The following is a 60948-nucleotide window of genomic DNA, read 5'->3' on the forward strand; positions in this document are numbered from 1 at the left end:
GTCAATTCCTTCACTGCTTACACTTTCAGTTGGAAAGTTCAATTTTCACTAGTCCTGCATATATCCACCATTCTTTACAAAGTCAAGTCTATTTCTCCCAGTAACCTTGCTCTGAGTTGGTTATCAGTTATCCCACACACCTGATGCGGTGTCTAACTAGTGCATCCATTAGCTGTTCATACTCACATGACTTAGCTTTATTATGCAGCTCTATAACATGATGATCAACGGTCAAGCCTGCAAACTAGTTTCTTGGAAAGAAAATGTGTCTTCCTCAAGTGACATTCTTGCAAGGAACAAAGTATTCTTGAAAGTTCCAAATGTCTTTGTCTAGCAATTTGCAGTCCCCTTCTTCACACTCCCAAAGGAGTATACTGAAAGTCTCCCATGAACTCCTGATACATGCAGGATTTCAACCTTTCCAATTTCTCTTCAGTTGTTTCCAGGACAGTTTGGATGCATTGTAACAACCTGCTCCAGTTCTCTGTGAAGATCCCTTCCAGACTAAGGGATTCAGTTGGTTTCATTTGCTCTCTTTAGCTATAGATTTAGTTTATTCTGATATCGTGAAATAAATGTCTGATCTATGGGAGTGCTGGTACAAGAGACTGAATTGTATCTCCCTGACATAGATCAAGGTTTCAAAAGGCTAATGCTTTTTGCCACACAAGTGAAGGACTGCAAGAGTGGGGGGGCCAAGATCTGCCCCATGTCCCACCCTTCCACCAGCCCCACCCTTTTGGAGCGCTCTCTCTCTCATGCTCTCTCTCTTCCCTCATCTTACTCTCTCTGCTGACCACCCTGAAAGTCCTTGGGTGACAGATCTTTCCTGCTTCCTAGACCCAGTGGGTCCCCAGCACCAAGAGGAGCCTCAGCTGCAGAGCTGATAGTCAACAGGTGAGGACCCAAATGCCAGTATGTAGCTCAATGCAGAGTGGGATGTGGGTGCCGGCCAACTGGGCCAGGTCACAGCATGGTCCCTCCCAGCCAGCTTTTAAAAAGAGGGAGGACAATGGCCCTTCAGGAGCCAGAACCTTTGTAGAAGTGGGAGGGAGAGGGGACAGGACCAAAGTTGGGGAGGAATTAATACCTGACCTATGCGCTCGCTGTGAGATATTTTCTTTGTTAAAATGTGGGGGCTGTGCCTCCCTCACTGTTCCAGCACCAGTGACACAAGGAAAGGTCAGTCTCCACTGACTCAAACTGCTGCTGCTTTTTTACACAGAGTAAAACTACATTTCAAGGGATTAAGTGAGACCTAAAATAATGCATTGAGCTACATGCAGGCCTCCTGCACTAGGATGACTTTTGTCCTATGATAGCAAGACAGCCGTCTGCCACTCTCACTTGGACGCTGAACCTTTTGTAATAACTGGACACATCAATGGATATTTCACTCCATTTTAACCAGACTGCAAGACAGATTATCTAGGAGAAAGCATCCATGCATCCAATCCAATTCTTCATAGGTTACATCTTAACGGCAAAGCCACATAAATACACACATATGTTAATAAATACTATAGTATTAATTAAAAGTATAAAGGGAAACACCACTGTTGCTAGCCTTGTTTATCAGAAAGAGATTGTCTCTGTTATGAAGGGTCAATTATTTCCAAATAATTAAATGTTAAAATGCTAATCAAGCTATGAATGCTAAGATCTGTGAATGGCACACTAAAGCACTGGGAATCAAGATTTGCATTTGATAAAATATGGCACATGCAAAGCAAAGCCCTCTCTGGTATAAATATTGTATCTCGTGAGCTGCATGGTTGAATGAAGTGAATTTTACAGCTTGATAGTACTCAGAGGGTATGTCTACACAGCAAAGGAAAACCTGCAGCTGGCCCAGGCATGGATTTTTCTTGGCTGTGTAGATGTACCCTCTGAGTACTTAAATGAAAACTTGAATGTATTGCTGCATCATAAGCAAGGAAGGTCCTCTCTAAACTGATCTGTAAAGCCACTTCTCTCTCCCAGCACCAAGCTTCCACCAACCAGTGTGAATCTCTCCTCAAAACCCAGGTTCCCATGATGCCAGTCAGAAATCAGCAGGGCAGAGGGGGAGACCTGGTCCTTTTAACCTTTTCGAGTCATAACAAAATACTGAATTGATATGTGCATATATATATTGTGTTGTATTTGGCTGTGTCCCTTCCTTCCTTCCTGTTCTTATCTTACTCAACCCAAAGTCCCCATCCTTCAAGCAGATGATACACATAGATGGCCCTTGTGACCACATGGAGCCCCTTGACTTGTGTGGAGCACTGTGTGGGCATAAATCTGCTCATGCTGCTCTGGTTGTAGGCTCAAGTCTTTCTAGTGGGGCAGTGATCATGTTTCTTCATGTGGGTTTGTACAGTGCTTACCACCAAATGGGTCTCAGTTCTTATGTGGGCTTCTAGGTGCTAGTGTAACATAAATAGTACAGAAATAAGGTAACCCTTCTCTAAACTAAGCTGCAGCAGGACGTATACCGCTTGTCTGTCTAATAGATACTTTTATGGACCCTGGTGCCATAGAATCTAACCACATCATAATTGTCAATGTGATTATTTACACAACACCACTATGAGGAAGGGAAGCACTATTGCCTCCCTTTAACAGACAGGGAGCTAAGGTACAGAGAGACCACATGATTTGCCCAAGTTCACACGGGAAGTCAGTGGCAAAAGCTAGAACGGAACACAGCTCTCCTGAGTCCCAGGCTAATGCCCTAACCACTCAATCATCCTTCCTCTCTTTTCTGGGCCAAATTCTGCCTTTGCTTGTACTCTTGCCACCCCCAGCCGTAAACGTAAGCCAAGGCAGAACGTGTGCTTTCTCCAAGGGTACCTGGCTCTTCATGACTGGCATGGAGACAAACACACACTCTCTGACCCCAACCACAGTAGCAAGCAAACAATGCTACAATCTGTTCTGAAAACAGTGAGTGGCAGATGGAGCTGTCCATGTCCCTAGGAATTTTTCTAAAAGTGGAAGCAGCAGCAGATTGGGTTGTATGATTAAAAGAGAGTTGGCATTTCCATTCTAAATCCTGATTTCCGGGTTTTTGTTTTTTTTTAATATTGTAGCAACTCCAAATTGCATCCAGCTGATACTTGGTCTCCCCAAACGTTGTAGGCAAATTTGTTTTTGTTTCCCAATGTGATTTTGAAAGGCCAGCTGTCTTTTATAGTCACTGAGCAGGGAAGGGTAGGTTTGCTGCCTACTCTGTACCCCAATCAATGAGATACTAGCAGGTCTTGGGGAGGCTGAGTACGTCACCTCTCTCGACCGTATGAAGAGCTACTGGTATATCCTCCTGGCACCTGATTCTAAGGTGTTAACTGCATTTTCCATGTCCTATGGGCTGTATCACTTCCATTTGGATTCCATGGCACATCTGTGACATTTCAGAGACTCCTGGACTAAGCACTTCTGCCCCACAGAGCGTACGATGGAGTGATCTACCCCACCTCCTAGGCAGAGTACTGCCAACACGTCAGAGTAGTACTCCAGTCCCCTAGGGCAGCGGGTCTCACAGCCACCCCAGCCCAGTGCCAGGGTGGCTGCACAGAGATGAAGTACCTAGGCTTTATGCTGGGGAATGGGAGGCTCAGATCCTTGATAGATAAGGTAAAAGCCCTGGTAGAATGTCCTATCACCACCACAAAGCAGCAATCAAATCTTTCCTCAGGCTGGCCAGGTGCTATCAGTGTTTCGTACCCCACTTTTGCATGATTATGGCCCCACTAACAGACCTGTTGTGAAAACCAGGCATCCCAAAAAGTGTGATGGACTTTCATACGTGCAGATGCATTTGGTGTAATAAAATGAATCATCAGCAGTGCCCTGGCACTCTGCAACCCAGACTTCAATAAAGAGTTCATCTGACAGATGGCTGCATTGGAACGGGGACTGGGAGCTGTCCTCCTGTGAGAATTCGAGGATGGAGAGCACCCCATTTTGTACCTGAGTAACTAGCTGCTGTCCTGAGAACAAGAATGTCAGTGGTTGATTTGGGTGCCTTGGGATAAAGTGTACTGTTGAGGCCCCTAGATACCATTTATGTGGGGCACCTTTTACTCTCCTCCCAGACTGTGGCTTCGGCCCTGGGTGGTGGGGCTCAGACTTTGGCTTCAGCTTTGGGCCCCAGCAAGTCTAATGCCAGCCCTGGAGACCCCTTAAAATGGGGTCACACCCCACTTTGAGGTCCTGATCCACAGTTGAGAACCGCTGTGCTAGAGGCAAAGAACTACCATAGCAGTTCCTTTGCCATCCCTCCCCGTGGTAATAGCCTTTTGAGGCCAAGGGCAGCAGGTGTAAATCAGAGCAGCACTCAGGTGCCTCTAACGTATGCCAGGGAGCAGCACAGCATACAACAGTTCAGGCTCGAGGGAATGGTAAAATGGCTTTAAGTCTCCTCTGCACAAACATGACCTCCAGAGTGCCCTGTACGCTCCTCAGCCGCAGTAATGGAGTGTAGCCAATGTCTTTCATCAGTCAGGATAAACAGAATGTTCTCTAATTCCCCATTCAGTCCCTTATGCGGAGGCTTAAGGAATGTTATTTGGTGTTTACATAACATAATTTACTCAGCTAAGAGCTTTGGAGATTCTGGCTTTACAATTCCTACACTGCAAATGCCAGCAAATCTAAAGCATCTATTAAGCCCCATCTCCTATGGAGTAAGCTATGGAGAAAGGTTGCCGTTGCTGGAATTGCTAGGCGGTGTAAATTAAGTGTGTTTCCTAGATAAGCTTGTACACCCTTGCAAAATCTATCCCTCTTGACAGAAGGTAATTCATCTCCCTCCTTGTTTTAAAGGTAACGAAGCTGAAGTTTGAGTTCACAGGGGTGAGGCTTGGCTGTGGAATTTGTCAGATGCCTAAACAGTGAGGGCTTTCTCTTGGCTATTTGAGTCACTTGAGTAGATTGCACTAACTTGGCCTATGTCTCGCTATAAGGGACGCTGGGGAGGTCACGTCCAGTTTTAGAGGGGAGAGTTTTTTATCCAGCCAGTCATGTTCAGCAGCACCATCCTGCTGTTGGTGGAACTGGAAAAAAGTGGGGGAAGGGCTGTTGGTTCAGCATTAGCTAGAAGTCCCTTAAAGTAGGGGAAACTTAGCTTACTTGGCAGGACACTGCACTGGCAGTCAAGAGACCTATTCCTAAGTCTCCCATCAACTTCAATTCTCTGCCTGAGTTTCCACCACTCGTGCCCTTTGACTATTTAGATTGTAAACTCTTTGGGACTAGGACACTCCTTTTTTTTTTAAGTCCCTAGCCCACAGAGGTCCTGATCTCAATTGTGGTTTCTTGGTGTTACCATAATAGAAATAACAATATACGCTGTGCTACATATGCACAACTGCTAACATGTATCCACTGAAGCGGACAGTTCCAAGTTTCTTGAGTGGCTGGTATATGAAGTTCTGCAGTTATGAAACCCTCGATGCATTGTGTCCAACAAAAATATTTTTAAAAATGAAGGTTTAGCCATAGTTTTAGCATTCCTACCAGCCAACTAAAAACATCTGAAATTAGCTTGCCTAGACAAATACACTTATCATGTTTATTACAATCTTGTGGAAATCAAAATTCTGACTAATAACATTCCAAATCAGCTGTTCAGACCAGGTGGGAAGGCACATGGTTTGTTAGTTAGTTTGTTTGATTTTTGGTAACTGTAATACTCTGGTACTGTTTGTGTTGGGATTAATTAATAGTTTTCCTATTCAGCACACTGGACACATCTTTTTTCCATGTTAGGAGAGTGCTGGAGGAAGCATTATGAGGGTCACATGATTAAAAAATGAAACACTTTGCCATTGCAGTTAATCGTAAGTGCTAATGGAACTTCTAGGAAAACACAACCAAGATCAGAATGGATAGAAAATGAACTAATGATCCAGTGCTATTATTTTCATGAATACTCAATGAACTTCTATAGCTGCAGGAGGGTCAATGACACTAAATCTTTATGATTCCAGCCATTAATGATTTGGTGAAAGGAAAATGTGAAGCTAGAATGTGAAGCTTTTCAACCAGTTGTTGACCATGGAGTAATTTCTTTTACTAGGACTGTAGCCAAAAGTTGCCTTCTTTTTGTCTCACTGACTCTGGCTGTACAATGATATAAATCCACTCACTTCAGCGGACTTACTCCTGATTTATGCTGGTGCAAGTGAACAAAGAATCAGGCCCAAAGATTATACAAAAGCATTATGTGCCTGAGCCTATCAGCTTCCTCTGTGCAGAGCTCCCATGAAAGTCAGTAGGAGTTATGTATGTCGAGAGATTGCAGAATCAGGCCCTTTGTAAAGTGATATTTGAGCAGAATCTGTCCTGTAAAAAGCAAGTGTTTAACAGCTACAAAAATAGTGTAGAGTTAAAATAATAACAAATGCAATTTATTTGTAAAGAACAGCCTTTATCACGAGCATTCTTAAGTGTTAGTTTTCAGGCACACCTGAGAGGTTTTTATGAAAGCTGTAATCAAACCAAACCTATTGGTGATATATTTAGAGCTGTGCTATAATAATCTATTAATACTGTATGTTGACCTGATTATTGGGATGTTTATTGTATGAATAGGTTGTTTGAGTTAACTAGGGGCCTGTCAGGGAAAAGCAAGTAGGAAAGGAAGAAAGACTCAAGATAAACATTTTTCTGCAAACACCTGAGGGTTGTTAAGAGACAGTGCCAGGACAGGGAAAAGGCCTGTACACATGGGAGATCAAAAGAACTACTGCAAGGGTTAAAAAGAAAAAGAAGAGTTGTTTTGGGGGGCCAGACAGAGTCACCAGAGACCCATTGATGGTGTCTGACGAAGCTAGGCCTGCTTAGGTTACCATCATGGGATGTGCGCAGACTGTTTTAAAATCCTCTTTATTCCTCTATCTGCTTTGTTCCTACGCAGTGGTACTGGAACACTTTAAACAGTAGAGATGCTGAAAGCCAACCCCTTTACTCTGTCCGCACTCCCTCCTGACCTGGCCCCCTCTCACACTCCCCTGAGCTGTGGCTGGGACCAGGGAGTGTCTCAAGGGACAGGGCTGGCAGCTGATACCCTGCATAAAACCTGGTGGCCCCCGCATCTCTAGTTTCCACGCCTATGTTTCTACCACTAAGATAAATAATACTTTGATTTAAGAAGGCTGGCTGATCACTGTACACTGCTGGTCAGATTCCTGAAGGGAAGAAATGATAGCATCCAACTCAGTCAGGTCTTCCAGGTAAGCAGGGTTGATGCGCTGAGGGCCTGGTTTAAGGCCTTGGCTACAGTGGTCATAGGTGCTGATTCTGTGAGTACTCCGGGGCTGGAGCACCCATGGGGAAAAAAAGGTGGGTGCTGAGCACTCTCCGGCAGCTTCCCCATCATAACCTCCCCCTCTCCCCAGCACCTCCTGCCAGCTGGCAGGCTCCGTGGGTCAGTGCCTCCCCCTCCCTCCCCATGCCTCCCACCTGCCACAGTCAGCTGTTTCACAATGTTCAGGAGGCTCTGGGGGGGGGAGAGGAGTGAGGATGTGGCATGCTCGGGGGAGAGGGTGGGACTGGGTGAGAAGGGGTGGGGTTGGAGCCGGGGCAGGAAGAAGCAGGATGAAGTGGGGCCTTAGGGGAAGGAGCGGCGTGTGGGTGGGGCCTGGGGCAGAGATGGGCGTCGAGCACCCCTTGGCACTTCGGAAAATTGGTACCTGTGACAGTGGTGACGGTGTGTAAGGTTTGTGTGGCTACAAGCCATAGTGAAAAGCAGGCTGCACCTATGCTACAGCGTGTAGCTACACACAGCGCAAAGAAGCTCTGGTAGGTGGGAGGCAACACGGAAAGACCACCCTACAAAGTTCATTCAACATGAGTTATGTTGGCATACGCCTGGAGATGTTTATATATTGGTTGGTCATGTGCAGACCTGGGTGCTTGCATCAGTGCAGTGCAGACTAACCAGGAGTGCGTGTGGAAATGTAAAATGTGGTGCACCATGGTAGGTAACCCAGTGTGGCCTGCACCACTCTCTGGTTCCATGCCGTGGACACGTTCACATTGTTTTGCAGCGTAGTAGTGATTCATTCAGGGATTTCTGAGAGCTGGAGTTCAAGTTTTCACCATGCCGTGGTTCCACATCCCATAGTGCTTTCTACATCCCATAGCTTCCATGCCATTTTTTAAAACTCCCACCGTCCTGCACGGTGTTTGTTCAGTCACCATCATCTCTCTGACAAAAGCACAGACCATGCAGAGCTCAGCACTGTTCTCAGGAGCATTGTTAATACAGGTGCACAATCTTTATGCTGCTTGCACTCCAGGGAGTAAGGATTACTAAGCAAATGTCACCAGTGCTTAGCCTGGGTTAGCCCTAGTGCAGTGGTTCTCAAAGTTGGGCCGCCGCTTGTTCAGGGATAGCCCCTGGCAGGCCAGGGCAGTTTGTTTACCTGCCACGTCCACAGGTTCAGCCGATTGCAGCTCCCACTGGCCACAATTCGCTGTCCCAGGCCAATAGGGGCTGCGGGAAGCAGCGTGGACCGAGGGATGCGCTGGCCACCCTTCCCACAGCCCTCATTGGCCTGGAACTGTGAACTGCGGCCAGTGGGAGCTGCAATTGGCCGAACCTGTGGACATGGTAGGTAAACAAACTGGCCCAGCCCACCAGGGGCTTTCCCTGAACAAGCAGCGGACCTGCTTTGAGAACCACTGCCCTAAAGGACATACATAGTTTGTTTATCATAGCTTCTATTACTTCTTGAAACTTAAGAGTGGAACTCATTTGTGTGGGTGTATATTTACAAAGGTAAATCAGGTAAATACCTAATTCCTTTTCCTAGGTAATTCTTTTGATATTTTTATTATAGGATTGGCTACAAGCATTGTCTTTGGTGTGAGATCCAAAGTGCAATTGATCTGGGGTGAATGACTGGTTCATTCAAACTGGCAGTAACCTGAATATTGGTGTGATCTGTTCATGTAAGGCAGTGGTTCTCAGCGGGGGATATGTGCACCTCTGGGGATACATAGAGATCTTCCAAGGGGTATTCAACTCATCTAGATCAGTGTTTCTCCACCTGAGAGTTGCGACCCTCAGGGGGCTGGAGGGATGGGTTTAGGGGGTAGCAAGCACATGGCCAGCATTAGGGATGGCAAGCATGGCAATTGCCCGGGGCAGGCCTCGTGCCAGAGGGAGCCCTGCAAAGCTACATTACATGCTTCAGCTCTGGGCGGTGGGACTTGGGCTTCAGACAAGGCTCACAAGTGAAAAACAGGCTCCAGTATCACACTGAAATGTAAGTACAATATTTATATTATAAAAATGAGAAAGGAAGCAATTTTTCAGTAATAGTTGCTGTGACACTTTTTGATGTTTTTGTCTGATTTTGTAAGCAAGTAGTTTTTAAGTGAAGTGAAATTTGGGGTAGACAAGACAAATCAGATTCCTGAAAGGGGTACAGTAAACTGGAAAGGTTGAGAACCCCTGGCATAAGGGACCATCTTAGGTAGGCTTACTGGGTGGCAAGACAGATCAGAGTACCTAAGGGGACTGTCTGTGACTCCACATTAAGGCTGTTATAGTGCCAGCAGAGTTTACACGTGATGATTGGTGAAATGTAAGTATGGAACTCACAACCAGTTTGGGGTTTGTGCCCTAACAGTCTGCCCAGAGGTTGATACTCATGCTCTTGAGTCACTGGGACAGCTTAACAGCTTGGCATAAACTAATAAAGAGACTCTGCATTTCCAAAAATAGAACTTTGTTGTGTGCAAACTAAGTTTTGTTTCCTTCAAGTGCCAACAAAAAAAAGGTTAAAACTTTTGCCAAAATGTAACTTTAAAATTCCTAGCAAAAATAAAAGTAAACAGTGAACATTTACATCCCTATTTGTTAAAGCTGCTACACTGTAGTAGGTTGCAGCTGCACATACACTGACCTATGGGGTTTACAGGTAGGTGTATGTGTAGCTAGCTTTGTTGTCCAGCGTGGAATGATGTACAGAGTGGTGCCATGGGGTATGGTGAGAAGTGCAATGAGCACTGTGTAACTCACACACCTCCTGGGGGTGGTGTTCTGTCCTATCTAGTGGTACCAGACCACTTAGCAAGAGAGAAAATGAGTCTGCTCTTCAGCCTTAGCTAAGAAGCTGTTGGCTTTTAGCTCATGTGGTAGAGGCTTATGCTTTAAGCTCCCAAGGTATCCAGTTCAATCCTGCTCAACAACAGCTGGGGTCTGTTGGTGTTACAGCTGCACATGGAGTTCTCCAAGGATTGCAGAGGCTGCTGGGCCTGGGATCTTTGGTGTAGGTCAATAATGCTCTGCAACACTTGAGTTGGTTGCCTGAGCGAACTCATTATGTCCTGGTGCACATCCCAATGCACTTCGCTGTCCTTTTACCTCTCCTGCAGCAATCGCGAACCTCCATTCTCAGCCCTTTTCCATGCTCGTGTTCAGATAGGGGCCTGTGGTGAAATTGCAACTGCAGGCAACATCTTTGGGGACCATGTTGTATTAAGTTTATGAATGGCTTATGTATCTCTGTGGGCTAGGGACTGTATACAACTCTAGGAGGGAGAGTTACCTCCAGGAACCAAAGAGGGTAGTGGTGGGGGGTTTAAGATGAATGACGCTGGTTGTAAACACCTCCGGGGAGATACCACTGCCTGGGGAGGTTTGCATGTACTGGTTCAAACTGGGTTTTCCAGAGACTAGCGAATAAAGGGCTTTTGGTGTAAAAGGCTGAGTTAAATTGACACAGGGCCTTCATTTTGATTCAGCAGATGGTCAAGTCCTGCCCCCTCACTGGGTTTCAGAACCTGAGCTCCAGCCCAAGTGGGAACACCTATTCTGCTGTGGCACAAGCCCATGTCTGTAGACCCAGCTTCTGAGACTCACTGCTGTGGGCGTGGTGATAGTTTTTGTTCTGCAGTGTAAATTAACCCTAAATGGCTAGAGCACGGGACTGCATTTGGAGTGACTTGGCTTCAGTTTCCAGCTCAGCCACAGACTTCCATTCTGACCTTAGGAAAATCATTTCCCTACCTCATAAGGGTGTTGTGAGGATAGGGTACATTAATGACTGGTGCTCAGATACTTGAGTGCATAAAAGTATTTAAAAAACTCATTTCACATAAGCCATCAATAGTCTTTACTCACTGCCAACCTTGGTGAGGTTGAACTGGCTACCGGAAAGGAGAAAAAGCTCATTGGTCCATTAAGGACAATAATCTGGCCTTTACTAATCAACTATCCAGTCCTCCACACATAGTATTGTTAATTAGGCTTATGCTAGGGGGTGGACTGTATTTGCTCCATAGTAAAGGTTGCAAGAAGGTGACTGTTTTAACCCAAATGTTCATGCCTCTCTAAAATCCTCATATAAATGCAGATCATCTTGTAAACTGGCATATCAATTCAGGGCCCAGGGCTGAGTAGGTGGTACAAATTAGGTGTCAATGGGTTTCTGAGATGCAGGCCCCCAAATGACCTGCTTTATTTTTTTCGAATTTCTTTTCCTCCCGTGCCAAGATTGGGAACCAATGGGGACAGTATCTACATGAAACTTAAATCTCAAAATACCCCTCGGTAGAGCTAGTGTCCAATACCAAGAATAAGCTCTGAAAAATCAAATAAGGTTATTTGTAAATACTAGTTTAACTCATTCTTCTTTTAACAGTTACTATGTTTTCTTACAACTTTAAACAATTTATTAACATCTATTAGGCCAGGGGTTGGCAACCTCTGGGACGCAGCTCGCCAGGGTAAGCAACCTGGCAGGCCAGGCCAGTTTGTTTACCTGCTGTGTCAGCAGGTTTGGATGATCACGGCTCCCACTGGCCGTGGTTCGTCATCCCAGGCCAATGGGGGCTGCAGGAAGCAGTGCAGGCCAAGGTATGTGCTGGCTGCGGCTTCCCACCTCCCCCATTGTCCTGGAGCGGCTAATCGTGGCTAGTGCGAGCTGCGATTGGCTGAACCTGCCGACACGGCAGGTAAACAAATTGGCCTGGCCCGACAGGGTGCTTACCCTGGCGAGCTGCGTGTCAGAGGTTGCCGACCCCTGTATTAGGCCATTGAATAACACCTCCTCCCACCACTAGGTAAATGGATAGAAGTTCTTTGCTTTAGTGATTGAGGGTAGCCAGAACAAAACACCAAAGAATATGCGGTAGGGAATAAACCTGATTTCTCAGGGAAATGCCCCTCCCCATTTTTTGTCTATAATTTCTATGATTTTATAAAACTTGCTGGAGACTTTTATTTACTCTTGCATTGTACTGAGGCCTGTTTGAACATTGTGAACTGGAAGTCTGTATCTTACGGTACTTGAACTTTTGAAGGATGTGACAAAGATAACTGGACGTTAATGCTACTTGAACTACTGCCTGGTCAAACAGTTATTTGTTCGAGATAGAAAGCCCCTGCCTCACATGCCGTGGTGGAATGGGTTTTGTGACCAGATATTACAGCTTCATACAGTGTCTTTGTATGAAGCCTATGCATTGCTTTGGGCCAGGGTTGTGTGTATGATTATGTTCTTCAGCTGTGGGGATCCTCCTCCTGAAGCTTCAGGAACTCAAGCAGTGGGGGCTGATTACAACCTGAGAGATTCACCTTAAACACCTCCAGAGAAGGAGTGCCCCCTGGTAGAGGTTTACACATTCTGTTTCAAACTGGGTGAGTGATTCTCCTACAATATTGAACTCCAAGAAGAATGGATGAAAAGGAATGAAAGACACCTAAAAATGTAGACGTTCATCTCAGCCTCAGCCCAGTCACTTATCTTTTGCCTCAGATGTATGTGCAAATGAATGTAACACATCACTTGGATGTCTCAGTACTTGATTGCGCCCTAAAGTCAGACACTTAGACCTGGTCTACACTACAAACTAAGGTTGACATAAGCTGCATTAAGTCAATCTAATAAAGTATGGGTATGTCTACACTACGGGATTATTCCAATTTTACAGAAACCGTTTTTTTTAAAACAGATTGTATAAAGTCAAGTGCACGTGGCCACACTAAGCACATTAATTCGGAGGTGTGCGTCCATGTACCGAGGCTAGCATCGATTTCCAGAGCATTGCACTGTGGGTAGTTATCCTGTAGCTAGCCCATAGTTCCCGCAATCTCCCCTGCCCATTGGAATTCTGGGTTGAGATCCCGATGCATGATGGTACAAAAACAGTGTCACGGGTGATTCTGGGTAAATGTCGTCACTCAATCCTTCCTCCATGAAAGCAACGGCAGACAATCATTTCGTGCCCTTTTTCCCCTGGATTGCCCTAGCAAACGCCATAGCATGGCAACCACGGAGCCCGTTTTGCCTTTTGTCACTGTCACCGTATGTGTACTGGATGCGGCTGACAGAGGCGGTACTACAGTGCTACATAGCAGCATTCATTTGTCTTTGCAAGGTAGCAGAGACAGTTACCATCCCTATTGCACCGTCTGCCATTGTAAATTGGTGATGAGATGATGGTTATCAGTCATTTTGCACGGTTTGCATTTGGAAATTGGCGATGATGCTTATCAATCTTTTTGTACCGTCTGCTGCTGTCATGGGTGCTCCTGGCTAGCCTCGGTGAGGTCGGCCGGGGGCACATGGACAAAAATGGGAATGACTCCCCGGGGCATTCCGTTCTTTATGTTCTGTCTAAAAATAGAGTCAGTCCTGCCTAGAATGTGGGGTAAGTCTACTAGAGAACCAGAGAGTACAGCCGCTCCAGGTCAAAGCCTCAGAGATCCCACTGAAATGATGAGCTGCATGCCATTCTAGGGGGTGCCCCTGCAACAACCCCACCCATTGTTTCCCTCCTCCCTCAACCCTCCTGGGCTACCGTGGCAGTGTCCCCTCATTTGTGTGATGAAGTAATAAAGAATGCAGGAATAAGAAACACTGACTTTTTAGAGAGATAAAATGAGGGGGAGGCAGCCTCCCGCTGCTATGATAGTCCAGGCAGTACAGAATCTTTTCTTTAGACATGAAAGGGTGGGGGGCGCTGATGGAGCTCAGCCTCCAGCTGCTATGATGAGTACGGTTACCAAGCCTTTTGTACCATCTGCCAGGAATGACCAGGAGTCATTCCCATTTTTACGCAGGCACCCCCTGCAGACGTCACCGAGGCCAGCCAGGAGCACTCATGGGATGATGAGGATGGTTTTCCACCATTTTGTACCATGTGCCATCAGAAAAGGAAGGGGAAGGGATGTTGCTGTTCAGCGCCGCAGCACCGTGTCTACCAGCAGCATGCAGTAGACATATTGTGACATTGAAAAAAGGCGAGAAACGATTTTTTTTCCCTTTTCTTTCACAGGGGAGGGAGGGGTGGTAAATTGACGAGATATAACCTGAACCACCCCGGACAAAGTTTTTGACCCTTCAGGCATTGGGAGCTCAGTCAAGAATGCAAATGCTTTTCGGAGACTGCGGGGACTGTGGGATAGCTGGAGTCCTCAGTCCCCCCTCCCTCCCTCCATGAGCGTCCATTTGATTCTTTGGCTTTCCGTTACGCTTGTCACGCAGCACTGTGCTGAGTCCCTGTTGTGGCCTCGATCTATCATAGCCTGGAGATTTTTTTTCAAATGCTTTGGCATTTTGTCTTCTGTAACGGAGCTCTGATAGAACAGATTTGTCTCCCCATACAGCGATCAGGTCCAGTATCTCCCCTATGGTCCATGCTGGAACTCTTTTTGGATTTGGGACTGCATCGCCACCTATGCTGATCAGAGCTCCATGCTGGGCAAACAGGAAATAAAATGCAAAAGTTCTCGGGGCTTTTCTTGTCAACCTGGCCAGTGCATCTGAGTTCAGATTGCTTTCCAGAGCAGTTACAATGGTGCACTGTGGGATACCGCCTGGAGGCCAATACCGTTGAATTGCGGCCACATTAACCCTAATCCAACATGGCAATACCGATTTCAGAGCTACTCCCCTCGTCGGGGAGGGATACAGAAATCGGTTTAAAGAGCCCTTTATATCGATATAAAGGGCTTCGTTGTGTGGACAGGTGCAGGGTTAATTAGGTTTAACACTGCTAAATTCGGTTTAAACGCCTAGTGTAGACCAAGCCTATGTGTCTACACTACCGAATCCCTTCCGCTGACCTAAGTTACCTTTAAAGTTGACTTCTATACTCCACCTCCATGAGAGTCATAGCACTTGATTTGACATGCATGGGTCAACATAGGGATAGTATATACACTGCCTTGTGTAATTCAAATGAATTGGTTTCCAGAAGGTGTCCCACAGTGCTCTGCTGTGACCGCTCTGGAGAGCACTTTCAACTCCACTGTATGTCAGCCAGGTACATAGGAAACAGCCGCTCCCCTGTTAAAGCCCTGGGAACTTTTGAATTTTCATTTCCGGTTTGATCAGCATGGAGAGCTCATCAGCACAGCTGATCATGGAGACTCAAGGCCGCAAATGTGCTCCAGCATGGTGGTGGATCTTAGTGCTGTGGGGGAGGAGATATCTGTGCAGGCACACCTCCGATCAGGGTTGGCTCCAGCTTTTTTGCCACTCCAAGTGTTGAAGAGGAAGAAAAAAAAAGCCAAAATTGGCAGCACTTCGGCAGCTGCTCTACTGCTGCCGTTTCAGTAGCAATTCAGTGGCCGGTCCTTCCTTCTGAGAGGGACTGAGGGACCTGCTGCCAAATTGCCACTGAACACCTGGACGTGCCGCCTCTTTCCATTGCTCACCCCAAGCACCTGCTTCCTGTGCTGGTGCCTGGAGCCGGCCCTGCCTCCAATCCAGTGGAAGAAATGCTGACATCTATGGCAAGATCATGCGGGGCATGGGGGAGAAGTGCTATACCAGGGACACACAGCAGTACCATGTGAAAATAAAGGGGGCTCAGCAAGTCTACCAGAGGGATAGCTCAGTGGTTTGAGTATTGGCCTGCTAAACCCAGGGTTGTGAGTTCAATCCTTGAGGGGGCCACTTAGGGATCTGAGAAAAATCCAGTACTTGGTCTTGCTAGCAAAGGCAGGGGGCTGCACTTGAAGATCTTTCAAGATCCCTTCCAGTTCTAAGAGATAGGATATCTCCATTAATTTAATTTATTTAAAGACAAGGGAGGTGAACAATTTTTCTGGTTCTGCCCCACAGACATGCTGCTCTTATGAAGAGCTGCATGCTAGTCTAGGCGGTGACCCAACCACTACCCCAGAACGCTCCATGGATACTTCCCAGGAGCCCCGGGTGACCCCAAGCAACTTTGTTGACAAGGAGGAGAATGTGAGGCAGGCAAGCGGAGGAAACTGTTTTTAACCCTGGAGCCCATCCCTTCACAGGACCAGTTGGCAGCAGAGAGTAGGATGCCGGGGAAGGCACCTTTGGTGAGCACACATTTCCAATCAAACTGTAGGGGTTACATGCTATTATTTTTTTATGTTCAATCTGAACAAAAAAGGTGCAGTGGGTATCGGTGGCTACTCCTGCTATGCAGACGGCACTCTCCGAAAAAGACTGTTTATGTGCCCGGGGATGGCCTGGGAATCCTCTATAGAGATCTCTAGGAAGCTTTCATGAAAGTACTTTACAGTCCTGGGAAGGGCTGCCTTATTTCATCCAGTCCAGTAAGACACTTTCTTGTGCCACTCCACTAACTCTGCTAGCATCATTGCAGAACACAGTATTTCAGCGTAAGGACCAGCTCAATACCCAGACACTTGCAGCATCTTGCCACCTCTGTTACCCTCAGGAGAGCGATATTGCATAGAGTCACCTAGGGGAAATGGGGAACGTTTTCAGTGCTAGCCCTTTATCTACCAACAATTAAAGAAGTAATCTGCCTCCTGTTTGGTGAAATCTGGGTCACAACCACGCTTTCCCAAACGTGCCATGGTTGTGGTTGGAAGGGATCACCATATATTGCAAGCAGCACTGGGGGAGGAGGAAAAGTGTGTGTGGGGGGATGTGGTAGCTTCCTGTTTGTCTCCCTTCCAGCCCAAACCGGTCCTGCCTTTGTAAAAAACCAAACTATTTGGGGGGCTTTACATTAGTGACTGTCCTCAAGCACCATCCAGGTAATTAGGAGAAAGGGGTTTTTCTCAAGTTCCAACATCTTATCTACTCCAGGGGAAAATCTGTTCTACTGTGTGCATGCATAATTAATGAGCCATGCATATTTTTAATTTTTTTCTCCAGAAAAAAAATTCTGCCAAAATGTTGCTTCAGTTCCACCTTTTGCCCACCAGAGTGTGCTGTGGTGATAGAAAACAGCAGCAGCTCCCAGCCAGCTAGGAAAGAGAGAGAGCTTGCCTTCTTCACAGCACCTGTCAGGCCAGGTCAGGAGACAGGGGGTATGGGGAGACAGACAGCGTGGGGTTCCGGGGCAGAAAACTGATCTCTGCAATAGTCAGCAGTTGTGCTCATGTTGTGGCTTGCAGTGAAGTGTACTGAGGGGTGTTTTTTAATTTAAAAAAAAAATTAACCTTGCACCAGAAACAATGTATGCACTGTCAATGCTACCCTTGTGCTTTGCATTCCTTGCAGCTGAAACCTTGTCTGTCAGCAGATTGTCCACACCAGGACAGAGACTTTCCCAGATTAGAAGGTGGAAAAAGAAGACTCGGGAGGACATGTTCAATGAGATCATGTGGCCTCCAAGAGTGACTAAGACGGAGCTTAGAGCATGGAGGATCACACTGTCTGAGAATCTGGTCAGGGATGACAGGAGAGCATGCAGGGAACATGAGCGTGACACGCAAGATGAGATGCTGTGGATTATGATGGAGCAATCAGACATGTTTGTACGGTTGAGGTTTGAGAAAGGCAGCTGGATGCTAGAGTCCCTGCTGCCATCATCATCCAGTTCTACATTCTCTTCCCCCAAACATCCTATGAGGTGGGGGGAGGGGCAGAGGGAAGGGGAAGAGAAGTTCAGTATCACTTGCACTCAACACCAGGGGAGGATACGGGGACCAGAAGGCGCCCATTTCCACACCTATGATTGTTACTCCAGTGCATCTGTAAGCAAGCTTTCCTTGTTTCTCCCTCCTCCCCCTCACCCACGGTGTTATCAGCCCTTTTGCCCCAGGTTATCATTACTTTTCTTTGCTATCTTTGTGTTTTTCTTTGCATAATAAAACAACGGATTGAGGAGAAAAGGTTTTTTATTCATTCAAGATATGGTGGTTGGTGGCGGTGGAGTTTACAGTGGAGAAAATGCAATGGAGGGGACAGTTTGGTAAGGAACAACACAGATAAGAATCACATTACTCTGGCTCATTGCTGAAACTGGTTTTCAAAGTCTCATGGAGATGCAGAGCCCCTTGATGTGCTCTTGTTATTGCCCTGGTGTCTGGCTGCTCAAAATTGGCTGCCAGGCAATCGGCCTCAACCCCACACCCTGGCAGAAACTTTTCTCCCTTTGTTTCACAGATATTATGGCACACACAACAGGCTGCAATAACAGTGGGGATATTGCTTTCACTGAGATCTAAGCTAGTAAGCAAACAATGCCAGTGACCTTTTAAATGTCTAAAGACATGTTCCACCACCATTCTGCACTTAGTCAGCCTATGGTTGAACTGCTCCTTACTGCTGTCCAGGCTGCCTGTGTACGGCTTCATGAGCCATGGGAGTAAGGGGTCGGCTGGGTCTCCCAGGATCACAATTAGCATTTTAACATCCCCAACAGTTATTCTGCAGTCTGGAAAGCAGCTTTCTGAACAGATGTGTGTTCCTAAAGATGCGTGCGTCATGCACCTTGCCCGACCATCCCATGTTGATGTTGGTGAAACAGCCTCTGTTATCCACCAGCGCTTGCAAGACCATTGAGAAGTACCCCTTTCAGTTTATGTACTCTTTGGCAAGGTGGTCTGGTGCCAAGATAGAGATGTGTGGTCTATCTATCGCCCACCGCACGTAGGGAACCCCATTGCATCAAAGCCATCCACTATGTCCTGCATGTTACCCAGAGTCACTACCCTTCTTAGCAGAAGTCTGTTAATGGCCCTGTTGGATCACAACAGATACCATGGTGGATTTGCCCACTCCAAATTGATGCCCCACTGACCCGTAGCTGTCTGGCATTGCAAGCTTCCACAGAGCTATTGCCACTTTGCTTCTCCACTGTCAGAGCAGCTCTCATTTTAGTATTGCTGCACTTCAGGGCTGGGAAAAGCTCTTCACACAGTTCCTGGAAAGTGGCCTTATGCATTCAAAAGTTCTGCAGCCACCACTCATTTATGAAATAAGGCATGGAAAAGGCTTGGTTTGTTTGCTGTTGATTTCAGGGAAGAAGGTAGGTAAATGCATCATGGGAGGCTAATGCAATGTTCCCATAACTACCTGTGCCAATGCTTTGGTCCCTAAGGCATTGCAAGCCCAACTCAACGTTCCACTCGCTACATGCACTATGGGATAGCTACCCACAGTGCGGTGCTCTGTGCGTTGATGCAAGCTCTGCTAGTGAGGATGCACTCTACCAACACAATGAGCATTGTGCGGACACCCAAGATGGACTTGCTTAAATTGGAGGCTCGATGTTAACTTAACTTCTTAGAGTAGATTGGCCTGAGACGTGAAAATTATCTCAACTGTGCCTGCATAGAATTGTATATGTGAAAAGGGAGACCAGACTTTGAAATTCTGCCAAAAGTATTAATACAGATAGTTGTAAGCAATATTAAAAGTTTTTGTATTTTACAGCAATACAAATATAATGTTATGAAAACTGTAACAAAATACAGTAAGAGGATTTTTCCTTTTGGAACAATATTTAAGGTGAGAAAAGCTGGGGATTTTTTTTTTTTAAAGTAGAGCGGGGGAAGTTAAGAAAGATTTTTCTCTTAAGTGAGCATTCTGAATTACAAGGGGTCACAGCCCTTTTGAAGTTAATGGAAAAACTTCCTTTGCTATCAATAGGCCAGGCTTTTACCTTTGATCGTCTGTTGTCAAAATAACGTACAAGACAACAGTGTATGTGTACAGATGTCTTTGCCTCATCTGGGTATAGCTGTGCAGATTTACCAACTTTCACGGTTCTGCCTATTTCAGGGCAACTGCACCTGTACTTCTCCTCTATGATACCTTGAGGGCATTCACTTTAGGTTTCTAACTCCCAGACAACACTTTTCTTGGATGGAGACATGCATCTCACTCCCTTCTGACTAGGGGATTTCAAGGCTGCACAGCTCCCTGCCTTACTTTCATAACAGCCACAAATCAATTACTGACTTAACTGGCATTGCAGATACATAAATTCACCATGCTGAATTTGTTTCCATTTACTACTAAGCTGTGGTAGCATTAAATTTTAAACGTGTTCTGTAAATTCTTTCAGTTTTGCTTCTTTTAGGTTTAGCTTAGTACCTTTTGCTCTGCAGGAATCTCAAAGGTCTTTATATAAAACATTGTGTCAGACTGAACAGAGATGATTATGTGCTGTCATAAACAGATAGTTAAGGGTTAATAGAACAGGAGTACTTCATGTCTCTTTTGACTGTAAAGGGTTAACAAGTTCAGTGAGTCTGGCTATCACCTGACCAGAGAACCAGGGGACACGATACTTTCAAATCTTGAGGGAGGGAAGTTTTTGTGTGTGCTGTTAGTTTTTGGTTGTCATTCTCTCTGGGTTCTGAGAGTGACCAGATGTGCAACCAGGTTTCTCTCCACTCTCTCTGATACAGTCTCTTCTATGTCCAGAATAGTAAGTACTAGGTGATAAGGCGAGTTAGGCTTATGTTTGTTTTCTTTATTTGCAAATGTGTATTTGGCTGGAAAGATTTTAATTTGTACTTGTATACTTAGGATGGGAGGGTATTCCCAGTGTCTATAGCTGAAAGACCCTGTAACATATTCCATCTTAAATTTACAAAGATAATTTTTACTGTTTTTCCCTCTTTAATTAAAAGCTTTTCTTGTTTAAGAACCTGATTTTTTTTTTTTATTCTAGTGAGATCCCAGGGGACTGGGTCTAGAGCCGCCAGGGAATTGGTGGGGAGAAAGGAGGGAAGGGGGAGAGAAAGGTTATTTTCTCTCTGTGTTAGGATTACTTTCTCTCTCAGGGAGAGTCTGGGAGGGGGAGAGAGAAGGAGGGGGGGGGAAGGTGGATTTTCCTCTCTGTTTCAAGATTCAAGGAGTTTGAATCACAGTGATCTTCCAGGGTAACCCAGGGAGGGGAAGCCTGGGAGAGGCAACGGTGAGGGAAAGGGTTTACTTTCCTTGTGTTAAGATCCAGAGGGACTGGGTCTTGGGGGTCCCCGGACAAGATGTTGGGGGGACCAGAGTGTACCAGGCACTGGAATTCCTGATTGGTGGCAGCGCTACAAGTACTAAGCTGGTAATTGAGCTTAGAGGAATTCATGCTGGTACCCCATCTTTTGGACACTAAGGTTCAGAGTGGGGAATTATACCATGACATGTGCATTCAACAGTACCTTATGCTCAGCCAGATGCTTCAGTGATGACTGCCGTGAGTGGGAAGTTGTTCAGGCCGTTACACAGGAATGGTCTTATTTTGTTGCATTAGATGGTTAGTGGAGGGAAGTCAGGAGAAATGTGGGCTCTGATCTTTCTCTAATGTAGGGGAAATGCAGTAGTAAGCCACTAAACTTTATTTCCTGGCCCCAGGCACATGACCTGGGCCAAGGTTACAAACCGTTAATACCTGTTGCACAGCAGAGATCAGTAGCCACTAATTCCTGCTACACCTCTCTCTTTGTGCTCAGTGAAGGGAAAGTAAGGTTAGGGAATAAGTTGGTAATTCTATGCAGGACTCAAAGGTAGCTGTGTCATTTGTGCTTATCCTGTATTTTTTTTTTTGGGGGGGGGGGTATGTATCTGTACTCTTGATCCTGGCATCTCTTTGAAAAAAGGGCGACATGAAATAGCCCAGCTGGGCAGCCCACACGAGAAGAGGGAGGCGTAACCTCAAACACTAAGGCTATGGCCACTAAAAGGCACACAGTGTAGCTGCTGTTTGTCAGCAGGAGAGAGAGCTCTCCTGCCAGCAAAGCGCTGCTCACATCAGCACTTTTCATTGGTAAAACTCTTATTTGGGTTTTTTTTTTAAAACACCCCTGAACGATAAAAGTTTTGCCGACAAAGTGCCGGTGTAAACAAAGCCTAAGGGGAATAACAGCCCATTGTCCTCTGGGCTTCTGCAGTGGTCCCTCTGTGGCTTGAGATCTACAGATGAACAAGGAATGAACCAACACATCACTCTCTCTCCTCCCCGCATTAATACTGATCACCCCAGCACTCACTTTTGTATAGTACTTGCTCCATGCTCTGGAACCCCAAGGTGGCCTTTTGAGACAGCATTAAGAGGCCTCACCAATGTGACACCATAAACTGAGCCAAGCCACAGGACTTCCATGCAAACTACCCTGGTCCTTGGCATACATCTCCCCAAATTTGAATCCCATGTGTTCTGAAATAGGGGGCTTATTTAACCCGATAGCTTGGACCACAAACTTTCTACTGTATTATTCTATGTGGCCAAGAATCTGTTTGACAAATCTGTCTCCTTTCTGACTGGTACAGCCATCATGCCCTCTGTAAAAGCTAAGTAGGACTTTGAGAGACTATGATGAGTTACCAGCAAGTATTTATCCCTTTTTTCCTTTATATTAAAAAATTTTTAAAAAATGGAACCACCCTCATATACTCACGTACTGACATCCATTCTATCAAACACAAAAGTTATTCTCTTCTATGTCAGGGGTCAGATCTTCAGCAGGTGTAAATTGTCCTAGACCCACTGACTGCACTGGACCTAGGACAATTTATGCCAGCTGAGGCTCTGCCTCCCTGTAACTGTGGAAAGAACCTGCCAGCTCCCTCGGTTTCCTCAATGATTTCTAGAACCCTCCTGATGTTGGTAAAAATTCAGACATTCATTTGTTTTGTAATTAAGTAATCTAGCTCCGAATAGGCATATTTCTGGTAAAGGAGTTGCTGACATGTTAAAGCAGCAGCTGCAGACATAATTGTGTGTCCAAGATGCTTTATTGCATTTCATTGCTACTGCTCATAATGAAAACAATTAAGGGGCATAAGTGATATCTCCGTTTTAATGGGACATGCTTTAGATCTGTATTTAGCCATTCATAATAGTGATGCTTATGGATAAAGTAAGTTATTTTTTAATACAAAAGATTTTCTATCCATCTTTACTCAATATTTTCTCTTTTTGCATAATGCAGCTGCAGTATCTTCATTCAGGCTGCTGATTTAAATGGATAGAATAGCTGCAGGTTTTGGGGTTTTTTTTAAACTTGCTTCGGAAGGCTGTGTAAGTAGCAAATTCTAATCATTTCCATTAGTATTTCAGTCCACATTATAATTAAACTAGATCTGTACTAAACTCTGCATTTAATTATCTTCCTCCCTCATCCTACTGGAGAACATCACAGCTGTTCCTAAAAAGAGGCATCATTCTAAAGTTAAAAAAAACACTTTACTGCTTTTTCTAAATTTTTATTACATTTGTGTAGTATTATATACATACAACAATCAGAAGGATGGCAGGATAAAATACCTATATTTTGAAAGTTCAGAATTTTTCAAGTCTGCTAATTTTAAGTCATCTTCCCCCTACAATACAATGTATAGTTACCAAATACATTCTACTATTCTGCTGGAGGGGAGGTAAGGAGCCAGCAAGGTACAGTAAAACAAGCAATAAAAACATTGTTTAAAGTGGATTTATTAAAGGTTTATTAATATAAAATGTGACCAAGTACAATTTTTTCTGTAAGAATTTTTAATAAAAAAACATATCAAAGAAAGGGAGGAGCACTAACTCTCATCAGAGCACAGCAAGGAAAAACCTATTGGGATGAGCAAATTTTTTGCAGTATGTTCTACCGGCTGGTCCCAAAATGTACAATATGCAGTACACCAAAGGAGGGGAAGAAAGAGCACAGATCAAAGCAGATTATATATTTTTCATCGTTTTAGCAGAGATGTATAAGAATGCTCCTCCCAACATTGTGGAAAATTTCTTAAAGAGCTACAACTATTGAAGTAAAGTTAAAGTTTATGCCTCCTGCTTGGATTTAAAGCACATATTGTGTAGCTAAATATTTCAATGAATAGAAAACACTTAGACTTGAAGTTCTATTAAAACCTGTGAAATGCACGTTAGTGTCATTCAGCAGTTTAAAAAAAAATTCCAAGAACTTAGTCTACCAAAAAAAAAAAAGTACAAATCTGCCCTATTTTAAACATCTGTAGAATTTATGCTCGTCATAATTTTAATGCCAGATGACTGTAACAGCTCCAACAAGAGTCATTTAGAAACATTAAACTGAACAGCAAACGTAAGTCTAATCCAGGATCATAGGAATCTGGCAAAAATAAAAGGAACTGCAGAGTACTAATACAAGACCCATTTTATAGCTTTTTTGGGGGTGGGGGTACATATCAGAGAGGAATGAAAGAAAGTAAAGAAACTTCTGAACTATTATAAGGCTATGCTACTAAATACACTTAACCTAAGTATGTATGGCAATTTGCCACTTAAACAAAATTGAATGAGGTTTCATCTTTAGTTCATTTTATTACTAGAAGTGGGTATTTGTTTTGAACAAGGCTAGATTTTGAAATTAGTCTTCCATTAGGTTGTACTGAATAACTTTTTATTGCTGTTGATACCAACATATGTTTGTCTACAAAGCAAGCAATACAGGAGTACATTAATTTGTAGACTAGGTACTGGAAGAGTTGGAATTTTTTTTTTAAACACTTAGATCATATAGGACAACATTCCCAGAAAGAACCAGTACATTTCAGTCTAACTGCCACTGTTAAAGATTACAAACTGTCAAATGTCAGCCCAAGGGAGGCTTAGGGGAGTTATAATCTATCTGGTAGAGACTACCCATCAATTAGCCTTGATATAGTTTTGGCATGTACTCAGTAAATAAAATGAGTCAGGTTTTGCCAGCTACCGCAAACAAACATTCTGGGAACCACTTACTGAGGTAAAAGTGAAAGGTTGTTAAGCCTTGGGCATCAGAGAGACCATTCACTGGTTGTGCGTAAGGGGAATTAAGGCTTCAAGGCAAGGTAAACACAGTGAGAGTCAGTGTGTAAATTATGCTGCATTTCAGAGATGGCAGTTCAAATGATAGCTACAGTCTGTTTTCTATACTCAACACCAGCTGAAAATCATTCAAAAATAGAACGGGAAACCAGCTTGCCAAGTGCCCCATCTCCTCCCGCCCCAATTCTATTTCTATCTTAGGAGGAAATATCATCTGGATGTTGGACATCAGAGATTGTATGTATCCACAAGGGGAAAGAGCACCAGAAACTAGACTGATTTGTCCTCAAGCGGAATGGCTGCTTTAAAAGAGTACAAAGAGCCTTACTGCTCGGCTTTGCCACAAATTATATCAGTTTACTGAACAAACTTAGGTGGGAGTGTCTACTCTGGAGATACCAACATTTCTGCTAGCAGGAGTTATGTACCGAACCAAGGGAAGTAGTGACCTTTGTAGGTTTGCATTTCCCTGAAGATTTTTTTTCCCACTCTGTAACCCAAACCAAGTAATATTCCCATGTTTTACAAATATCTCCCCCAAAACAGACTTTATTGCACCTCCACAGTACAGCTGCAGTGCTATTTTAGACGAATTCTTGTGGCAAAACCCTTCCCGCTTCTCAAAAATTAGTGGTACAGAAATTACTGACAAGCTAAATATAAAATATACAAAGTTAATACAGTGTTTAATATGCTTATTTTTCCATGCTTTTTTCATTATACAGTTACCTAAAGGAGGCATGACTGTTGTTTTGGTAGCTTATTTAGAGTAATATCACATTTTGATTTTTGTATTGACCTATGGAATTGTTTGAGCCATGCTTGCTAGGTTGCTACTGAAAACAGAAACCTGTTCTTCGTAGATTCACTCTTTTAAATATCGAGGTTTTGATTAGGGGTTTTTTTTGGTCCCTAATACACAAATTGGTAGAAAATTATTCCCCCTCCAAATACAATAACTATTCAACTTGTAACAGACATTAAAAAAATCCAAAATGAGACCACACTTCTATCACTGAATCATTTTAAAATACAAAATTGCATCTGGTCTTATAAAAATGTTTATACAAAGCCAACATGAGTTTGAAACTTTTTTTAAAAAAACACAGATGCTAGTAACTTAACATACAAAGAGTTTTTCTTTCCAAAAATTGATCTGAACTATTTTGGAGTATCTTTACCAGTTGTCTAGAAAATCAAAGCCAGTCTTCAAGATAACATTGCTTGTATTAATCTGTAAGAGAAACACAAAAATTAGATGATTTAAAGAAAATGCTACAATTAACAAGATCTAATGAACTGACTGTCCCTTAGATCTACAAGAGTGTAAATACAATTTTTAAAGCCCATAAATTAAGGCAGAGAGTTTACCACCATTTCACTTTCTTCCCATGTATTCCTGCATGCTTGAAAAGCATCTGCACTGGAAAATACTAGACATATGCAACCCACATATGAATGAGGAGCAAAAAGATATTTCCAATTATCAGAGTAATACTATGTGTTCTATTGGTCAAAGGATTTCTTTATTCCTTCTTGCTAATTCACATGATGATTATTTTTCAGGACAGAAGGGTAGGGGAGGTGAAAACATACATAACCCATCAACAGATTACTTATGTAAGAACAAACATTATCTACTCACCTGTGCCCAAGTTCAGAAGGCCACTACTATGAAATTTAATTGAAATCTTCTGCAGTGTGAAAATGTGTGAGTATTACATTTTTGTACCCCTAAGATTTGCTGCCATTATAAAATGAATTTAGGGTTTATGAAAGTCAATTACTCTGGAGATGTCATCTTTTTCCAAAACAGGTGCAACACAAGATTCCTCACACTGACTTCCCTGTTGATGCACTGAAATTTCGACCAAGAAGAATCACTTTGGGGTCAAGACAATCATATTTGAACCAATTAGGGAAAAAAAAGAATCCAACACAAGTTACTATGATGGGGTACATTATAACTGGCCATTACTACACACTTTTGCCAGTATTTATCTGCAAGGAGACTCCAAGAAACTCCCATGCCTCCCTTTTCAAAAGAAGAAATAGCTTCCTAAACATTTTTCATAACTTTTGGCAGTTGGATAAATATTGAGCAGGGTGTGCAACCTTGACTTTTGTGGCCTCATATCACCTCCCTACAAATTTCACAAATAAAATGGCTTATCTCTGATCTGTTGTAAGGAATGAGGCTGTAAACCAAGTACCTTCACTACCTGAGGCGTATAGTGATGCACCACAAACAAATACTAGAGTGTATTAGTGCATACTCCCTTGAGGCAAGCTGTAGCAAGCAATGAAATAAGCAGTTAAGACATTCATTACCAAATCTACACTCCAGTTTGCCTTCTCAACTTCATGTAAGTCTCCTCTGCCACCCATAGCACACACAACTTTGGGATTACAGACAGGTGGTGGATGGCCATCTGGAAGAGCAGGGGATGGGGTGAAAAAGGATTTAGGCCATGTGAAATGCCTCAGAACCCGGTACTTCAACACCAACTGTGCCACGAAGAGCCCTTAATGCAGACAGCTCAGTAGAGACACTTGGCTTTCCCAACACTGCTGCCTTTGTGCACCCAGGAGAAAAGGAAACAGTGTCAGAGGACCTCTTCCAATACCTTGATGCAAACACAATAGGCTCCTCTCTCAAACCAGCTTCTGAGCACAGCCCTGGTTCTCATCACCCTGGCATTTGCCCATGAGCTTCTTCCCTCCCAGCCTCCCTGCATGCCCCCCCATGACCTCTTAAAGCCCCATCTCTTCCCCACAGAATACCCCCATATCTCCTCTTTGCTCAGCCTGCCTCCCCGGCTCTCCAGCCTCAGATGCAGAGCACAGCAAGTGAGTCATGTCTGGCAAACAGGCCTCCCCAAAAATTCATGAATTTCCCCATCTCGTTTTCCAGACTTGCTTTAAGTCAGTGAGCCAGGCTGGTTGCATCAAAAAACTGCACTAGCTGATAGACCTGAGCAGTTATCTAATTTTGGCTCTCCGAAATAGCTGTTTAAATGTAACGCTTCAAAAGTGGCCTACATCTGAGCTATTATCGGAATGTAAGGTTATGAAGTTTGGAGTTTGTGGGAACTGTAGTTGTTTAGCTAAAAAAACCTAAAGAAATGAGAGAAAACAGGGTGAAATTTCAAGTGAGGGTTTTTACATAGAAAATTCAATTGTCTTCTGAAGAGTTACTGTGTCAAATTTAGAGTCTACATTCAAAAATTACAAATGCAAGATTGGGGTTTTAATCTTGCTTTAAGTACAAATCTCAATGCAACCTTAATTACCGAATTGTTACTAACATCTCCTTAAGTGTGGTTTTTAAAGAAAACTGTTCAGTGCCAAAATAATTTGTTACAGTATTTGTTATATAAAATTTTATATATGTAATATTAATCTGAGGGCCTTCTGCCTTGAAGGATACAAAATTCATTACAATGGTGGTTGAAGTGATTCCTGTACAGTAGAATTTGTATACCTGTTTGTAAAGTAGCCACCTCCAGGGGACATCACCACACACTACACAAAGCAGGAAGAGGTAACAGTGAAAAAGGGGAGGCGTCTTTCCTAGTCTTTGGTTTTTAATTTTCTTATTTTCTTTCCTTCCTCTCCCCATTACTTAGGTTGGATGCTAACCAAAATCATATCCTGCTGTGCCTTTCCTTTTCTCAGACGAGCAGCTGCTTTTTGAATAGTTCCTAGCAGGCAGCTGAGTTGCTTTCAAGATGGTTTTTGAGTTGAAAAGGCTATCACGAACTTGCTCTATTCCTGCTTTAGCCTCTTCAACAGAATGCATTTGAAAGCAGCCCCACTGAGGAAGTGACGGCTGGGCAGCACAGGGATGGGGAAAAAAGTTTTAAAAACAAACCTAGCTGCTTCCCAGCTGCTGCAACTCATCTCTCTATTATATTGTCTATAGTTTAGAGAACTTGCCTTGTTCACTCAAGTACCTCTAACTCCTAGTTTCACTTGGAAAAGCTTTAAACTACAGGAGTATCAAATGAGTTTGAGACTTGCTATTCCAAGTGAAAAATAACCCTAAATGTTCCTTAGTTTCAACTGGTTATGGTAAACTCTCATTTACTGTCCTAACTGTTGTGTAGTTTGTCTTTAATCAGCTGCTGTGTGCTTTTCAGAAAGGGTTGCCATTTCAGAGGTGAATTGGTTTTGAGTGTTTACTGGATAAGAGGCATTATGTAACTATACGATATTAGGTATTACTATATTAAAAATACCCATTACAGAAACAGACAAATTAGTGCATTGGTTGAATGGATTTCTTCAATCCGCAGCATTAAAAAAATAAAAAAATAAAAAAAAATAAAAAATAAAACAAGCTTAGGTAGGGTTTAGTGCTCCATAGAATCCCTAATCTTCTTGAGTGACCTCATTAGACTTATGTTACATACTCTCAAAAATTAAAGATAATGGATTAAATAGTGGTGTGACGTTATTGATATAAACTGGGACCATATAGAACATGGGTTGCAACCAAGGTCCTGTAGTGGAACCAAATCTTATGTAAAGGGGGTCATATATGGTGTCCAAGACCAAGTTATGAGTTACTGATTATGATTATGCTGTCTGTATGTCTGTATCATTTTGTAGTTGAAGTTATGAATATTGGCTGTATACTGTCTATATTTCAAACTTGTGCTGTGTTACTGGGAGAGATCTCAGACAAGTGGGTGTTAGCTCTGCTTAGCCTGCTTGATGGCTCATTAAGGACCATCAGCTACACAACTGACCCATTGAGAGGAGGCAGATATGCCTTGTGACTCAACAGGGTGTGCAGAAACTGGCCCATGTGACTCCAAACTCCATTTTGCTGTAATTTTCCACAGTAAGAACAAAGATGTGTTCTTACACCTGGAATTGCCTATATAAGGCTGATGCCTCATATCCATCTTGTCTTCAATCCTGCTTCTTACCGCTGGAGGGACTTTGCTACAAACAGAAGCTCTGCACAAAGGACTGAATGACCCATCCCAGCTGGGGATGTTCTCCAGAGACTTGATTTGAACCTGCAGTTTACTCCATCACTGCTACAAGCCTGAACTAAGAACTTTGCTATTACTGTATGTAATTGATTCCATTTAACCAATTCTAGCTCTCATCTCTATCTTTTTCCTTTTATGAATAAACCTTTAGATTTTAGATTCTAAAGGATTGGCAACAGCGTGATTTGTGGGTAAGATCTGATGTGTATATTGACCTGGGTCTGGGGCTTGGTCCTTTGGGATCGAGAGAACCTTTTTCTTTTACTGGGGTGTTGGTTCTCATAACCATTCATCCCCAGAACGGGTGGCACTGGTAGTGACACTGGGAGACTAGAGTGTCTAAGGAAATTGCTTGTGTGACTTGCGGTTAGCCAGTGGGGTGAAACTGAAGTCATTTTTGTCTGGCTGGTTTGGTTTGCCTTAGAGGTGGAAAAACCCCAGCCTTGGGCTGTGACTGCCCTGTTTAAGCAATTGGTCCTGAATTGGCACTCTCAGTTGGGTCCCGCCAAAACCGCATCGTCACAAGTGGTCCTTACCTGTCCAAATGTCTGTGGGTCTGAAAGTATCGTGCCATCGGCATCTTCATTTCTTGACCCTGCAGATGCCAATTGTTCCGGTTGCTCAGGAAGAAACATGTCATCTGGAGTGCTAGTAGAGGGCTGATGGGGTTGAGGTTTCTCCCATTCTAGGGATGTGGCAGGAAGGCTTGGGGTGACAAAATTTTCTTGTTTAGTTACGCTGGACTTCTCAGCTTTAGTTGTCAGTTTTGGAGCAGACTCTTGCCTGTAATATGTTGGAAGGGACTTCTCTCCTTTCTCCATAGATTTGATCTGGCTTGGGGTTAAGGACTGGAACTCAGACTGTTCACCTTCAACCTTTGAGCGCTCTGCATTTATCTTCCAGAAAGATGCCTCTTCTTCCTTCCTGGGTGGTATTAGCCCATCAGAGCTAGGTGCCTTATTACCCTGAGAAGATTTGGGGGCCTGGACACTGGGAGCTGCTTTGACTAGTTGCCTCTGTTCATTTTGTGAACCTTGTTCTTGTATAGACAGAGATGCAACACTGAACTCCATTTGACTCTGTAGGGATTAAAGGAAAAAAAATGTATTTCAAATCTCTTTAGAAAGGCAAAAATAATTACATTATGTTTCAGATCAGAGGCGTGTAATTTGCTATATAAAAGTTACTACAAGGATGGTGTGTGTGTAACATTTGCACCCGTGCCAAAGGGCTTTTAGAACAGGACCAACCAACAAAAGGCAGTTTTCTTCCAAGCCTCTACCACCCCCCTCCCCAACTACTGAATGAAGAAACTGACAAAATTAAGTCTTAGAACCCCTTTGCAGGCCACACACTAGAGGGGAAGTAATCACATACATTTGAGTAATCTGATTCTGTTCAAGAATAGACAGTGGCATATGCAGACAGTATAGTCCAATGAAAAAAAGTGTTATAAATCCACATAAAACTATTTAAAGGATAATGGATATGTTTAGAAAGGCACAGAAAGTACACCTCTATCGTGACAGAACTCTGTCCTCAGGAGCCAAAAAATCGTACTGCGTTATAGGTGAAACCTTGAACTTGCTTTGAGAACCACAGCCCTCTCCCCCGCCCCCCGCTTTACGCGTTATATCTGAATTCGTGTTATATCGGGTCACGTTATATCAAGGTAGGGATGTACCTTTAATAGGACTTCTAAGCTGAGAAACTTTATAATTCTGTGTATCAGGCAAACAAGTTTCCATTACCTTCGTTGAAGGTCCAATAATGGGTTAGACATTACAACTTCATCTAATTCTGAAATAGTGGAACATATTTATTTAACTATTTAATGAGCATGTATAGTAACAGGCATTTTATCAGTTCATTGTTTTTACAATTAAGAGCAACAGCTTTATAAAAAGCAACAAATGTACACTTATTTCAGTTACAACATTTTGTAACTTTGTAGTTATATTGTTTTGTACTACTACCTTCAGTGTAATTAATTCCCAAGAGATCTCATTTTATCAATGGATAAAGAAAACACAGCTATAGTTGGTGTGACCAGTGATCTTTCAAAAATAATGTAGATTGTTAGCAGTGATTTGACTTTGAAAAGCAACAATCGCATTAGTTACTTTACATATGAGTAGTTTATTACTGTAATATGTTGCTGGTACCCCGACAGTACTCCAGAGGGCACAAATAATTTGAGAGAAACAATTTAGATTTTGTAGAAGACTGGCTTTACAAAACTTACACATTAAAATGCTTTCATGTCATGTTTCAGTGAACATGTTTTTACTTAAATATTTCTTTGCAGTGCTATGATCCAGAACACAACAGTACTGTAATGAGTGCCAGGAAGAGAAACAAGTCTAGTTATATTATCCAACGCAAACAGTAAACAAACAGCAAAAAAAGTGAAAAGTAAATTAGATTTATAAAATCATTACAAACCTAACACTACATCGTCTTAATAGAAAAAGTAAGGAGTTTTGTAAAATGAGTTTTTAGAAAAGCATGGATGGTATCCCACTTCCAACACGAACCTTCTGTGACAAATCTGCTAAGCATTAGACTAACATTTCTACCAACCCCTACCCTACTGCACATTTGCTGTCTTCTGGCCAGATAAGTAAAGAAAGCAGATTCAGAAACTCCAAGAAAAGACCATGAACCAGGAAGTGACTGGACACTTTTGGGAAGCAGCAGCATGGCTATCCAGGAGCTGCAGGGAATGGACGTGCAGGGTGAAACAGAGGGAGCTGAAGCCAGAGTAAGGCCAGAGTAAGGCCTGGTCTGGTTGTTTGAACTCAGACAGCCACTGGACCTCTGCCTTCCACTCCGGCAGCAGCTTTTTCTCCTTTGCCTCATAGATATGATACAGGACACAGCAGGCAGCTATAACCACTGGGGTATTTTTCTCACTGAGATCCAATCTTGTAAGTAAACACCAGCCTCCCTTCAATCTTATCTACCAAAAGTGTATTCAACTGTTATTCTACACTGCTGAGCTGGTAGTTGAATCTTTCCTTGGCGCTGTTGAAGTGGCCGGCATATGGCTTCATGACCCAGGAGAGCAAGGGGTAGCCTGGGTCCCCCAGTTTCACTATTGGCATTTCAACATCGCCAATGGTAATCCACTGGTCAGGAAAGAAAGTCCTTGCTTGCAGCTTTCTAAGCAGTCCCGTGTTCTTAAAGATGTGAGCATCATGCACCTTCCCTGACGAGCCAGCACTGATGCTGGTGAAGTGTCCCCGGTGAGCCACACTTGCATAACTATAGAAAAGTAGCCCTTTCTACTGATGTACTGTGGCAAGATGGGCTGGTGTAAAAATAGGAATATTTGTGGCTGTGATGGGTTCGGTCACAGAGATCCCCTTGGGACGGTCACCTGACACACTGAAATTACCCCTGAACCTGCTTTTCCTGCCAGCTTGGGACTTCCAGAACCTTGACTTGTTAAGCCAGGCACGCTAGCCTGCTGCAACACAGACCCAGGGCCTGGGCCACGCCCCCAAAGCTGCAGGTTTTAAGTGAAAACAGCTCTGTCTACCTGACTCCAGCACCCAGACACCAAGCTCCCAATGGGATCCAAACCCCAAATAAATCTCTTTTACTCTGTATAAAGCTTATACAGGGTAAACTCAAATTGTCCGCCCCTCTAAAACACAGAGAGAGATATGCACAGCTGTTTGTTCCCCCAGGTATTAATCACTTACTCTGGGTTCATTAACAAACAAAAAAGTGATTTGATTAATTATAAAAAGTAGGATTCAAGTGGTTTCAAGTAATAGGGCATCAACTACTCCATTGCAGTTGCTGTAAATCCATCCACCATCCTATGCGTTGCTGAGAGTCACAGTCCTACATAGCAGGAGACAATTAAGGCTCTGCACACTTGCATGACAAATGGACTACACAATGGATTTTCCAACTCCAAAATGATTTCCCACTGACAGGTAGCAATCCAACACTGCAAGTTCCCACAGAGTAATCTCCCCTCACTTTTCAACCATCAGTGTAGCTCTCATTCTTGTGTTCCTGCCCTGGACAGCTGGGGCGAGCTAAGTATACAGATCCAGGAATGTAACCTTGCACATCCAGAAGTTCTACAGCCGCTGCTCTTCATCTCAACCCTGAATTACAATGCGATCCCACTAGTCAATGCTTATTTCTTGGGCCCAGAAGTGGTGCTCCATCACCTGAAGCTGCTCCGTGAACACTAACAACCACCTTGAACTGGTTCTCACTATGTTCCACAGCCATCTGTCCTCCACAAAATCATCCTGTGGCTCTTTCTACTGCTTTGCAAATACTGGAGGATCACGTGTCCTGTGTTTGCAATACTCATGACAATAGTGCAGAGCTGTGTGGGCTCAATGCTTCTGTCAGAGATGGCAGACAGCAGACAGTGCCATGCAGGTTTGTGGGATTTAAAAAAAAAACAAAAAACACAAATTATGGGGTGGAGACTGTTATATGCTGGGAAGTTGACCCCTTGCTGCCAGTCATACTTGCATGACTCATTTCTGTCCCACCACAAATTGCCATCATCAAGCGCACTGTATTTTGGGAAATTTTGGAAAGTTGCACACTAATGGTACATTGCACTGTGCATTGACACAAGCACTCCTGGTGAATATGCATGGCATTAGCGCAACATGCCAAGAATGCACATGCATGAGCGATATACTAACTGCAGTGGCTTTATGCCAACGTAACTTGCGTCGACCAAAGTCTGTAGTGTAGATATGGCCGAGGCTGCATCAGAAGCCAGGGAAATGCTGTGAAGCAGGGTGTTGAAAATGCAGCCAGGACCATGTCTGTGTGGGATATATGGGCAAGAGCAGAGGCTGGGCAAGAAGCTGGTACAGAGATCTCTCAATGAGGATGCACAAACAACTGATCCTGGCCTGGAAACGTGCAAGCTCCTATTTGCTCTGAAGAGAGACTGGACTGGAGAGGACACCCTAGGCACTAGCCATGAAGAGCCCTAACCTCGACTGGACTGCCCCAGAGGCCAAAACAAGAACTGCTACTGCTTACTGTGACCCATCAGGGCTAGTGCCTACAATGTCTAGCAGCTGAAGTGCCTTCAGCCCTTTACACCTGTCACACTACTGATTACCCATCTCTGCTTTAGGTTAACTACGCCCCGTGGGCCACATCTGGCCCGCGGAACTGTCCTGCCCAGCCCTTGAGCTCCCGGCCAGGGAGGCTAGCCCCTGGCCCCTCCCCCACAGCCTCAGCTTGCCATGCCGCCAGCGCTCTGGGTGACTGGGCTGCGAGCTCCTGCTGGGGAGCGTAGCTGTGAGAGCTGCCGGGCGGGCAGTGCGGCTGCCAGTTCTGGTGCTCTGAGCAGCATGGTAAGTGGGCAGAGAGCAGGGGGGTTAGATAAGGCGCAGGGAGTCCCAGGGGGCAGTCAGGGGACAGGGAGCAGGGGGCTTGTCAGGGGGTGGGGGTGTGGATAGGGATCAGGGCAGTCAGAGCACAGGGAGTGGGGGGGTTGGATGAGGATGGAGCCCTGGGGCGGGGGGAGGTTAGGGGATGGGAAGTAGGAAGGTTTGGATAGGGGGCAGGGGCCAGGCTGCTGGGGGAGGCACAGCCTTCCCTACCCAGCCCTCCAGTTTCAGAATCCAATGTGGCCCTCAGGCCACAAAGTTTGCCCACCCTGACCTAAAGATTTGGTGTACCAGAGCGCTGATCAGCTATTCCAATTACATTTAAGTCTTACTTTTGAGGCTAACTAAAGATTATATGCATTAACATTATTCCCATTGTACGTCACGTGTCAGTCTATCTTTTTTAAATACATGAGATGGTGTCCTCAGGCATAAATATAATCCCATAAAATCTCATTTTCACAGGGAATGTGCTGGGATGCAATTCTGCACTCCTTGTACACATGAAATTTCCCTGGAGGTCAAAGGGAGAGTGTGTTAGTTTTGTGCAAGAAATGCAAGATCAACTCCTATTTTTCAGAGATCTGTAAAATTAAAAGTGTGAATCTTAACTAGGGATAACTAATTGTCACAATAGTGCACATTTTGCTTTGCACTGGTCAGCAGTCTACTATACAGAACTGATTCATGAATTAGCATCTGAACTCTCCAGAGAACTGGATCAATTTAGTGGCTTTACATATCCTACACAATTTACATGCAGGTGAGCAACACTTAACTGATAGCCTCAGTCTTGTAGTTCCACGATTAATTCATGGACCGCTCTGTCTTATCAAACGATGCAGAACACAATCAACATGGGACTAACTATAGAACAGTTACCATGGGTGAGAGTGAAATGACATAAACGGCTCTGATCGTGCCACTTGAACAAATATCTCAATGAAAAAGCAAAAGAACAAACAAAAAAACTTTTGTTTTGTTGTTGTTTTTTTTTAAAGGCACATCACTGTGTTATTAGTAAAAGATTTCCCCCCATTAATAATAAAGGTAAAAGCTGCAGAAGCAGATTGTTACTGACATAGCACTGAGGATATTCACCTTGTGTGCCTCTACAAAGTCACTTAGGAATACTGTCCTGGAGAGATTCTACAATCCTGAATCTGAGGTTCATGTTTTATGATTTTGTTTTCTACAGTAATCATTTGTTTCCAGGTAACTCTCCATTCTTTTCTTAACTAAAGCTACTTTTGTTTTACCATGAGTACTCACAAGTGGTGTGAGACTTTACAGTATTGGTTTCAGAGTAGCAGCCGTGTTAGTTTGTATCCGCAAAAAGAACAAGAGTATTTGTAGCACCTTAGAGACTAACAAATTTATTTCAGCATGAGCTTTCGTAAGCTACAGCTCACTTCTTCAGATGCATATTTCCTGTCTGTGTGTTCCATTCTGTGCATCTGAAGAAGTGAGCTGTAGCTCACGAAAGCTCATGCTGAAATAAATTTGTTAGTCTCTAAGGTGCCACAAGTACTCTTGTTCTTTTTACAGGATTGGTGATTTAAAGTAAAACTAGTAAACTGAGGTACACTACTCTGATGGTAGAGATCAGTGAGTAACCCATGTCACGGACTGCATACTACAGGGGAATGATTCAGTGAGACTCGGGGACTAGGTTGCACCTATTGTTAAGCTGGGCATAGCCCAGAGGAGAGTGCTTGAGTGGTTAAAAGGATTGTGGTGTTAGGAAGCTGATGCCCAGGCAAGACCCCCTCATGCTGGAGGCAGGAGGTAACAACATGACACACAGTCCTGCATACCCCAAGAACTGTCACACTCCTCTTCTTTCAAGTTTCAGGAGATCAGGTTTCTGGTTTAAAACCCATCACTTTGAAAACCAGAACAAAAGTTATAGAAGGATTTTAAAAACAAACAAAAAAACCAAGACTATTTTCCAGCTATGCATTTCATTTTCATATCTTTTGCAATTCAGCTCTGCCAATCCTGTAATGCAAACATCATGACTAGGGCCCTACCAAATTCATGGTCCATTTTGGACAATTTCATGGTCACAGGATTTTAAAAATAATAAATTTCAGATATTGTAACTGTGGGGGTTCTGACCCAAAATGGGGTTGGGGGGGAAAGGTTATTGTAGGGGGCCTGTGATACTGCCACCCTCACTTCTGTGCTGCTGCTGGTGGCAGCACTGCCTTCAGAGCTGAACTCCCGGTCAGCAGTTGAGAGAGGTTCCCAGAAATGAGTCTGATCCAGCCTCAGGAGCAACCTGTGGTTCTGACCCTCCCCAGCCCATCTGGGACAAGCTGCTGGAGCCCGGCACACAGTAGGAGCCCCCAGCTGGGGCACCCCCAGCTCTGCCCCTCCTCAGCTCCAGACCCAGCACTTCATAATTAAAGGGGCCCTGACCATGGGGCACTGGCGGTTGCCCACTTGCCCACATCTAAGGCCATACCCCCGCCTCCATCCCATGCCACCCTCACTTCTGTGCTGCTGCTGGCGGTGACGCTGCCTTCAGAGCTGGGCTTCCCTATAGCAGCCACTGCTCTCTGGCTGCCCAACTCTATAAAATCTGGTCTCAGGGTAGATCAGATTTCACGGTCCAGGATGTATTCTTCACACCTGTGAATTTGGTAGGGCCCTAATCATGACTAAGGCTAAGATTTAGTCATTGGTATTTTTAGTAAAAGTCATGGACAGGTCACAGGCAATAAATAAAAATTCACATCCCATGACCTGCCCCTGAATTTTACCAAACACACCAGTGTTTAAAACTCTACTTCTGGGGTCCAGCTGCTCAGGGAGACCCCTATTGGGACAGCGCCCTACTCCAGTGCTGGCGGTTGAGTTACCCCTCGCCGCTGCTCCCAGGAACCACTCTCGGATGGCCTCTGGGTGGTCCCTGGAGCTGGGTGATCCGCTCAGACACTCCTTGGGGGTGCCCCCACGACCACTGCTTGGGTGGTCCGCAGGACCAGCTGCACTGATCTCTGCTAGGGTGGTCCCCAGAGCCAGTTGCCCATGGCCTCCTGGGCACTGGTTGGCCCTGGGTGGCTCCAGGAGCGGCTGGTGCAGCTGGCCATGGGGCACCCGAGCAGCTGGCCCTGGGGTCAGCTGCTTTGGGGGCCTTGAGGTCAGCCACACCAGCTGCTGCGGAAGTCACGGATGTTGTAGAAGTCAGAAATCCGTGACTTCCGCAACCTTCATGAAAGAATCACAGCCTTAATGACATGAGAAATGGCTCTTTACTACATTCAATCAAGTTTCCTGTAGTAGAACATCTGCAAAAGAGGACACTCTATGTTTGCCTTTCTTAGTTTTGCAAGACAGACCTACTGTGCATTTAGGTTTGTGTTAAACACTTTGGAGGCCAAGCCATTCTCAACAAGATGTTTTTACAATGAAGGACTGGCACATGTAAAGTCATTATGCTAATGGCCATCTTTCTTTCTTCTAGTAAACAATGCAGGATGTTAGGAGACTTGGCTTCAGAGAAGGAAGTTTTATGCCTAAGGCTACGTCTTCACTACCAGCCATTGGGTAGCAATCGATTTCTCAGGGATCGATATATCGCGTCTCATCTAGACACGATATGTCGATCCCCGAACGAGCTCCTGTCGACTCCGTAACTCCACCAATGCGAACGGCGGTAGCGGAGTCGACAGGGGGAGCCGCGGAAGTCGATCCCGCGCCGTGAGGACGGTAGGTAACTCGATCTAAGATACTTCAACTTCAGCTACGCTATTCACATAGCTGAAGTTGAGTATCTTAGATCGATTTCCCCCCCTAGTGTAGACCAGCCGTAAGGCACAGGGCTAGTCAGGAAGCCTGGATTCATTCCCCAGCTCTGCCAAAGATTCTGTGTGACCTTGAGCAAGTCAGTCTCTGAGCCTCAGTTCCTCATCAGTAAAATTGAAAAAATCCTTCCTTTCTTCCATCCTTTGTCTTTTTGCTTATTTTTGTAAGCTCTTCTGCCTGGGGACAGTCTCTTGTTACATGTTTGTACATGCCTAACACAATGGCATCACAATCTCAAGTTGGGGACTCTGAATGCGATAATCATTCAAATAATAATAATAAATAATCTTATGCATGCACAGATGTGACAATGGAAAGCTTAATGTCACCAAGTGTAAGAATAAAAGAAAATGGACTGAAGCAAATATGTTATAATTAATTCATATTAAAAGCAAAGTATAAAATATGGCCACATATGGAAAGCAATGGCTTTACAGCAGCTAGAGCAGAGACTGGAAGTCAAGATTCCTTCACTTTATTCCTATTTCCACCGCCAAATCATGATGTGATTTTATACCAGTCAACCTATCCAGGCCTCATTTTCTTGGTACAGCTGAATACCACCTTTTGTTTCCCAAGAGTCTGGCAAAGATTAATACTTGTAAAATATTTTTTAATCCTTGCATGAAAGGCAATAAAAGTGCTCAGTATTAGTACAAAACGCCTGGATTTTAAGTTAGAGTTTTCCAAAGAAGTTGAAAGTGAAATTAAAGTTCCCCAGAATTTTAAATAAAGAAAGAAAGAAGCAAGCAGACCTTAAAAGGGAGGCAAGAATCCACATAAGCCCAATGCAGCCATAAGCACAAGGTGATAAACACCAGTTTTGGTGGTGAGATTATCAGGCACATAGTGTGCATGTTAAAAGTGCACCATACCCTTATAGACCCTGACATAATCTTACTGTATAAAACTAGATCTTGGTTCATAGAATCTATACTAAAAATGGAAAGGCTAAAAGACACCTAAGAGCTATTTTTACATCTTATTCACTTACCAGAAATGTGTAGGATTTTACTAAACAGATGAGCACATCGCCAAAATAAACTGTTTACCTTAGCAGTCTCAAGATATCTAAGTTGTTGAGAGAAAGGCTTCAGAAACACTGTCAAAGAAAGCTCATTTTGAGCAGTGCCTAGTATATTAAGAAGCAAAATAATAAAGCTCAGTTTACTCAAAAGACAACAATAATTAAATTAATTAAAATAAGGACTTCAACTTGCTGAAGAAACAGAACAAACATGGAACCAAAATAGCACAGCCGTGCACAACAGCAATGATATAAAGGTTAAGGATTAAAACCTCTAAGCCAATAAAGAATCAACAGGTTTTAAAAAAAACTCCACAGGAAAAAAAAGAAAAACAAAAAAACAAGCAACCAGTCATTCAAGACTAAAAATACTTTGAGTCTATATCCAAAACAAAATACATGAGATGCACATTACATAAACTTCAGAGATAGCTGATATTGCAAAATATGAAACAGCAAAGTCACCAGCACAAATGTGTCTTTGACTTATTATCAATTACAAGTATGATCTCAATCCAAATATGTCTTATGTCCATATTGCTAGTATCTAGTAAAAATACAGTCCTAGCAATAAAGAATATCTGGCCAACATCTAACTTGGACAATTATATTCTGCCTATCAAAGGACCTAACTACATTGAGACTAAAATTGCTATTTACAATCAAGTTTGAATACAGCTATCACTACCAAGGTACTGAAAATGAATTCCATCACCAGTGCAGACAGGAATTTTTTGGCCCAAGAACCGTTAGTCTAAATCTATAGCATGACTTTATAGCACTGTTTTAAGTAGTCTATGGTAAGATTTTATAGGAACAAAGTTGCTACCACATTGATCATGGAAACAGTGCTATTCATGACAACTTACTAGCAACAACAATATTTAAAAGCAGCAAAGAGTCCTGTGGCACCTTATAGACTAACAGAAGTTTTGGAGCATGCGCTTTCGTGGGTGAATACCCACTTCGTCGGATGCATGCAGTGGAAATTTCCAGGGGTAGGTATATATATGCAAGCAAGAAGCAAGCTGGAGATAACGAGGTTAGTTCAATCAGGGAGGATGAAGCCCTCTTCTAGCAGTTGAGGTGTGAAAACCAAGGGGGGACAAACTGGTTTTGTAGTTGGCAAGCCATTCACAGTCTTTGTTTAATCCTGAGCTGATGCTGTCAAATTTGCAGATGAACTGAAGCTCAGCAGTTTCTCTTTGAAGTCTGGTCCTGAAGTTCTTTTGCGGCAGGATGGCCACCTTAAGATCTGCTATTGTGTGGCCAGGGAGGTGTCCATTTATCCTTTTCCATAGAGACTGTCCAGTCTGGCTGATGTACATAGCAGAGGGGCATTGCTGGCATATGATGGCGTATATTACATTGGTGGACATGCAGGTGAATGAACCAGTGATGGTGTGGCTGATCTGCTTAGGCCCTGTGATGGTGTCGCTGGTGTAGATATGTGGGCAGAGTTGGCCTCGAGGTTTGTTGCATGGATTGGTTCCTGAGTTAGAGTTACTATGATGCGGTGTGCAGTTACTGGTGAGAATATGCTTCAGATTGGCAGGTTGTCTGTGGGCAAGGACTGACCTGCCACCCAAGGCCTGTGAAAGCGTGGGATAGTTGTCCAGGATGGGTTGTAGACCCCTGATGATGCATTGAAGGGGTTTTAGCTGGGGACTGTATGTGATGGCCGGTGGAGTCCTGTTGGTTTCTTTCTTGGGTTTGTCTTGCAGTAGGAGGTTTCTGGGTACCCGTCTGGCTCTGTTGATCTGTTTCCTTATTTCCTCATGCAGGTATTTTAGTTCTGAGAATGCTTGGTGGAGATTTTGTAGGTGTTGGTCTCTGTCTGAGGGGTTAGAGCAGATGCGGTTGTACCTCAGTGCTTGGCTGTAGACAATGGATCGTGTGGTGTGCCCAGGATGGAAGCTGGAGGCATGAAAGTAGGTATAGTGGTCGGTAGGTTTTCAGTATAGGGTGGTGTTAATGTGACCATCACTTATTTGCACCGTGGTGTCAAGGAAGTGGACCTCCCATGTGGATTGGTCCAGGCTGAGATTGATGGTGGGGTGGAAGCTGTTGAAATCGTGGTGGAATTTTTCCAGAGTCTCCTTCCCATGGGTCCAGATGATGAAGATGTCATCAACGTAGCGCAGGTAGAGAAGGGGCATGAGTGGACGAGAGCTGAGGAAACGTTCCAGGTTGGCCATAAAAATGTTGGCATATTGTGGGGCCATGTGGGTGCCCACAGCGGCGCCACTGATCTGGAGATATATATTGTCATCAAATTTGAAATAGTTGTGTGTGAGGATAAAGGCACAGAGCTCAGTAACCAGTTGTGCTGTGGCATCATCAGGGACACTGTTCCTGACAGCTTGTATTCCATCTGTGTGTGGGATGTTTGTGTAGAGAGCCTCTACATCCATGGTGGCTAGGATGGTGTTTTCTGGAAGGTCACCAATGCATTGTAGTATCCTCAGGAAGTCAGTGGTGTCACAGAGATAGCTGGGAGTACTGGTGGCATAGGGTCTGAGTCCACATATCCAGACAGTCCTTCAGTGAGAGTGCCAATGCCCGAGATGATCCAGGATTTCCGGGTTTGTGGATCTTGGGTAGTTGATAGAATAACCCTGGTCGGGGCTCTAAGGGTATGTTGCTTTGTTCCGGTGTTGGTGTAGGGAGTGTCCTGAGTAGATGGTGCAGTTTCTTATTGTATTCTTCAGTGGGATCTGAGGGAAGTGGCCTGTAGAATTTGGTATTGGAGAGTTGTCTGGCGGCCTCCTTTTGGTAATCAGACCTGTTCATGACGACAACAGCACCTTCTTTATCAGCCTCTTCGATTATAATGTCAGGGTGGTTTCTGAGGCCGTGGATGGCATTGCGTTCTGCATGACTTAGGTTATGAGGCAAGCGATGTTGTTTTTCCACAATTTCTGCCTGTGCACGTCAGCGGAAGCATTCTGTGTACAGGTCCAGACTGTCATTACAACCCTCAGGAGGAGTCCATGTGGAGTTTTTCTTCTTGTGCTGTTGGTGGGAAGGTAACTGTGTATCAGTGGGCGGTTCAGTGTCATCCTGAAAGTATTCTTTGAGTCGGAGACGGCGAAAGTAGGCTTCCAGATCGCCGCAGAACTGTATCATGTTTATGGGGGTGGCAGGGCAGAAAGAGTCCCCGAGATAGGACAGACTTTTCTTCTGGGCTGAGTGCGTGCTTGGATAGATTGACGATATAGCTGGGTGGGTTAGGCGTACCACGGTTGTGGCCCCATGTGGCAGGTAGGAGTTTAGACAGCTTACAGTCCTTTTTCCTTTGTACAGAGGTGAAGTGAGTAATGTAGATCTCCTGTCTTACTTTAGTGAAGTCCGTTTGTATGGAAGTTTGGTTATTTATGAGAGTCTCCAGGTTGAACAGCTCTTTTTCGATGTTTTCCTGTTTGCTCTATAGGATGCTGATCAGGTGGTTCCTCAGTTTCTTTGATAGAGTATGGCATAATCTCTCACTGTGGTCTGTGTAGTATGTAGATAGCAGTGGATTTTTTATCTTTAGTCCATTTGGTATGATGTCCATCCGTTTGCATTTGGAAAGGAAGATGAAGAAACTTACACAAATACAGACAGATATCATGAGGTTGATGGATTTCCACTCCATACGGTTAAATGCAGTGCTCTGCATGGTGTCAAGTATCAGAGGGGTAGCCGTGTTAGTCTGGATCTGTGGCACAGGACTCTTTGCTGCTTTTACAGATCCAGACTAACACGGCTACCCCTCTGATACTTAACCAATATTTAAAACATTGTTTGTAGCTGGCATTGTTCTAATACCAGCAGGAAAGGATCAAAGCCAGCCCCGACCACTACCAAAAATACCATCTTCATCATCTATTTTTTAAAAAATTATTTCAGCCAGTCTGGTTTTAGCTCCAGTGTACAAGAGTACAGTTTGTGGACAATGCATAATAATAATAATAATAATTTGGTTAAAACTGTTTTTTAGGATTAGGTCATTGCCTAGTTGTGTATTAACATACTCTGAGATCCTTATAACAACATAATAAATAATAACTTTCTTGTATAGTGCTTCTCATCAGCAGATCTCAAAGTGCTTCACAATGAATTTAATGTATGTTTCTCCTCTTTTACAGATGGGGAACGAAGGCACAGAGAAACTAAGTGACTTGCCCAAGGTCACATAGGAAGTCTGTGGCAGAGTAAGGAATGGAACTTGGATTTCCCCATTTGCTAGGTCAGTGCTCTAGCCACTGATCCACACTGCCTCCAGAGGAGGAAAAGTGGTATGTATCCTACTGAAATTGCTAATATTACTTCTATACACCTAGAACAGTTTATTTTTAAATAAAGAAGAGGTCTGGAATGTGCATGTAGAGTAATAGGGGAATGACAGAGGAAAGAAAGACTCAAATCTGGGTACAAAAAAGTGACAACGTCCTTCCATTTATTATCCATCACTGATGTTCATTCTACATGCAACACTTTCAAATTTGCACATCCTATCACCAACAGCAACGATTCTGGAAACGGACTAACTTGTTTTTTTAGCTGACAATGCAGATGGCAAATATATTGGGATGGAAAGAGCAAGGTGGAATGTATTAAGTCAACATGGCAGACAGAAGTAAAAAATGTTTTTTGACAGTAAGCTAATCAAGTATGACTCAAAACACAGAATTAAGGTAAGAAGTTACGAAGTTGGCACTTTTCTATCCACAACTACATTGTTAAATCAGGAGGCCTATGGGCTCAGAAACAATACAATACACAATGTTACTTTACAGAGGCTCACATGAACTTGTTCTATTTACATTCTCATGAGTTTATGCTCCCTGAATTTCACTATGAATTTTAAGTTCAGACAAAGCAAAAAACTCAAAGCCAAACTCAGTCAAAACTTCACATTTTTGTCTGGATTCCTCCTGAAACATAACAGACTCAAATTCACAAACTTGACCTGAGTTTCAGTTTTGTAACAAAACCAATATTTCAAGCTGCATATTGAAGTTTCACATGGGCCATGACTCAATTCACCCCACATAAAGCAGGCAATTTTCACCTGTAAGTGTCACTACATAGTTTGTAATGATACAGCAGGTAAACTATATAGGAGCACATATTTCTTCTTTAGTAGTGTTATTGTTCTCTACTAAGAGGATTATTATATAAAAGCTTCCAAGTGTTGCTATGATCAACCTTCTTTACTATGTACATTGCAGTTTCGCTTTGGTAGCCAATAGAAGTTTTAAAAGACAAGGCAAGAACTTAACTAGTTTTTGGGTAAACACACATAAAAAACATAGCTAAAAATGGCTCAGACATTTTCACAAACTTCAACAACTTCTGAAGCTGTTTAATACTTAACATTCATTTGCCTTGACAAGAAAAAAGTTGTTTTAAACACACACACTTCCACACCAGTTTACTTTTGAAAACAGGTACATCTATCAAGTCTTTCACAAAATTCTCTCTGAAATGAAAGCAAAAAGTATATCTCTTCATAAACGCTAGGGTGACCAGATAGCAAATGTGAAAAATCAGGACAGGTGGGAGGTAATAGGCACCTATTTAAGAAAAAGACCCAAAAATCAGGACTATCCCTATGAAATCAGGACATCTGGTCACCCTAATAAATGCTGTTGTGGTTGAAATTAGTACTGATGGAATTATAGCATTAATAGTTATGCTATTATGAGGTATAACATTGACAAGTGCTGTACAAGTCTCCCTTATTCAGCTCTTAGAACATGACTTGCTCCCAATATGCAATGATCATCCTTTTCCAGCCTGAGACCTCAGGAGAGAGAACTATTCAAACAGTGTATCATACAAATACAGGCTGAAATGCTGAGAACTTTTAATCTATTTTGGTGCCCTCTACTGAAATTTTGAAAGACAATTTTATAAAACCAGAAAAATCATATAAAGGCAAAATATAAGTGACAGGAAAGGATGGTTATATGATTAAAAACTTCCTCACGATTTCCAATGTCTTGATAATAATCATCATGCTCTAAGAAGGGTTTGTTTATTTTCAAATTGCTTTACAAACATTAGTCAATTCTTACAAAAACCTTTGAGAAAACAGAAGGACAAAATTTTCAAACTTTAATTCCTAAAGACAGGCACCTAACTCCATATTTGGGCACTTCAACTGGCTGTGCCATACGCCTGTGGGAAAAAAAAAATCAAGCTACATATTTAAGTGCATAAATATGGATTCAGATACCCGTTTTAGCACCCATGTTTGAAAATACTGGCATAGTCACTTTCCCAAAACCACAAAAGGAAGCCAGAAAGTCAGAGCCTGGATTTAATCTAATGAATTTCTACTTCCCAAGCCTGTATTCAGACCACACAATTGACAGAAAAAAAAGCTTTCTGTTCTCACAAACAAGAGTGTAGCTAACAATGAAATTTGCCTGGTTACTGACTAAACTTTTGTTCCACCATACCACAACCTACAGTATCCTCATAGCCTGCTGGGCTAAGCCTATAAAATGATTGCTAAATTACTAGGTGCAGTTAGATAGAGAGATCTAGAAATAGAAAGGGTCTTAAAAAGTTTCCAAATCATTATATACACTGGCCTCAAAGTTAAATTATATTATGGTATTTGCTTGCCTACAACCATGTTTCAAAACTGGAAACATCATACTGTAACCTAAGGCCTGAGGGAAATCACCATTTACTCCAATTCCTTCTGAGATAAAGCAATTCCTTCCAACTTTTTCCCTACTCTCTTAGGCTTGGTCTACACTATGACTTTAGGTCGAATTTAGCAGCATTACCTCTATTTAAGCCTGGACTCGTCCACACAACGAAGCCCTTTTTTCGACTTAAAGGGCTCTTTAAATCGATTTCTTTACTCCAGCTCCGACGAGGGGATTAGCGCTGAAATCAGCCTTGCCGGGTCAAATTTGGAATAGTGTGGATGCAATTCGACGATATTGGCCTCCAGGAGCTATCCCAGAGTGCTCCATTGTGACCACTCTGGATAGCGCTCTCAACTCAGATGCTCTGGCCAAGTAGACAGGAAAAAGCCCGCAAACTTATGAATTTCACTTCCTGTTTAGCCAACGTGTTTGCAGAGCTCATGCAGAGCTCATCAGCATGATGTGCACATTGCCGGGGCACATTGCCCGGCCCGTACTTTGTGACAAGTCTATGACCATGTCCTTCTCATCACTGCACTGCCGTCGCCTCCTTACCTGGCAAAATGATTGTCTGCCATTGCTCTGATGGAGGGAGGGGCGACTGATGATATGGCTTACAGGGAATTAAAATCAACAAAAGGGGTGGTTTTGCATCAAGGAGAAACACAAACAACTGTCACACAGAATGGCCCTCTCAAGGATTGAACTCAAAAGCCTGGGTTTAGCAGGCTGTTGATTTCACAAAACAAATCGGGTTAATTTCTTGTTTTGATCCATCTATCTTTTAGATCTTAGGCTGGCAGCAGACGGTGCAGTACGACTGCAAGCCATCGTCATCTCCTGGGTGCTCGGCAGAAGATGCTGCATTATGATTGCTAGCCATCGTCATCTCCTGGGTGTTCAGCAGAAGATGGGAATGACCTGGCTAAGTCACTCCCATGTCTGCCCAGGCACCCCTGACCAATCTCACTGAGGTTGGCTAAAAGAGCACCCAAGAGTACTATGACGATGGCTACCAATCGTAATGCATCGTCTGCTGCCAAAAGGCAATGCGCTGTTGCTGTGTAGCAATGCAGTCCCACGTCTGCCAGCACCCAAGAGACGTACGGTGATGGTGAGCTGAGCGGGCTCCATGCTGGCCGTGATATGGCATCTGCTCAAGTAAACCAGGAAAAAAGGCGCGAAAAAATTGTCTGCCATTGCTTTCACAGAGGGAAGGAGAGGAGGGCCTGACAACATGTACCCAGAACACCCACAACACTGTTTTTGCCCCATCAGGCATTGGGATCTCAACCCAGAATCCCAATGGACAGTGGAGACTGCAGGAACTGTGGGATAGCTACTCACAGCTACCCACAATGCAAGGCTCCGGAAGTCGACGCTAGCATCGGTACTGTGGACGCAGTCTGTCAACTTAATGCACTTAGAGCATTTTGTGTGGGGACACGCACAACTGACTGTATAAAAACGATTTCTAAAAAATGACTTCTATAAATTTGGCCTAATTTCGTAGTGTAGACATACACTTAGTATCCTTCTTAACAAACAGGCTTGGGAAAAATAATTTTTACATTATTTCAATTGATAATATTAGTTTAATTTTTTTATTTTTATGGATTCAACTTTTACTATTGCAGGAAATTATGTGAGGGTCAGTTAATAATTTAGTGACAGGAGATGTTGAGACTCAAAGAGTTAAAGCTTTATAACTGTTACAACACAAATTGTTTACATCACATATCAAAATATACAAAATAAATATTCTTAACTCTAATAAATTGTCAGGCAGCATTTTTCTTACTTTACCAATCTGTAAATTTCTATTATCATTGATGGAAGTACTTTTTCCATCGGTTTGTGTGTACAAACTTGACAGTTATTAACATTTACCGATAAAAATCTAAATCATTCCAAGTTTATTAATAAAGGTTATGATGACTGTTGATAAGACTACTTTATAATTTCTTTCACACAGTTTGTATTATTTTTATAGTATATGCTTAAAGAAAAAAAATCAGTACTTTCCCCCCTTAAACATCAAACTAAGTTTATCACATTATTCTCCTCATGTAAACCAAGGCCCACTCACATCAAGCAGAAATGATTTAAGAATGCCATTCACCACAAAGCTCTAAAAATAACTGCGACAGGAATGAGCAGGCAGGGGGACGTCTGAATAGAAATGAGGAATGCAAGATGAAATATGGATTTTTTTTTATTCTTTTTAAACACAAGCAACTCAGAATGAGACAGAACTAATCACATAAATAAGTCACAGTTTAAACCAGCTAAGAAAGCAGGACTGATTCACAAGAAGCGAGATTCAAATATATATGAATTGGAACTCACACTGTTACTCTGCTCTCCAGGTATAAACCTTCCATTACTGCACAGATAAGTAAGGCACTTACAGCCTCTTCAGTTACATTGTTACCCACACAGTAAAATAGAGAAATTTCATCTCAGTAATAAATTATGAAGAGATTGGTTAGAGAGGCAATAAAATGACTCCTTACAATCGAAACTCTAGGGGGCGGGGAGAGAATTTAATGTGTATGTCTAGGATTTGGTAATAATGGAGAATTTCACCTATTACACATGGTAGGAGTGCCGGTTCTTCAACATGCCTCCTAAAATTCAGAGGCAAGAAACTATGTATCTTTTATATTGTATTACAGGCTAAGAAAGAGCCAGACACTCTTGTGTGGATTTTAATTTGATTTTCCTGTATATATTACTCATAGTGGAACAAGAATACCGTATTCATATAGTGTCTGATTCTAGATGTACATAGGGATACAGTGATAATCCTATGTCCTCATTTAATTTTATATGTAAATCCTTCTGACGGAATTAAAAATATCCTTTTATGTCTGTTTTTAAATATAAACTATTTGCAGATGAAAGACTGAACACTAAACAAACAGACTCAAAAAAGTCTAATGAGTCAGCTGAAGGAAGGAACCTGACAAAATGCAAGGTGTAGGGAAAATGCCGCATGAGGGGAAAACAAAAAAATCCCAGAGTTGGAAGAAAGGGACTCTGATCTGATGCTTCATTCAATTTTTCACTTAAGAGCAATCTGCTCTCTCTCAGCAACTAAAAAATAAATTTAGTATTTCATAATATAGTGGATAAAAAGATTTTTTTTTTAAAAAAAAAGTGGGATAATTGTGAAAATTTGTGTGTAAAAGTCATCCTTTTTTGATCAGTGATAGAGCAGGTCGAAAAATCTTGAATTTAGAAAAATGCTGATGGGAGGCGGGCAGAGAGAGAACAAGTTTTTCTAGAAAATTTTAACAAGAAGTTTCCCCTGCTCTTTTTTTGGTAAACCAACTCTTTTTGATAACAATTTAATCAAATCTTAATAAAACTCAAAAAACAGACAAGCAAAAACAGTTGAAGAGCTGCTGTTACAAAGGGGGTGGGGGGGAGTTTGAATCAGTTCAGATTATTTTTTTCAAAGCAACTTGTAGCCCAGTAATTATTTAACTTGTATTATCATAGTGCTTAGGATCCTTTGTCATAGACCAGGCCCTCATCGTGTTAGGTGCTATATAAAACACAAACTAAAAAGATGTAAGCTCCTTGGGGAAGAGACCAATCTACACAGTATTCTAACATTTTAACATGCTGCAAATAAGTGTGCAAGAAAGGACAACTGATGTGCCATCACTCTGGTTAACTGAAGGAAACTAATATTCCTTAAAATTTGGTAGATGACAACCTCTCCTCTCTTAATCCTCTCCAGCAAAAATAGGCATTTCCACTTCATTCTCAGATCTTCCTTTTGCCAGAGATAGAAGTTTCTTGAAGAAAAAGACGAAGGATGCTAACAGACAACACTGTAAACAGATACAGTAACTTAGGTAAACACTTTATTTTAGTTAAGTTGACACATTCACCCAGACTCACTAGTTTATTGCTCCCAACATTTTAGTAGTTTCATCAGTGGATAATCGAAACTTTAATTACTAGATATACAGGAACATTCAGAACAAAACAAAAAGTGTCAATTACTTTTAAACTGAGATTCTCTTCCCTAGATTTACTGTGCAACCATCATGGTTTATAAGTTATCTTGACTTTAAAAACAGACAAGATACCACAAGATGTAGTTTATTTCAGGAAGCTGGTCATAGATATAAACAGATATACTAAGAGGTATCAAGATAGAGCCTACAAACATTATCTTATGAAACTGTAAATGTAACATACCCCCATGAAGACCACATTCACTCTTTATTTCTGCTGTCTGTGATTGTACCACCAAAAGTAAAGGTCAATGGCAGTACAATTTATTACTGATTAACAGTAAGGAGAAGCGTTCACCATTCTCTGTATCATTGCTACTCTTTTCTTGACAGCCACACCCCAATTTATGCATAATACCCACCAACTAGGCCCATCCAAACTAAAGGCCTTTTCTGAATCAAACAACAACTTAGTGGTTCCTTCCTAGAGGGGGCCGACTAGAGTAAATTAATCTGAGGCAACTGTTCCCTGCCATCCCTGTATAACTTCTGCAGTACTTGATCAATATTGCATTTTAAGCTTATGGATGGCTTCCATCTGGGTAGCTCCAGGTCCCCAGCATTTGTGAAATGTCGACTCCCCTTGCAATCTACCAGCAGCCAGAGGACAGATGTCTGAATCTGTGCCTAACTTTACTTCTTTTTTTGTTTGTTTGTTTTTTAAGCATGAAAGAGATACACAGTCAATGTGTTTGTACCTGTATTTTCCAAGATGGGAAATTAAAATAGCTTGCCATTAGGGTTCACCATCAGAAACTAAAACTAAAACACCCTGACAAACATGATATTTCTGAATTGTGTCCTCACGCTGCAGTTGCACAGAGAAGTTGGTCACTAGCTTTATTTTAGTATTGTGGGAACCACAGCGTAGCTAGTACTTTTGCCACAATTTTGACATCTTCAATAAGCAGAAAAAATCCAACAGAGTGTAAGATACTTAACAATGTACTCCTTCTTTTGGGGAAGAAGGGAGACAACCCCTGGGCTTCATACAGAAGCAGCAAGTTCAAAAGGTTTCACCACAGCCTGGTGCGCTGGACACCAGATAAAGTCTAAAAGAGGCTTTATAAAATTAACTGGGGTTGCCAACTACTTGCATGCTTCTCTCCTCACCACAAACCACTTGCAACCACCATAGAAATATATTTTAAATGAGACCCACCTCTTTACCTACACGGTAGGTAATTCACATTTATTTAATCCTATTGTTTCTTTTCTTCACTAAACAGAGAAATTTGATTTTCTGTCCCGATTTGATTAGAAATTTTCTAAACTATGAAAATCTGGTACATTTGGAAGCTAAGTATTAGCTCAGGAAGGATATGATCCTGCTTCTATTTAAGTCAATGAAAACATACTTAGTCTATTTTTTATTTATGCTACGGGTCACTTTACACTGCTCTCACAGTGTAAAGACACCTTAAATGTATCAATTCTCAAATGGAGTAGGATCAATTCCAAGGGAAACTGACATTACAATAAAAATAAAGATGTAGCAAACTTACCTTCGTTTCCCAAGAGAAAGGAGCAGAGTGTTCATCTTGCCAAGTTATGTCCTGAAATGAAATTCAAGAATCTCTCTAAAAATCAAAAAAGCAGCCTTATTTAATAAAAATATCAAAGAGATGTGCTTATATTGCATAGTGAAGTTGAAGTGTATCAAAACAGTAAAACAGTAACAATATCAACTTTGAACCAGCCAAAGAATGACAGACAGACAGAGGTCACTGAGCGAATGAAAGCTCTTTTAGAATGTAAATTCTTAGGGGCAAGGACTGTCATTTATTATATTTTTATACACTGCCCAGCAACATGGGGGTATTAACCTGGTCTAGGCCTCTACATGCCATTGCTATACAAAGAAGAATATTAAAAATGTACCGTATGTCTGATCTTTACCAATTACGTTATTAAGACACAATAGCCAAATATTTTTATCTACTTGAATGGCTATCAGACTGAAATCAATATCCTATGCAGTGTAAGGAACTATATAATGTCAAAAGTTAAATGGCGATTATACTCTGAGAAATGAAACCAAAAACTGCAAAGGGGGGTTCCATAGTTAATTGCTACTTAGGAATTCCATTTTTAATTTGCTCAGTTTAGAAAGAAAAGTGTTTTTTAATAGCGACAGTCCTGCAGACTCAACCTGGGGTCTGACAATCAAGCTAGGCTCTTTCTGGCTCACACTCCACCAACAATAACAAATATTTTTCATTTGGAAGCTAGTTATCAATCCTGATGTTGATGCAGCAGAATCTGTCTTCCTTTCCAACAGTTGTGCTGGCTCTGCAGTGCAAACAGGAATATATATATATATATATATATATATATATATATATATATACACACACATACACACACACACACACACACATATATGTATTTAAAGAAAGCTGAAATCACTCAAAACACAAACACTTTCTAGAGTAACGTGCCATTTTTAAACAATTACTTATCTGAGCATAACTCCACTTTAATAAAGTTGCTACCTGCATAATCTACATTTGTACATGCAATTGCTAGCAAACCTAGCACAAACATGTACCACACGCACCAAGACAGGAGGGGCAAAATGAGAAAGTATGCTTTTCCTATACCATAAACAAAATATTTTCAAAATTTGTTCATTCACACTGATGTTTTGGGAAATAAACAATATTTACAAATAATAAATTAATGACAAACAAGCCTTATGTTGGGCATATGTGGTGCTAGCAACTGATCGGTCCCATTTTATATTAAATACATTAAAGTGAATGGCTTCTGTCCTAGACAAATAATGCTCCTTACATTTTGTACTTTTTAAGTCTGGGAAACTCTCCTGTAAACACATGGCAGAGGCTTTTATGCTATAAACTCACCACACTATGTTCTCCTCACAATCCCCTTTTTACCCCACCCTAGGCCAACATAATTTTTGGCTTAGAGCCACAACAGAGGTTTAAAACAAAGAAAGCTTAGAAGCTAACTGATAAACTCAAAGCTCTGTGACAATCTCAGAACTGAAACTATTTTTCCTGAAATATGTCCTCAGCCCCCAAGCTACTTACTATACTGGAAATACATCAGTTAAGTAACCATGTCTTTCCTATATGATCACTAAATTCTTGCATGGCCGTCACCCATGAGGGAAAAGGAAAGGGGAATAAAATTATGCTCATAATACTGCTTTAAAAAATATTAACACAGAACAAAAGCTTTAAGGTTATTTATCATCAACATGAATAAGCATTGATCCACATTTGGTCAGCTTGTGTTTTCAACAAGCAACAACAAATGGAGCTTTCTCCCAAAAAGAGGTAAATAGCCTTTTGTTCCTCCCACTAAATAACTGATGTAAGAGACAGATACTCTGGCTTGTGGGAATTCTTGGCCCAAGACAAAAAATTAAAAACAAACAAGAACTCAGTCACACAATTGACTTCAGCAGCCAGCTGCAGAATATCAAAGACAAAAGAGAAGCATGTAACTAAGTTGTTACATTCAGGCAGCTTGTTGCAAAATGGCATCAGATTTTCAAAATGGAAGACATACTAGTATCTTTCTTCTGTGCTCCTTGTTCTCTGTACATGATATAAACATTGTGCAGAGCATCTGACGGCAACTGTCCAGTCACAAACCCACAACAAAAGGGCTCCTGTACTCGTAACTGAATATCTTACTGTAGCAAAAATGAACAGCAACACTACATCTTTTATAAGTACTATTGAGGGGAAAGGGTTGGAGTCGGGGGACAGGGTTAACTCTAGTGAAAATCTGCAGTGCATTTTCAGGGCTCTTGATAACAAATCTATAGCAGTTCAACTTAAAAAGCTTTTAAAGCACAAAATTTTGATTATAATAATTACTTGTAAGCAGGAAAAAAAAAAAGATCAGGTGGTCAATTGCTTCACATCACCAAGCCAAAGACTGAAGGCTGATACAAAACAGAAAATATTGCAGGTATCTATGGAAAAGTCAGACATCCTCCATGTTAAACGCTCATCATATCACCAAGCCAACTGGACGTTTCAGCTGTTCCCCTTAACCCCAATTTAACAATTTTCCAAGTTACATGATGATAATATATCTGAAACATACATTTGATTATTATGAGTCCAATCCAGCAAGGTTCTCAGCTCCCAGGAGCTGTCCAACCCCGTTTAAAAATCAGGCCTTAAGCGAGTCACATTTTTGTTTGCCTTTTTTTTTTAAGCTAAGTTTTCACCTAAAAAAATTATAATAAAAAGTCTAAACCAACTCCCATTGAAGTAAACTGAAAGATTCCGCTAATGTCACAGGAGTTGGAGCAGGCCCTAAATATTTGGCAGAGCGCAAGATGACCCTAGCAGAAATCAAGGCATCCCCAAAGGATGGTAGCATCACCACACATTGCCATTCCTGAAACGCCAGCTCTCCTTTAACTTGATCTAAATTCATTCCAAAATAAAAATAATGCATCTTGCATTGGTTAATTCCAAATGATTCTCTCTTTGGTGATATATTGTACAATGTGAGCTAGTTTAACATATGTTTCTATAGTGATTTCCATTTGAGGAGCACAAAGGTCTTATCCACATTAAGGCTTCTGTGAAAATTCTAAGTGATTTGGAAACCTAACTCCACTTATAGGCTCTTTTGAAAATCCCAGACTAATGAATTATGCTTTACTTAATTCACTCTTAGAGGTATTATTTATTCCCATTTTACAGATGGAGATACTGAACCACAGAGAATACAAGTGACATTCTCAGGGGAAGTCGATTATTTTTTGTCAAGGTCCAAATCCGTTGGTCAAGGTACACGCCCTGGGGGGGGTGGGGGGGAGACAACAATGGTCATACAGAGCCACCATCCATTTGTAAAGGGAAAATGTTTCATTTGTTTTTATATGAGGCAGGAATGAATGGTAAGTAAAAGGAACTGGAATAATGAAGACTAGATTCTTCATACAAAATGCCTCCTTTTAGGGACAATTTGCTTTTTTTAAACAAAAACCTACTGCAATATATTAGCCCTGTTTAGACAGAAAGTTTCCATAATTGGAGAAACACTTTTGCAGTTCAGCTGAGATTTAATGCTAATGATTTAACTCTTGGGCAAGTTTCACAATGAATGTAAACAATTAAAATCTTTGAGGCCACTATAAATCGCTGAAGAATTCCTCACCCTTAGAATTGCACAATGTCTTTTTGCTGGATTACTATGAAAACAGCTAAAGAAATGTTGTGTTTCATTTAAAATTAAAACTTCAAATGAAGTGCTAGAGAGGAAAATTTCACTATCCTATTATTTTCCTACAGACAAGGGCTAGCTTGGGAAGATAGATAGAGATGCAACCCTTGTACTAGAGCTAAAAGAGATACAATGAATTTAGAAGTGATATGGATGGGGTTTGTTTTTTTCCAGTTACCTAGACAGCATCATTTTCACATAAGAACACCATTAAAATCTTCAGCACCAAGAGTAAATGATTGCAGTAAATCTTCCTATCTACTGTGGAAGAAGCAGAACTGAATGCTGCACTTATTAAAACAATAGCCCTGTTTCATTTTTTTCTTTAAAAGAGACTTATTAGAAAAATTTTGCTATGCAAATTCACGCTATTCATTCCCTCTGCACGCTTGAAAACTGTCATGGAGTTCTCAGATGCATGCTAGCTGGCAAATGGAAGGGAAGAATCCCTTCATGTTGTGCCTGTTAGGGAGTGAGAGAGACGAAGGGAAGGATGAGGTGCCAAGTGTGAAGCATTTTAGGGATCTATTGTGCTGTCAATGCAGAGTTGCAGTAGTACAGCTGAGCAAGAGTCAGACCAAGAGAAAACATGAAAGCCCAGTAGGGTGAGGCTTTCACCGACCTGGAAAGTTGAACTGCAACAGCAACAGACTGGCTCGAGCAGAACAAAGTGGCTCTGTTGCAATAGGAGAAGAAAGAGAAATTAGGGAGACATGGAAAAGGTCCAGGACTCAAGTTTGGCACCAGAAAGAGAGGCTGGGAGAGAAAGCCAAGGAATGATGAGCCAGGAAAGGCCCCTAAGGCTTGGTACTGCAGTTGAAAGACTAAAGTGGAACAGGAGAATGCCAGAAGAGAGCAGGACCTCTTTTTCAGGAAGATAGTTTATATAAACTTTGGCTGGAAAGTGAAAAAGGAAGTCAGTTGATGCATATGCTTTATAATCTAAATTTAACTCTCTATACCAAGTCATTTGATTAACTGTGTTTATCAATTAAACACACAGTACCATTCCTCTTTGTTGCTTTTTTTGCCAAATGAGGGAACAAATATTTGTCAAACCTCAGAGGCATTTTGCCTGTCACTTTGTGAAGCAGGAAAAGATATTGTCCTTATGTTGCAACAGAACAACCTCTGGCACTTTCCTTCTGGTCCCAAAACAATTCAGAACAGCAAGCCCTCACAATCTCAAAACAGTGAAAGTAAAACATGTAGTCTCAGGAATGGGGAAGGCTAAAATGCCCAAAATAAACAGTTTTCAATTTAGATACCGTCTCCACCATCCTCCAAAAACTGACAGTCTGTTTACTGATGAAGACTAAATGTTCAGGACTTCATCAGCACTATCTAAGAGTCAAGTTGACCCTATGTTTTCAGATCAAACTCCAGGTATGAAACATGTATGCTGCTTAACCAGACATTTCCCTTACACAGAGGATGCAGAATGAAGGTCTTCTATAACACAACCAGCTCTGAAACACTATGGTGATTAGTTAAGTCTTCAAGCAGTGCTTACAAATCCTATGTATGGATATTAGTAGGAGGTTAACACGAGCCCTAGCCACTTCAAATTAAATTGGTGGTTACAAGTTCAGAAGCAGATTGTGTGACTAGAGAACCAGGAAAATAATTTGACAGTAGTTTGCCTTAAGAATTTAAATTAGGATAACAAATTATATTGATGTTGTGCAGTGCGTGTGCTTGCATAGCCTGAGACTTTTTTAAAAAATTGGATGGCTGTGATTTGTTACATTCATTTAAAAACTAAATAGAATAGAACCTTGTATGCAAGCAGAGATAAAAAATGTGGTCAACTAAAAGGGGGGCTTCAGAGGTTTACACATATTTGTTTACAGGACTTTAATTTGAAAGGCAGCTACTTCATACTCCGCTACCCAAGTACCTATGAGTCTCTCCAAGCACATTTTAGTGTTAAAGGCAAGAACAGCAAAAGCTTCAAAACCTATATTTTCAACTGTCTAACTTTCCACAGCCTTGCTTTTTCCTGGCACTGCAATAGCTGTGGAAAAGACTGATTAAGACTTTTTAAAAAAGGTATCTAAAAAAAGGACCAGAACTTGGGAATATTTTCAACACTGTACTTATGAGCAGAAAAAGGAAAAGATCTGATGCACTGTAAACATTGTCTCAATTCTACTTTTAGTGATTATTTCTCCACTATTCAATTATTTTAAAAATTAGTTTCTACAAAATCCTCTTTGTAATCCATACTACTTGCACAGATGAACTTTTCCACTGACCACCTTATTTTGAGTTATTAATAACTGCAATCACATATTTTGTGAATTGATTCACAAATTTTCATTCATTCACACTATGACATCTCTCCATTCTGCATCTACACTAGGAAACTGGGATCCATAACTCACCACCAACCAACTCTGCTGATGATAGCCATAGTGTTGACAATGATCAGGCATTTGTCACAACTATGTTGGCTAACCCTATTCAGTGCATTGCTGCACAACACATTGGTAAGAACACCCTGTGCCCTGGCTAGTTCCACAACTTCTACCATTGCTGCCACCAGCCGAGAATCACAGGTCTCCATTCTCTTAGAGCAGACAAGACCACAGGTCCCAGAAATATAGGGAGAGGACTCATAACTGCATTTAACACAGTCTTCATATTTGGCAACAGCATGAAGTGTTGAAAGACGATATCACGACAAAATTAACAACAGCACAGCTTTGGCCACTACCATCTCTGCTGACATTTCTTTATTAATAATCCCCACTAGGCTCCTTCCCCCTGGGGCCCCCTTTCCACAACTCCCATAGCTTCCAATGTCCCCAACCTTATCTCCTGTTGTACCTCCCAATACCTGCACACCATCCTTCTCCCCCACAATGCCCTCACTCTTTGCCCCCATTCCCCAACACCACGTTTCTATCCCACCCCACTCTACCCTACCCTTTCTCCTCCACACCACCATTCTCCCCATAGTGCCCCGCTCCTCATTCTTTACCCCCTACCCTCAATGCCCTCAACATTGCCCTTCTCCCCTCAGTCCCCGCCCCTCCCCTCACTCTTCCCCCATACCCTCCACATTGCCCCCTCCCCCCAGCCTCCTCCCCTCACTCTTCCCCCCCATACCCTCCACACTGCCCCCTCCCCCCCTCACTCTTCACCCCCATACCCTCCACACTGCCCCCTCCCCCCAGCCTCCTCCCCTCACTCTTCCCCCCCCATACCCTCCACACTGCCCCCTCCCCCCAGCCTCCTCCCCTCACTCTTCCCCCCCATACCCTCCACACTGCCCCCTCCCCCCAGCCTCCTCCCCTCACTCTTCCCCCCATACCCTCCACACTGCCCCCTCCCCCCAGCCTCCTCCCCTCACTCTTCCCCCCATACCCTCCACACTGCCCCCTCCCCCCAGCCTCCTCCCCTCACTCTTCCCCCCATACCCTCCACACTGCCCCCTCCCCCCAGCCTCCTCCCCTCACTCTTCCCCCCATACCCTCCACACTGCCCCCTCCCCCAGCCTCCTCCCCTCACTCTTCCCCCCATACCCTCCACACTGCCCCCTCCCCCAGCCTCCTCCCCTCACTCTTCCCCCATACCCTCCACACTGCCCCCTCCCCCCAGCCTCCTCCCCTCACTCTTCACCCCCATACCCTCCACACTGCCCCCTCCCCCCAGCCTCCTCCCCTCACTCTTCACCCCCATACCCTCCACACTGCCCTCCCCCCCAGCCCCCGCCCCTCACTCTTCCCCCCATACCCTCCACACTGCCCCCTCCCCCCAGCCCCTACCCCTCACTCTTCACCCATACCCTCCACACTGCCCCCTCCCCCCCAGTCCCCGCCCCCGCCCCTCACTCTTTACCCCCCACACCCAGCTCTTCTCCCCCTCACCTTCCCACCCCCCCCTTCCAGGGCCGAAGCCGATACCTCGTCCCCGAAGCGCACCACCTTCTGGCCGGTGTTGAGGCGCAGGCCGGGGTAGCAGGCTGGGGGCGCGGCGCGGGCGGCCCCGCGATGCGCCGCGTAGCGGGCCTGGACGTGCGGCTCCACCAGGCACTTGTCGATGATCTCGTCCTGCTGGCGGGGCGGCAGCCGCTCCCAGTCGGGCCCGTAGCGCTCGCGGATCCGCTCCTTCTCCGCCATGATCTTCCGCGCCATCGGGCTCAGCGAGGAGAAGTAGCTGAAGCGCTTGCGCTCCCGCTCGTCCAGCGGCCGGTTCCCGTTCAGCACCGCGGTGCGGGAGGCGGCGATCGCCGCAGCCATGGAGGCCATAGTGCCCCTGCCCCGCACACACCGAGCCCCGAGAGACGCCGGGAAGAACCGCCTCCTCCGGCCTTAGCAGCGCCCTCCTCTTACTCAGCACCCTTCGCTGCTCCCTGCACTGTCTAGTCCCTCACTCCTCCCTACCCACTCCCCCTTTCCTCGTCTCCTCCCTGCATATTGCCTGTTCCCTCTCCTCTCTACACGCCCCCTTTCTCTCACTCCTCCTCTCCCTTTTCCTTGCTCCTCCCTTCGCTCACCTCCTGTCTGTTGCTCCCAAGTAGGGTGACCCGACAGCAAATATGAAAAAAGGAGACGTGGGGTGGGGAGTAATAGGAGCCTATATAAGAAAAAGACCCAAAAATCAGGACTGTCTCTATAAAATCTGGACATCTGGTCACCCTACTCCCAAGTCAAAGTGTTTTGTGTCAGCATGACAAGCCCTGCAAAAATAAAATGCAGAAATCTCTGGTCTCCTCTCTCTGGCGGAGCATGGTTGCTTCAAGCCCTACCCCAGGGCTTCCCAGTCTGTCTGGGTTTTAGCGCCTATTCATCTTTGCCATCATTGCCCTTGGGTTGGTTCAACGGC

At 43.2% G+C, this 60948-nt stretch overlaps 1 protein-coding gene across 1 annotated transcript; it reads right to left on the reverse strand.

The window, feature by feature from the left end:
• Window positions 1–23383: 23383 nt before the first annotated feature.
• Window positions 23384–60497, reverse strand: C4H1orf198 (chromosome 4 C1orf198 homolog). Its single transcript, XM_050949169.1, has 4 exons — window positions 60027–60497; window positions 52401–52451; window positions 30512–31054; window positions 23384–26203 (listed from the first exon to the last, which is right to left on the reverse strand). Exons 1-4 carry the CDS (start codon window positions 60369–60371, stop codon window positions 26147–26149), a joined length of 996 nt encoding a protein of 331 aa, XP_050805126.1. The 5' UTR covers window positions 60372–60497; the 3' UTR covers window positions 23384–26146.
• Window positions 60498–60948: the final 451 nt, after the last annotated feature.

This window comes from Gopherus flavomarginatus, chromosome 4 (assembly GCF_025201925.1).
Source record: "Gopherus flavomarginatus isolate rGopFla2 chromosome 4, rGopFla2.mat.asm, whole genome shotgun sequence".
Taxonomy (NCBI): Eukaryota; Metazoa; Chordata; order Testudines; family Testudinidae; genus Gopherus; species Gopherus flavomarginatus.

Excerpts from the sequence above, each read along its gene's own strand:
- C4H1orf198 (XM_050949169.1), bottom strand. The coding sequence starts at position 60,371 with ATGGCCTCCATGGCTGCGGCGATCGCCGCCTCCCGCACCGCGGTGCTG. Across the intron at positions 52,452-60,026 it reads TGGTGCGCTTCGGGGACGAG|GACATAACTTGGCAAGATGA; the intron begins GTATCGGCTTCG and ends ATTTCATTTCAG. Across the intron at positions 31,055-52,400 it reads CTTTCTCTTGGGAAACGAAG|AGTCAAATGGAGTTCAGTGT; the intron begins GTAAGTTTGCTA and ends TAATCCCTACAG.